This window comes from Papio anubis, chromosome 6 (genome assembly GCF_008728515.1).
Source record: "Papio anubis isolate 15944 chromosome 6, Panubis1.0, whole genome shotgun sequence".
Lineage (NCBI taxonomy): Eukaryota > Metazoa > Chordata > Mammalia > Primates > Cercopithecidae > Papio > Papio anubis.
The window spans coordinates 83364274-83436362 of NC_044981.1; the positions used below are offsets into that span (position 1 = coordinate 83364274).

Here is a 72089-nt window from a genome sequence, read left to right on the forward strand (position 1 = left end):
AGCCCAGCGACACTAACCAGATTTCCTGTCCTCCTGGTGCATTTATCAGAATCTCTGTCAGTTTCATTCAGGTGCTGAGCAGGAGGTAACACTGTAAAGAATAGCTGTGAACCAGTTCTCTCTGACCTCTATTGGCCCTAACTGACCCCAGAGCACAGCCCATAGAGATGCATTGTGCAGAACTAGCATGTCCATATGTCATTCTCTCAGGGGAGACTTTCCTTTCAGCCAGGAAACAATCATCTTTATCACCTTTTTAAATGGACACGGTGGCTTTCCCATACACATATTCCTGTGTAGCATGTGTGTTATTTTCATTCATGGTCATTTTAACCACAGTCAGAACTATAGTAATATATACAGAGTTACAGAGCCCTCTGCATCCAGGAGTCTCACTGCCTTTTATAAACAGTAACTAATTGAGAGGAACTGCTGTGTACTTATTTAATAATACAGTTGTATCCTCTGTTTTAACAAAATGTTCAGTTCTTAACTGTTTATTGTCAATGTAATTTCCTTCACATAATACAAATTAATGAGGAGAGAAAAAAGCAAATTTGTTTTTCATTAGTTACTAATTTGAGGATTTCCAAGCTGATTAATCAGAGTCTTTCCAGCCCATCCTTCCCACAACCCCTGCTTCTATACACTCAGCAGACCAAACATGTTTCTTCCTAAGAATTTCATTTCGCAGTTAAACATTTGTTTTGATTCCTTAACCTATACTAATTTTACATTGGTTTACATAGCTGCATTTTTTATAATTCTCTTTTTTCTTATTCCCTCTCTAATATAACTCACATGCACCTGTTACCAGGACATACACACCCTTTCTTGCCCATTTCTCTAGCAACTCCTCTTTTCATCTAATATCTCAAAATTTTGCTTGCCTTTTTTTTCTTTCTTTCTTTCCTGGAATTTAACCCAGTGTCCTCAAGGGAGGTATCTTTCAATTTGGAGTTATCTCCAAACACACACACACAGACAGAGATGATAGCTTTCTGCTGCTAGAAAGATTATTAACTGCTCATACAACTTTATCACATGATTTTTTGTGTGTGTTCTGACAGTTGCTTGTAAAATTGATATTTTATCTCAAGTTCTTCAACAGAGTTTCTATCATCACCATGTGCATTCTCCCTTATTGGGCTCCCAGGAAAAACCCAATTATTAATTGTGAAATAAAGGACTTTTCAGCAGAGACAGATCCCTCTGTTTGCATAGGAACTTCCCAGCAAACCCATCTTCATGGTCCTGCGACCTGTGCAGTCTCACAGGGCCTGTGCTTTAGAAGGGTCCCAAGCTTGATGTAATGCCTGTTGTTGTGATCTTGAAATTCTTAACAATTTTTAAAACAGAAATCCCTGCATTTTCATTTTGCACCAGGCCCCACAAGTGACGTAGTCACTCCTGCTTCCCTGGTGGTGTTGGCTTCTTACTTCCAAACCAAATACAGTACTGATGTTTGTCGGTCCTGGAACCCCATGTAGTCAAAGGGGTTGGACTGGCTCCTTGGTGTGTATTACCGAGGTGGAGGATGCATTAAGCTTCTCTCATCAGCAGGAACTTTCCACCACCCTGTTCACCTCCACTGAATCTCCTTTGAGTCTCTTGGGTCATTTGGTGGCCTCCACTTCAACACATTTTTCTCCCCAGTCTGAGGGAGCAGTCCTAATCTGAACTTTGTCTCTCCCTCTTCCATTTCAAGTAATTTATCCTCAGATGATTGGGGGTGGCACAACCCAATAATTCAATGGTAGAGACACTAAAACTAATATCCAAAAACCTTTGGCTCTGAAACCTGAGTTCAAATGTTCAACACAGCCGAAAAGGAATCTTCTGACAGTGACTAAAATGACGCCTAGAAGAAGCAACCACCAAGAGGTGAGCTGTGGGAGAAATAAGGAAGCAGCCCTTTAAAAGATAGGGATTCAATGATAGAGAATCAACATAGATAAAAATAATACTCGGTCATTGGTTGGGCATGGTGGTTGACACCTGTAATCCCAGCACTTTGGGAAGCTATGGCAAGTGGATTGCTTTAGCTCAGGAGTTTGAGACCAGCCTGGGCAAGGTGGCAAAATCCTGTCTCTACAAAAAAAAAAAAAATTAGCCATGCATGGTGGTGTGTGCCTGTACTTGCAGCTACTTAGCAGGCTGAGGTGGGAAGATAGCTTGAGCTTTGAAGGTCAAGGTTGCAGTGAGCCATGATTGTGTCACTGTGCTCCGGTCTGGGCAACAGAGCAAGACCCGTGTCACAGAAAAGAAAATAACTAGGTCTAAGGAAAAGGCACATATTCATTGCTTATGAAGATATATGCAAATAAATATGCAAAATGAAGTGAAAGGAAAGGGGAAAGTTCTCCCAATGAGTATAAAACTGACTGAATGTCAGCTGTCGTCTCTGTTACTTAAGGGTTCATTGTAAAGGAAAGCTGAGACTATACTGGAAAACAAATGTGACAAGAACTGAACCATATCTTTCTCTTTTAAACATACATATACACACACAACAGCAATGACAATATTATTTTACCTGACTCATTCTGTTGGTCAAGTGTCTTTATCGTTTTTCTTAGGTGCTGTTATTTATTAATGTATCTAGTACTTGATGTGTATTTTCATAATACGAGATTAATTCATGACCTTTCCTTTTAGCACCTCTATGTTCCACGTTGATGATGACATTCAATGCATATGCAGTAAGATTTGAAGAGTAACAGCTAGAACAGACTGCTTGGATTCAAATGCCTTTTGCTGTTACCAGCTCTGTAACCTTGGATGCATGTCTGAACTTTTCTATGCCTCAGTTGCTCCATCTATAGAAAGGTTGTTGTGAGGATTAAATGGGTTAATATGCTCAAAACACTAGAGTGCCTGGCACATCCTAAATACTCAATAAACGTCAGCTCTTATGATTGCTGTTGGCTTCCCTGTCTGCCTTGTGAGAAAGCAGAGCTGGTACACTGTGTGGTGAGGGACTGCTTTCTGGGGCTAGAGCTACATTTTCTGCTCAAGGAAAGGGCCGTGATTTTCCCAGGGTTCTGCAGCATCCTCACCTCCCATGGTAGGAGCAAAGCTTGACTGGAACATACAGCTAAGGACCCTCTTCCCAACCTCTTTCACCTTCCAGGCAAAGGTGATATGTTCCATGCTTATTTTCTGAAGAGATTTGTCAGAAAGGATGTTTCTCACCATTCACATCCAGAGAAGACTACAGAAATACGGCTGTACAGTGTGCATAATGTTACTTCCAGGTGTTGATAAAGCTGGTGCAGTGATGAATGAGACAGCTAGATGAGGATGATATACCCAATGCATAAGTAAAAACAAAACATTTTACACCTTGGGAAAACCTTTCTGGGAAGTCAGTAGGATCAAATTGTGGAAATTCTAACATAACTGATAAGACTAGAGCACCTAAAGAAAGGCAATCACCTTTGTCTCTACAGCTCTGCAGCCCCTACAAAGCAATCAAATCAAACCGATCATACAATAAAATATTTAGAACATACTATATTTTGGTTTAACCTGCTAACACAGTGTTAGACCTTGGCATTTTCCACTGCTTAGAGTTTCTTTGTGAGAGGAATTCACCCCATTAGGCGACAGCTGTCGCTGTCCTTGGTACTAAAAAACCTTCACTCTCTCTTCTTTTTTTTCAAATGCAAACTAGGAACATTTGTGACTTGCTTTCATAGTGTCTAAAGCACTTGGATTTTTAATTGATTATTTTTTTAGAACAGCCAAGCTTGCCATTGGAGAATTCTTTGAATTTTCAAACAAAGCCCAATGCCACAGAAACCCTGCAGAGTCACGGAAAAAAAGCAATATTACATCCCAATGAAAGCATTTGGTTTCAGGAGCAGCCATGCTAACATTCATCAACATCCTTCACTGCCCCCAGTAGATGCACTGAAGTGGACTCCTGCTGGATGAAATTGTCATGGTCTCTGACCTTCCACTTCTCTCCCCACACATATTTCAGATTCTCAGACTGCACTTACTGACCAAAGTCAGAGAGCCCCCAAAGAAGAAGCCAAATTATCAGAAGGATAGGAGCCTGGATAGGAGGCAAAAGGAAAGAAAACAACCTTTATGTCCCAAACTGGTGTCTTTAACAGCTTCTGTCTAACGGGGCTATGTGAGAACATCAGGAAGATTATGACTGCACGGTAGAATCCTCTAAGCCACCTCTGCTCCCTGAACACTGTGCATTATCAACAGTTGAATTGCCAGTTGCTTAATCTAAGCTTTTTGAGGGCTTTTTACTGGTCAAAAAATAATAACAGGTTAAAAGAATAGTTTCCAATCCCTACATTTACTCACATCACAGCTGGGTGACCCTTTTGTTCTTTTGGGTGCAGCAACCCATGAGGATAAAGGGACAATAGAGATATAACAGGCTAGTAGTATATTTAACCCAACACACTGTGACACTAATGGAAGACATCACAGACATGGTAATATTAAGCTATTTGCATTAACTCTCCCTTGTTGCTGGCAATCATGCTGTGACAAGTGTCATATTCAATGAGAAGATAACCTTAAATATTCCATTTTGACACAAACATCTTTCACTACTAACAAAATTCCCATAAAAACAAGTGCTTCTACATAGATTGCTCTTGCATACACTGACTTAAGGTAAGGAGATGACAAAGGCTGCCTAATTAGCAAGATGTTTTGAAGCTAATACTCAGGAGAGATTATGCTTCTGATTTCCATTTGTAAATATATTCATTTTTCCCCAACTGTATGAAATCTGAAGCTAGTCAGACTTTTGATTGGCTTTAGTTTTTGTTTTGTTTTGTTTTTTGTTTTGTTTTGTTTTGTTTTGCACAGCAGGGGTGGGGCAGGGGGTGCCAAGTAGAATTTCCCTGTATCTAGTGTGAAGATAACATCTTTGGTGTAGAAATTGTACATACCTTCACAATATCCATTCTGTCAGTATGCCATTGGCGTTAAAGGATGTAAAGGGTTTGATCTCCCTTCATATAAGGAAGACTGGGGATGGAGCTCATTGGGGTCCAGCTAACAGAATGCTTCTTATTCTCACTTGAGGGTTTCGAGGTGATGAAAAATTTCCAGAACCTGTGCCCAAATGGATTATAGTCAGAATTAAGGAAAACAGTTGGAGACAACATATTAAATTTTTTAAAAAGCCTAAATTTTAAAAAAGCCAATACACAAAACCAAACATTTCAAGAACCAAAGGGATTCAATAACAGAAAAGATTTTAAGTAGTGGAAAGAAGGTGAGCTTCGTGAATTCTCTTATTTGGGATTTGATTCTCACTCTTGCTCTTTTAGGATACCCATGGTCTCTGGACTAGATATGTTGAGGGGCTCATTCTATGTGGACAACATAACTTTTTTTCATAAATGGGCTTTGTTATTGTTACATGGCACCCAGATATCTCAGAGCATGCTGCATTTGGACATGGTTTTACCCCATGGAAAGCTTAGAGTATAAGAATATGGATCAGCAAAGAAAAGATGCTCAATTTCTATAATGGCATAGAATTCTTTAGTGGATATTTAATCTTTAACCTGTTGCTATGGTCTGAATGTCTCCTCCGCTGGTTTTACACTGTTCAATGACTTGACATCCCCAGTGGAAACAAGTCTGAAAGGACTCAAAACTGTTTCTTTTCTCTCCCACATCCAGAGCAATCAAGATCTCTAGGGGAACATAAGCCCTGCAGAAGATGAGTTCACAAATTAAAAAATTACAAACTGCACAAGGAAATGAATCACCATGAAGGAGAATCAAGACATACAAATAAGTGAAAATTAGCTACCCAAATCTGAACGTAATAAATTTGAGACTCTGTAGATTTTGAAAAAACTAAATAGAACCTCTAGATACAAAAACAATAAAGATTAAAATTTAAAATGCTAAAAGGGGTAAGTTTTAGTGTGATAAGAAGTTATATATCAGAAAGAAGCATGTTTTTATTTTATATAAAAATTATAAAAGGAAATTGTATGCAATATTTATTAATGCCCACTAGGAAGATCTGTATTACGTTCTGAAGATACAAAAATCAATTAAGACCTACCCAGTCCCTGACTTTGTGGAACAAGGTCTAGAACAGACCAACAATAGTGCAATAAAAAGCAATAAAATGTTATAGATAAATAGGGCACAGGGAGGGTATAGACAAGGAAGTGATCAAGGCTATCTAATGGGGTCAGGCAGAAGGCAGTCAGAAAAAGCTTTATAGAGTTTAAGGTTGAAACTGCCTTTGCAAAAAGTGTAACTGAGAAAATTACAACAGTGAAAGATCTGACATAACCAACTCCATCTTGCTTCTAACCTTCAACCTGTCTTTGTTTGTTCCTTGGCATAGGCCAAACTAACTTTGTTTATAGTTAAACTTAGTTTATAGTTAAACTTTGAAACAAAGATGATAACAGCCCTTTTCCAAAACAAACCCCCTTCTTGGCTAGGGACTAGACTGCCTTGCAGGACTAACAAATTAGCCACAAGATTAGCAATTATGGTTTAGGAGTTATGCAGCCTGAAACCACAAGGTTCTGAACCTCCACAATTCCTCCTATGGATAATGTCGTTATTATAAAACCTAAGATTGATGCTCAAGATATTTTTCAGACTCTGTACTTGATAGATCAGCTGGCACCACCCAGATTGATAAACTGGTTCATCTAGTCCAGTGGCCCCCACCCAGGAACTGACTCAACACAAGAGGACAGCTTCAACTCCCTGTGATTTCATCTCTGACCCAACCAATCAGCACTCCCCTCTTCCTGACCTGCTACCCACCCAATTATCCTTAAAAACCTCAATGCCTGAATTTTCAAGGAGACTGATTTGAGTCATGATAAAACTTTGGTCTCCCATACAGCTGGCTCTGTGTGAATTAAACTCTTTCTCTATTGCAATTGCCCTGTCTTGAGAACATCAGCTCTGTCTAGGCAGTGGGCAAGGAGAAACTGTTAGGCAGCTACAAGATGTTTGAGTCTCAAAAGAGGAATAGACGTTTTCTAGACCAAAAATGAGGGAAAAAACATTAAAAGTAAAAACCGCATGGTACAGCACCATGGTATGGCTGGGCCACTGGGTGTAAGTGTGAAGGAAAGAGTTGAGAAGTAAACAGGGGCAGATCATGGACAACATATAGTAATTTTTACTAGGATGTATACAGGAAGCACAGTAATACAGTACTTAAGAACCTGGAGTCAGACTGCCTGGGTTAAATCTTGGATCTGTAACCTACCAGTAATGGGACCTGTCTCAAGTTACTTCATTTCCCTGGATCTCAGTTTCTTCAACTGTAAAATAGGAAACAGTACTACAAAATCTTCAGAAGATTGTTATGATACTAAATGAGACTATGGCTGTCAAAACTTGCGTAATTTCTAGTATGTTTTAAGTGCTTAATGATCATTAGTTCTTATTATTATAACTGCTATTCTTATTAAGAAAAATACGATTTTAAGAGAGATGTAAGCAGACAGCAAAGTAATAAACATTACGGCATTTATTCATTTAGCAAATAAATATTTGAGACACCATAGAAGGAACTGGGGCTATTGTAGTGAACAAGATGGACTCAATTCCTGCCCTCAAGAAACTTACGTTCTGAAGGAGAAGACAAATATTAAATGACCAATTATCATCTTACTTAATTACAATTGTGAGGGATGTTACCTAAAATGGTAGAGAGATACATTATCTTGATGAGCAGCACCTAGGAACTTTGTTACAAATGCTAATTCTCAGTTCCTATCCCAGAGCTACTGAATTGAAAACTCTGGGTTTGGAGATTCACAATCTGTGTTTTAGCAAATACTCAAGATGATTCCAATGCAAGCGAATGCTTAAGAAACACTGTGTGAAGCTTTTACTGTTCAATTTAATGGAAAGAGCTCTTCATTGTAGTTGAAAACACCCTAACAGAACCTGGAATGGAACCGCTGAGAATTACTAGGCTCCAGGTATTCTTACTGTGCCTTCAGATTTTCATAGGTTTCGCTGAGGACTAATTTAGGTTTAAAAAGACTCTGTTTCTTAAACGGAATCTTGATAAAATCTTAAGAAAGAAACCAATAGCTAATTATAGTCTGTTTGGTTTCCCCTCTTCATTACCCTCTGTGGAAATTGAATATAGGCCTGCTGTCTCTAGCATGGGGCTCCACAGTCACCCAACTGCTAGGCGAGGCTTCCTAATCAGGAGTGGAAGTGAGGGTCAGCCATACACCCAGGCTAACATTACCAAGAATACAGCCCATGGATTGTAGCTCAGTGGTATATCACTACTTTTAAAGAAAGTAGGTCCAGGCCAGGTGTGGTGGCTTACATCTGTAATTCCAGTACTTTGGGAGGCCAAGGTGGGTGGATCACGAGGTCAAGAGATCAAGACCATCCTGGCCAACATGGTGAAACCTTGTCTCTATTCAAAATACAAAAATCAGCTGTGTGTGGTGGTGTGTGCCTGTAATCCCAGCTACTCAGGAGGCTGAGGCAGGAGAATCGCTTGAACCCGGGAGGTGGAGATTGCAGTGAGCCAAGATCGTGCCACTGCTCTCCAGCCTGGTGACAGAGCAAAATTCTGTCTCAAAAAAAAAAAAAAAAAAAAAAAAAAAGGAAAGAAAAAGAAAAAGAAAGTAAGTCCAGTTAACTGCAGGGCTTTTATTTTGTGATGGGGCGTACAAATTGGGACAATACTGTTACTAGAAAGGGGTCCCGATCCAGATTCCAAGAGGAGGTTCTCGGATCTTGCACAAGAAAGAATTCAGGGCTGTTATAAATAAATTTTTGGTGCTGCAAAAGCAATAGCACTCGAACATAAATTTAATTTTCTCAGCAAGGCAATTTTTACTTCTATAGAAGGGTGTAACTCACAGATGGAGTAATGGCAAGACCATCCCTGAACAAGGGAGGGGAAGGTGTTCTTATTCCTGACACAGGTAGCCCCTACTGCTCTGTCATTCCCCTGTTGGCTAGGGTTGGACTGCACAGTTTGAGCTAATTCTGACTGGCTATTTTAAAGAGAGCAGGGGTCCGAGCCAGAGTGGCGAGGTGAGTAGTTTGGCAGGAAGGACGGTTACGGAACAGGTGACTCAGGATGATTCAGGTCAGAGCAGGTGACCAGGGGCAACTCAGTACGGAGCAGGTGACCAGGGAACAGATGTGAACTATTGATTAGAACTGGTGGGAAAGTTGTTTACTGAAACTAGAAGCAACAGGGCAAAGAGAACCAGGAAGTTAAACTTTAAAATGGAGAACAAAGAATAAGAGAGCTGAACATACTAACAAACTGATTCTTTGAAGAGAAACATGGAGTTCACTATATTTAACAGGGCAAGTCCATACAGTAAAATAAAAGCAAGTTTATTAGAGAAGTAAAGAAACAAGAGACTGGATAGTCCATAGTCAGAGCAGTGGCACTGGCTGCTCAATTGAGTATATTTATGGTTATTTCTTGATTATATGCTAAACAAGAGGTGGCATGTTCGTGAGTTTTCTAGGAAAGGAACAGGGATTTCCTGGAACTGAGGGTTCCTCCCCTTTTTAGACGATGTAGGATAACTTCAGGATGTTGCCATGGCATTTGCAAAGGGTCATGGTGCTTGTGGGAGTGTCTTTTAGTATGTAAATGCATTATAATTATAGTATAATGAACAATGAGAATGACTAGAAGTCACTTTCATTGCCATCTTGTATTTTTGTGGGTTTTGGCAGGTTTTGTTTATCCTGTTTTATCTGCAGGGTCTTTGTGACCTGTATCTTGTGCTGACTTCCTATCTCATCCTTTGACTAAGAATGCCTAATCTCCTGGAAATACAGCCCATTAGGTATCAGCCTAATTTCACTCAGCCCCAGTTCAAGATGGAGTCGTTCTAGTTTAAACGCCTCTAACAATACTACTGGTGGTTTTTCTCTTTGAGTCTCCTTCAGAGTAATACTCACCTTTTATCTTAAACGTATCTTGAAAAAATGATTCATGAAGATCCATTCCAAGGGATGCCAAATGATTAAACTGCCCAGGGCTGCCACAGGTCCAGTTCAGGCCAGGGCAAATGACAGCACTATGTCACAGTGTGTTGAGAGATAGATAGCCTGTTGCTGTGTTCTTCACTCTCTGAGATTGCCCATCTCAAAAAAGAGGAAAGCAGCTGACCTCACTGAAGTTTAACAACTATTACAGGTAAAGGCAGCATCTTTGAGGCTGAAGCTAGTCTAGAGGTAACTTTCACTCCCAAAGTTTGTTTGTAAGGAGGAAGTTGTTGTTTGGAGGAAGTTTTCCTACAGACATCTTTTTATTCATCGTCTTTGGATAACCAGATCAACCCACACTCTGCCTGCAGAATAGTATTAATAGTGCTTTTGACTAGACATAATCATTATCTATAAAGGAAAAGGAGGAATGCATTTGGATGCAAAGAATACATCTCTTGACAGGGCACAGTGGCTCATGCCTATAATCCCAGCACTTTGGGAGGCCGAGGCGGCCAGATCACTTGAGGTCGGGAGTTCAAAACCAGCCTGGCCAATATGGTGAAACCCCGTCTCTACTAAAAATACAAAAATTAGCCGGGTGTGGCAGCATGTGCCTGTAGTCCCAGCTACTCGGGAGCCTGAACCAGGAAGTGGAGGTTGCAGTGAGCCAAGATCATGCTGTTGCACTCCAGCCTGGGTGTTGCAGACGGACTCTGTCTCAAAAACAACAAACAAACATAAAAAATAATACATCTCTTTCCCTTAATGGCAGGGTTAACAGAAGCAGCATTTGATGACACAGCATTGTACTGGGAGAAGGGTGAAAGGAAAAGGAAGATGGATTCCTTTAATAAGGGTGTAGTGCTCTTTTATACTTTTATATGTGTGTAGTGAAAGAAAATGCTTGATATCAAATATAAGAAGGCCCCCTCTTAGTGTTCTGCACTGGAGACTGCAGGCATTTTGATTTGTGGGTGGAGTGGAGGGGTGGGTTGGATTCCAAGTTATTTTAAAGCCCAGGGGTGGGCTGTTTGGCAGCATTAGAATGTGGTCCTAAAGTAGATTCCCAATAGTTCTTTAAAGAACAAGGAAGTGATTGACAAATGAAAACCTTTTGTGTGTGTGGCCAAAATATTGGAACCAGTATGAGATGGCAAATATTATAATGTAAATTCAGAAGCATTCCTGGAGCTTTTTTAGAACCAAACCACAATGAAAGTGCTCCTGATGAAACTTTGCCACAATGAGGAAAAATTCAATAGGTCCAGTACCCCAACCTTTGTATCTGCCCAAGGCAGACCATGTGTGCAGGCAACAAGGGTAGGGACGGGTTGCCACAGAGCTGAGGAATACCTGATGATACAGGTAGAAGTTATCAAAGTGGAAGGCACCTACTTCAACATATCTTTTACTCTAGAAAATGGGTTATTTGGAGAACAGATGTTCATGATAATAAGAAAAGATGAGAATACTTGGTTTTTATTTTACTTCATTTTATTTTATTTTTTGAGATGGAGTCTCACTCTGTCAGCAGGCTGGAGTGCAGTGGCATGATCTTGGCTCACTGCAACCTCCTCCTCCCGGGTTCAAGTGTTTCTCCTGACTCAGTCTCCCACATAGCTGGTACTACAGGTGCACACCACCATGCCCAGCTAATTGTTGTATTTTTAGTAGAGATGGGGTTTCACCATGTTGGCCTGGATTGTCTGGATCTCTTGACCTCATGATCCGCCTGCCTCGGCCTCCCAAAGTGTTGGGATTATGGGCGTGAGCCACCATGCCTGGCCAGTTTTTATTCTTCAAGTGGTTGACTTACATTGCTATTTGTGTGTATTTCTTATGAACTCTCAAAACTATACTATGAGATAGGTACAAATAGAGAAAACTGGAGGTAGAGAGAAACTCAATAACTTGCTCAAGGTCACAAAGTGGTGGAACTGGGTTTTGAACCCGGGCACTCAGGCTCCAGAGCTTATGCTCTTAATCAGCTAAACCCCTGTAAACTTAACTGCCTCTTAGTCTCTCTGGATTTATGGACAAAGGAATGCAGCAGCTTTTTGTAGTCTAACCTCCCACAGGTGGAAGAGCCTCTGTTTTCTAAACTTTGCACTTAACCGCACTTATTCTGCAAATTCAGATGTTATGCAGTGAGACTGAGGAAATTTTCAATGCATTGACTTAATAGTTTGGGTATTTCCATTGTTATTTCCCTCCCCCTTGGTCTCCAGTTGCTTTCCAAACCCATCATCACTGCATTGCTTTTGGAGGATATTACAGTGGCTAAAATGTTTTAATTCCCAGATCTGCTATGTGTTTGTACATGACTTTAAAACTAAGGAATTCTCAGGTGATTCTAGTATCTACATTTGTAAATAGCAGTATCTAGGCTGTAAATGGCAGGTAGTGGCTATTGCCTGATGGGTTTTTACAAAGCAATTTCTTTGTAAATGACTTTTGGCTTCTTGGGTCAAAGCATTACATCAATTAAATCAGAAATGAAAGGTTCTGACATGACACCAGCTATTACTAGGAAACAGAAGAACATGCCTACAATAAGAACCATGGAGATCAGAGAACAAGTACGCTCAATTGAGTGAAAGTAACAAATTATTGGGAAAAAAGTAGAAAAAAATGACATGTATATGAACAACAATATTATTACTAGTTTTGAAAGAATATAGAACTTCTTCCGTTGCAGCCCATCAAAATCACTTTTAACCATTTTTGTTTGGAAAAATGACTTACTATAATATTTTATTTAGAGACCGAAATTCCTAGCTGGGCTTGGTGGCTCATGCCTGTAATCCCAGCACTTTGAGAGGCCGAAGTAGACGGACTACTTGAGCCCAGGAGTTCGAGACCAGCCTGGGCAACATTTCAAAAACGCTGTCTCTACAAAAAAATACGAAAATTAGCTGTGTGGTAGCATATGCCTTAAGCCTCAGCTACATGGGAGCCTGAGGTGGGAGGATCACTTGAGTTCAGGGGATGGAGGTTGCAGTAAACTGAGATCACTTCACTGCATGCCAGCTTGAGTGACAGAGCCAAATCCTGTCAAAAAAAAAAAAAATAAAATAAAAAAAGAAAGAAAGAGAGAGAAAGAAAGAAAAAGCCTGGGCACAGTGGCTCACACCTGTAATCTCAGTAATCTCAGTACTTTGAAAGGCTGAGGCAGGCAGATCACCTGAAATTGGGAGTTCAAGACCAGCCTGGCCAACATGGTATAACCTCGTCTTTAACAAAAATACAAAAATTAGCCAGGTGTGGTGAAACACACCTGTAATCCCAGCTACTCAGGAGGCTGAGGCATGAGAATCTCTTGATCCTGGGAGGCGGAGGTTGCAGTGAGCCGAGATGGTGCCACTGTACTCCAGCATGGGTGAGTGAGTGAGACTGTCTGAAAAAAAAAGAAAAATGAAAAAAAAAAAAAAAAAAAAAAGAAAGAAAGAAAAAAGAAGCCAAATAAGCACTTATTTCATTGATTGACAGAACTGGAAACTTAAAGGACATTAGATTGAGGTGTTGAAAGCAGCCCATAGACATTCTCAGAAATGAGATCAAGATGTGCACAGGAGAATTACTGTTGACAATACATCAGGATCTACAGAGCAGATATTATTTAAACACAGAAGATGTACATAGCAACATGGATTACAGTATCTCTTCCCTAAATACCAGAACCATATCAACTTTAAATCTGCCTAATGGCACCCTAAGAACTGATGAAGAAAAATCCTGTTGTTTCACGTGAGGTTAGAAGAGGTTTCAGACAGGTTAGAAAAATCCGTGGGCTTCTTGCTCCACATTGTTCAATGCCTTCCAACTCCCCTCAAGACATGCATCATGCTCCAGTATTCCCTATTCTATATAATTGCCAAATTAAAGCTCAGTTTCCTAAGTCAGACATTCTAAACCAATGTGTGAAAAAACAGCTTTGGGAGGGTTGAGTTATTTTCCTCAGTCCTTAGAGTGGCTAGATAGGGCCTGAGGCCAGTGGTTTCCAGCCATATGCAGCTTTGGTGGTTTATTCTCATGTAATATGGAAATAATATTTTCTATGCATGCTGTGTCTTTTTGTTTTAAGTTAGGGAAGAACTTTAAACTGGGAAGAACTGTCCTGAGTACAGCAGGTAGACACTCTGATTAATATTACAAGATTAGCTCATGCTAATTTAGGAAGCATTTGGAGCAGTGTCCAGCACGTGGTGAGTGAAGTTAAAGTGCTTGTCAAAAAATACACATAATTGAAGCTATCATTTAAAAGAATTTACACTAAAGTATAAATGACTAATATGTTCAATGTACCATGAGGGTGTTAGCTGACTAACAAAAGATCTTGTTAATCTGAATTAATTTCTAATTGGATAAATCACAACTTGTGTGATGAGCCCTTGCAATCTGTGCATTTTATGCCTTGCAAACTAGTCCTATAAGGCATAAAAGGCACAGATCAATGTTGTTTTACAGTAGAAAGCATCCTGTCACCTGCACTTCTCTATTCTAACACCCTTACAAGTGATTTCATATCCCATAGGATTTGGTAAAAATAATCATCATTGGAGCAAGAAGTGAAAGTTGGCAAGAAGCATAATGGATATTTAAAATCAAGGAATTATACACATAAATCAATAAATAAATTCTGGTTGAATTAATGCCAACTATCATCAAAGAATAGAGTAAAGCAATCTGGTCTTTGCACAGTGCTTTACCCTGTCAAGGACAATGCAGCAAAAAGCAATTTTACCAAAATATCATAACACAATATCTGAGAGTTGAGAATTATTGTACAATCCTATTAATTTGATTAGTCAAATATACAAGTTAGATTTTTCAATTTATGTTGCACTGATTCCCAAAATTAGATTTCAAATCAGGACTGAAATAGACGTATCAGTAACATGGAGAAGTTTCAAGTATATTTCTAAATCCACTAGGAATCAACTATTGTTTTTTTTTTTTTTTTTTAATTTTCAGTGCCTTCAATTCTTTGCATATATGTAACCTTTGGGAAAAAATATATATTGCAGGGTTTGACGTTATGTATGAATTCTATGCACATAGATTGACTGCTACTGAGGCTCCAGGAGGCTTTGGAGAGAGCAAGGTGGCACTGAATTTGATCATAGAAGACAGAATCATATTTTTAAAAGAATTCTCCCAGCAATTCAGCTATATAGCAAAGGTTTGTCACTTTTCCTCTCAAACCCTTCTGGCTGTCAGTGCTCTAAGAGGAAGGTAAGGAGGAATGCAAACAAACTGCTGGGGTGAAATCCAATAATAGAGTTGGACCCTATTGGGGGTTCCTGAGAAGAATCAGCCCATCTAACATTACTTCCACTGCTATCTCGTTGTCCAAATCCTGCCATTAAAACCTTTCATTAGGCTGGGCGCGGTGGCTCACGCCTGTAATCCCAGCACTTTCGGAGGCTGAGGTGGGTGGATCACCAGATCAGGAGTTCGAGACCAGCCTGACCAACATGGTGAAACGCTATCTCTACTAAAAATATAAAAATTAGCTGGATGTGGTGGTGCACACCTGTAATCCCAGCTACTCAGGAGGCTGAGGCAGGAGAATCACTTGAACCTGGGAGGTGGAGGTTGCAGTGAGCTGAGATCGCACCACTGCACTCCAGCCTGGAGACAGAGCAAGACTCCATCTCAAAATGAACTTTCATTAATACTGTACCTTACAGACCTAAGGTGTGGCCAAAGAAGTGATCCTGTCTAGTCACAATGCCAGCCTATTTTCCCTTTGAAGCAACCAGGAGAACGATTTAATGGGGCCTCATACGTGGGTTAGGGAAGAAGTACAGCCAACATCAAACTGAGCTACTAAATCAGGGTTTCAACTCAGGGTTAGCATCCTTTCTGCTTCGGCACAGTAGCTTCACTGAGTCTCTGCAGCTTTAGGGAGCCATTGCCTGAGGAAGTAGCTGGTGATCATGGCCATTTTGGAGAGCCTTGGGACAGGATGCAACACACTATAGGAGGCTGAGGTGCTTAGTCTTCTGGGCCTGCAACAGATGTGGACAAAACCATTGCTGAATGGCAGTAAAATCTGCTCAGCATTCTTTGCCTTGTTTATGATCTTCTCCTTGTTATTTAGGAACTAATGACGCAGTCTGCAGGATGCCTCTGCTCCCAGGCCTTGTGCTGCTCTCTGACCACTTGCCTGCCTGTTATTTCTGTCTGTAGACAGAGGTCAGCGAGAGAAGCCATCAGACTTTAATCAACCTTCTCTCCCACTTGTTAATATCAGTGACAAAATCTTTGATGAGGACAGAATATTTCATACTTGACTATCAAGGATTCGGGGATCTAGGGATTATTTATGGATTTCATTACACACTTAATTCCCATCCACTGTTACTGTGAATAGCTGAGGTTTGCCTATATCCCTAACACAATTTCACATCTGCAGAGGGGCTCCTATGCCCTGAAGTGCTGAGCATGTTCAGGTTGCCATGCCTATCCAAGAATTCTGGGTTACAGAATACAAAAATATGCAAGAAGCACTTGTGTAGGATTACAGGGTAAGATAGGTGAAAATGTTTTAAAGTATAGGAACATCTCACTTTGAACAATAGAGCAGTTTCAGAAAAAGTTCTTGTAAAATGGATTTATGAACATTTAGTGACATTTTAATCGACCAGAGGAGCTGACAACTCAAGGCTCACTGTGCAATGAGCTCTTTTGCAGGTGCAAAGTATTTATGTGAAGAAATAATTCCCTCACCATTTATCTTTTTTACGAATTTGAATTTTAATATATCAAGTTGTCTTAAAACACCTGTATAGCTAAATCTGCCAAGATGCTTTTCATTGAATATCTGGTAGATGAAGGGACTCATTCTCCTAGGGAAATATTATAAACAGCCTGGCTGTTTCCACTTTCAAAGCTGAGAAATGCTTATTGTAAATTGAACATAAAATTTTCAATGGGCCACACCTAATTAGGTTTCTACACTGCTTGAACACTCAGTCTTCGCATATGGGAGAAAAGCAAGGAGACCAGTTCATATAGTCTGGTTTAGAAGCTTTTGCTTTTTTAATGTTAAATCTATTTGTTATTGTTTTTATGTATATTTGGGTAAGAAAGGCCTATGTATTTGTTTTTGTTTTAAGTTTCCAAATCTTGTATCTTTGCAAATACTTTAATCGCTTGCCTACAGAATTTTCATTTAGACCCAAAGAATCAGAATAAGCTCATTTTCATTTATAAATTTCATCGTTTTCTGCTGTTTATGCCTCATCTTTTATCTTCTACTCCTAGACAAAAGCTTGTGTTTTTAGCTCCCATTTTCCAGATGATTGCTCTGTCTTTGCTGTCGTTTGTGCAGACGGCTTCAGAGTTCCAGCACAAACATATAGTGCCATAAAAAATAAGCCAGATTTTTTTTTAAAAAAATGTTTAAAACATAGTAAATCTGCTTTTGCCTACTGTTTGACTTTCTCTTGGCTCACTGCCTGACATCCGTTAGGCACACTTGGAGTATTCTAGCCCTGGACACGAAGGAAAGAACTTGCTTTTAAGATTGCTTTGTATTATCTAAAGTCAGAGATGATAGTAACCAGAACAATGGCATTGAGCCTTGTTGCCAAGTCTTTTGGTTTACAGCTCTTTCTTGGCTTTGGTATTCATTCTCGTCTTTGCATCTGAGATGAGAAGTCCTATTTTGGTTAATGACAACTTCCCTCACACATGCCTAATCATCCTTAGAGGCAGACCTGGAGGCTCTTTTGGCTGTTTAGGCATATGTTCATTTATAAATAAGAATGAATGTATTCTGATTCTTCTGGTCTAAATGAAAAATTCTATAGGCAAAGTAACCTATCCCACAAGACAGGGGAGGAAAAATTAGAAATGGAGAGTCATGGAAGCTCACTCTGTTGGTGGACACCACATTTTAACCATAGTATTGTTTGTTTCTGGTTCCTAAACACCAAGGGTAGTCTACTAGCATGCACACAAAGCCTCAAGAAGCTTCTTTACTTCAGGCATCTCCTTAGGCCACCTTGTTAAAGAATTTACTTCATAATCAGTTTCTAAGAATCAGTATTTCTTTTCCTATTTTCCTCCACTTGGACATAATGTGATTAGACTAAGAGTTCTCAGGCTTTGGGACTGATCAGAATCATCATTAAAGAAAATGCTACCAACAGTCCTACCTTCATGTAGGAACTCTGTTGTTTTCCCTCCACTTGCACATCATAATGGTTGTGAGAAACGAGGCTAAGGAGGAAGTCAATTCGCATGGGGCCCCATCTTCTTGGAGGGCTCTCTGGGAGGGGCAACTGCACCAAGATTTTTGTTGAAGCATATTTGCTGCAATGATGACGTGTCCATCACACTCATCTCTCTCGAGAGCCCCCCTGGGAGATAACGGCATTTTGCAGTTGAGTGTGGCCTATTCTGGATCATTCCAAGGAATATTTGGATCTATCTAATTTAGGCAAATAATGTTGAAATACATAGGGGTTTTCCCTCTCCTAAGAACTGGAGGATGTTTTCTAAGGTTTTCTCCAATCAGTAGGAGGGTACAAACACTTGAAAGTATTCACACTGGATTACTGGGTAAGACAAATTGCTCATAGCCACCCAGGTTAGAAAGATTGGGATTTAACGTGACAAGCCATCAGAGACTGAACTGAATGGTTAAAGGGTCTGTGTCCTATTGTAGAATAATCAGAGATTGTTAATGAAGCACAAACCAGAAAAATTGTTATTAGGCTTTTAAGTGCTTGTAATATAATGTGTTCAAAAATATATGGCAAAGCTCCCTCTTCCTTAAAAAGACACAAAATTTACACCAAAAAATTGTGTGAAATGTGTATGGTAAAATCTTTATAAAAACTGTGAAATGTGCCATTGATTTGGAAAAGGGTTAACGCCAGAATATTTTAAAGCTTTACTCCCCTCCTTGCAGTGTAACCCAAAGATGTCTTCAGTTTTTTTCCTTCCTTTATAAACTCAAAAGTCTAATTGAAAAGCAGTCTGTGTTATTCAGTATGAATGAAGTAAGTACACTTGGGTCAGGTGTAGGGTTGGGTTGCTTTGGACAGCTTAAAAAGATTCTCCTCTTAGCCCTTATCTGTGGGTTGGGTTGCTTTGGACAGCTTAAAAAGATTCTCCTCTTAGCCCTTATCTGTTTGTTCCCTGAAGGATTTCTGTATCCCTTCAGGCAAACCAAGCAGTAGCAGCAGCAATAATCTTATTTACAGAGAGGGCAGGAGGGCAGAGGGTTGGAAATCCCAAGGGCTAGCGTTCAATATGGTCCCTGTCATCTTGAGATCAGAGGGTTTGCCCCAGCCCAGGTGAATAATGACCAAGAACACTTTGTGACTGATGACTGCTATGTGTGGGGAGTTAATTGATGTTCCTCTGTTCCAAGTGAATAATCCACTTTCTCGCAATGATGGTGATGTCATCAAGTGGGAAAATATGCAGCCAGCTAATGTGGAAACAAGATACAGAGTCCCAATCCCCACCTGGATGCTCTTCTGGGCAAGCAGGAAGTGATACTTTTACAGATGTATACAATGCTTTGTAAAGAAATCTCATTGAACTAGCAGAACTAGGAGAAAAGCTATCTAAACTTTGACCGTTTTGACTAATATTATGAATCTGCTCATACCTCTGTAAACCACAACGCAGGGGCATCAAGAAAAATTAATCACCTTAGCATCTATGACCTTTGGTTATCTGACCCCCCACCCTCATCCTTATTACTCTCCTTCAGGTACCATGTCCTAGACACATGAGACTATATGTCATTCACTGGACATATCACACTGTCTTACATCTCTCACCTCTTACCCCCAACTCACCATAATTTATCTCCTTGTAGCTTCCTTTATCCCCATTTTTCCCTTTCTTCTTTTCATAGCTAGATCCCACTTTGTCTTCAGTGCTCTATTCAAGCATCACCTCTTCTTCCTAAGTCAGGTATTTGTGCCCTTTCTAGTTTCCCCTAGCCTCCTCCATTTTAGCATTGATTGCATTGTGTTGTAATTATCTTTTTAAGTGCTCACCTACTTTCATTAGATCTTAAGTAATTTGATGATTCACCATGGTAGATAATAAATGTTGCTTGAGTTGAACAGGATATATGCACAGCCTATGGGTCTCAACTCAGTAATCTAATAGCTAAGAGTCAATCTGAGCTATACCACTTACCAGCTGTGTGATCTTCACCAGGCTACTGTCTGTCAAACTGGAATATTAATACCTCACAGAGTGGCTGAGAAGATTAAATGAGACGGTTCATCTCATACTTAGATAAATACCAACCATTGTTATCAATGCCAAGTATGAGGTAGGTTCTCAGCAAATACTTGCTAAATTGTGTTTTACAGTTTTCACAACTTACATTTCACTGGCTATCAGAGTATTATTTCCTCAATGACATATTCTATGTACAAGTTAAAAATAAAAGGCAATTTTTTTTTTAAATAAATGAGCTAAAATCAAAACAAGAAAGCAGCCAATAGGCTAGAAAACTAGCTACTGTAGGTGGGACCAGGAATTATTTTAGTGCCCGGCTCTGGAGATAAAATAAATCTAACTTCCCCTCAGCCACTCTTTCAGCTATCCAAGGTGTGTGATGATTCATATGAGGCCAAGTAACAAAGAACACAAATTTAATTTATTTTGACATCCAGAATATATTTGACAAAGTTTTTGAATTGCTGCTGTCTGGAAAGTGAAGGAAAGGAAATAGAAACATGTACTTCATCACACCCATGCTCCTTGGCAATGTGGTGTGATAGAAAGATCCAGAGTTTAGAGACAAAAGACCTGGTTTGCATTCAAGAGCAACTTACTAACTACCCACGTAAACTTGGGCAAGATACTTGGCCTCTTTGAGCCTACATATATAGAATAAGATGTTAGAATTTTAAAGACTATTTTTACTAGGCATTCTGGTAGGTAGAGGTGGTGGTTTTCATCTGTAAATTTGTTAGCACATGGGAAATTTTCAATAAATACTTGTGTAATATAAGGCTTTAACTGAAAGAAAAGTGAATACAAGGAGGCACTGCTTAATAAAAATAATTTGGGCCTTGGAATGAGGAAGTCCTGGGTTCCAACCATAGTTATCTTGTCTTTACCTCACAGAGTTTTCTTTTTGCTTATAACATGAAGTTAATAAGAGACATCACAGGGATGCTGTGAGGGTTAAATAATATATGTTAGGTGCTGGTACAATGCCTGACATTCAGTAGGCACAATAAAATAGAGTGTCTTTGTCCTGATCACTAGCTAAACAACTGGTATAGACATTATTAACTGAATAACTAAGCCAAAATGAAGCATTCCAACACAGATTAATTCTAACACTTTACATTGTTGTAGCCTTTTGTAGGTTTCAAAGCTCTTCAGAACACTTTATACCATCTGATGTTACTGCTATTTTCAGAGCTGGCATTTTTACAGATGAGAAAATCGAATCAGGGGTTGTGGCTTGTTTGAGTCTAAACCGCTAGAAAGTGAGCACGCACTTCTACATTTCCGCTACGAGTGGGTCTAAATCTACACAGCTGGTAATTCCTCCTCCAGTGTTCTTTCCAACACGGTGGCTGCCTGGGTGAAAACTGGGTATCTTTGACATTTGCCATGATTCTGATATTAGCCAAAAAGATTGTGTACTCAGTAAGGAACATATGAACATTTTCAAATAAATCAGGCTTACCCAAAGATGTATTCTATTATTATTAAAATAAACACACGAAGTGCTGCATTAGTCATCTATTTCTTAGTATTAAGAGAACAATTATTTGTTTGCTCCAGAAATATTTGAGCAAGTTCAAAGTAATGAAGGAGGTGCCGCAGTTAATACTGGGAAGTCCCAGTGTCTGATTTTTCTCTTAAGCTAAGATTGCAACTGTAATATTTTAATTACTCTTCCCATTTGTCAATTTCTTTTGGTCATTTCCCTTTTTTTTTTGGATATGTCACAGTGAGGTATGTAGTCTATAAGCCCAGGTATTTGATATTTACTGTTACCCAGAAACTTTTGAAGTGGTTAAGACAGTACAAATGACCAGCATTTCTGAGATGTTCAGAGACCCACCCATTATATGTTTCACCTCCTAAGCTAAACAGATATATAACCTCCAAATTTCTTCTATCAGCATTCCAGGGGTAGGGAGTCAAGGAACGATGATGACGTGTACAGTGCATTTTCTAAAATCCAATATGGAGTCAAGAACTTTACATGTATCACCTTCAATCCAGGAAAAACTTACAGAATATTCTAGAGATGACTACAGAAATTTTCCAGTTGGAACCATCCATGAGGCAAACTGGAGTTTCTGCATGTCTTAATTGATTTTGTTTCTACATGATCCCAAATGTGTATTTCAATATAGATAGCAACACATATTGATTGTGGATTAGTTTTTGAGTCATAAGATACTCTATGAAGACACTGAAATAAGTATCTTTCTCTCATCACGTCTCAGTATGAAATTTAAGAGCTAAGAATACCTATCATTTGCTTTTTGATAGGAAGCATTCAGCGTGCACCTAGCCAGTGTTTACTAAAAGAGGCAGAACGATCAATTTTTGACTATAGTCATTAAGCAAAGATAATCTACTCTCAATATTTCAATATAATCTATTTTCAAATATTTAATTACTTGAAAAATATAAAATCTTTCAAAATTGACTGCAAACATACTTTATTTCAGACAGTAATATTTAAACTTCATGGTAATGCTTTCTTCATTATAAAATTTAAAGGTATTTTCTCTTATTGTTCAAATTGAAATTATGAGTTTTTACAAACTGTGTTGAAAAGCACTTATCTCTTTTCTGGGGTTCAAAATATACAATGCTCATACATTTTTTCAGTTTATATTGTACTATGTCTGTTAAGTCTCAATTTAATTTACACATTATGAATGGTATGTTTGCTTTAATTTACTGCAGAATCATTTAAATCTTTAATGAAATAATGCTTTTTAAAGGTGTGGTAGCCTTTTCTGCTTTATTGTGTAAAAAATAGCTTTTTGTGTGTTTTTCCTATGTTAAAAATAAGTAGATTAATCCAATATGTCCCCACTTTTCAAGTAAAGTTCTAAGTGCTTTTTGAGGAACAAATTAGTTCGGCAATCTTTTAGAAATCAAATCCTTAGTATTTTGCCATCAGACTGTGAAATAAGGCAGAGTTCAAAGGCATTTTATGTTCTTCATGGTAATCTAGAATTTTTATTTGATTCCAGGTAACTTTGGACAATAGACATGATGAGATGTTTTCTCTTTGAATAAGTAACAGTTTAATTACATCATTGAAATAAAATATACTGTGGGCTTAATACATTGTAAATATTACAGAAGAAGTACTACTTTGCTATAGTAATTTAACGACTGAAGCTACATTTAATAACAATCTTACCAGTACTTGTATACAAAGTATTATACAGATTACTAACGAAGATTTTGCAGCGGTTGCAACGATGTTACCAGCTCAACAAACATCTAACAATACAATATTCTTCTAAGAGGAAAAGTAATAATGTTAGATTTACAGACAATAAAGAGTCATGTTTTCCACTTGAAACATTGGAAATAAATTTGAATCCAGATACAAGAAAAGGTTTCCTTTCTTGGGAACTCTGATCCCCAGTAGGCCTAGTACAGTCAATTTACATGAAGACAGCTTTTAAGATGCCACGGCAATGTAAAGAATCTCTCCCATCTGAAAATTACTGATTTGTAGGCCACTGCTCAAACATCTGACTTTTTAGAAACCTATTTACATACATTCAGCCCAAATCAGTAGATAGAATGTTTTTTTCTATATTACAATAGGCATTGTTAACATTTCATCAGAAGGCCAGTGCAAGACAATTGTTAATAGCCATTGCCCAGAATTTAGGAGATTTCAAAATATCATACAAATATACAGTTAGAGTGTGAGAAATCTAATTGTGCGCATGATATGGGTGGTCTCTTTTATGGACATGAAATGGCAGATATTAATCAACAGGACAATAACTAGAGCGCTACTCATTCAGGGCCTAATTCTCATCTGGTGATTGGGCCTATTTCCTGCAGAGTGGGTTTAGGCAGCAAAAGGTCCTTGGCATTTAATACCAGATAGACTTAACTCGAAGAGCCAGAGAGGCTTGGAAATCATCTCAAGTGTAGGACAGATGTCTACAGCATCTCCCAGATCTATATTCTTTCACATATATTTCATACAAAATAAATCAGAGGTTCTTCTTGGAGGCAGCCCTACTTGCCCAGATGAAACATTCCAGGACTGATTCATCATGACTCTGAGAAAAAAAAAAGAGCAGGTTGGGAATTTGGCCCTTTCTGAAGACATGTGTGATGGTACAATGCATGGTCAGGGTAAGTACATCACCCTCAGAGGAAAGTAAGATACCTCTGATATCAGACCTTATAAAACTTACTTAAATTTAAATGATGATTAAATTAATGGAGTTAATTATGGGGCTAAATAATGAGTGATATTAACAAATAGTAATTCTAATAAGTATATTCATTGGGGACAACATTTTCGTCACTTGGGCTAAGAAAGGATATGAAAAGTGTCAAAGTGAATCTAACTAGTTTTAAACCTTTTTAAATGAAGGTTGTATAACATACGTGATGATACTTCACAGGTATTTCTTAGAATATCAATAAGCACCAACTTTAGTGCTGTCAGCCCCATTGTCCCTTAATTTATTATATATGATTTAGATCTTGAAAGCACAACACACTATAAAATCTACATTGCATACGCACAAATGCAGTTTCAAAAATGAATCCTGAAATTTTTCTACCATAACAAGAATTTCATCTCTACTAGCTCTTCATGCTGTGAAAAGAGCATTGGTACTGCCTGGTGAGCTCTGAAACATGTGGATTAATATTCAGGATGATGCCGGACAAAAGACTGGCAATTCTTAAATGGAAACTAGACCCTGGTGAGTCCTTCTTGTAAATAATCTCTTCTTTCTTTAGAAAGAGATCTTACTAATCCTCTAGCACCCTGAGCCTTCATCTGCATATGACAGAGAGGTAAAGTAACGGAACCAGCAGGCAGATTCAAGGTGTGCAGACAGACAATGCAAAGTATCTCACAAGCCACATCCTGCCTTAGAGCATGAACTGCAAGAAGGGGAACTGCCCCATCATGCTGCTTGGGTATCTCGAGAGCCAGAAATCACCAAATAGATGCCAGCTCTCTACTTCACTTCAGACTATGTAGACCTTGGGGCCTTGTAGGAGTCATGTTTTATCTGTATAAGAAGAGATTATAAATACAATTTGTCAGGGTTAAGTAGATTCTTCAGCAATATCATTCCTTACTGGAAAAAGGCTCAACAATGAGCACCCATGGCGCCATTAAGGAGTATGAGACCAGGGTGTAAGAAAGGAGCTGTGTTTATCTGCATGCTTTAGTGTATCATGCTGACCACGAGCAAAGGAGAGGTCTGTTCCTTAGCCCAAACCTACCAAGACAGAGCTGGGTGCTCAGCTGTCACCAAGGGCATGTAGGCAAAGCATAGATGCAGCATATCTAGACCTCAATCCCAAGTGTGTTGGCTCTTCACTGCCGTTTTGTGTCGCATCCACTGTCGGATTCAGCCTTTCTAGCCACATGGGCTGGGTGTGATAGTCCTACTTTAACACGATGTATATAGTGCATACTACCTACACACACAATTGAAAAATGTTATTTATTTTTTTTTAAGAACTTCTTCCTTTTAGTGACTGATATCTTGCTCAATATTTGGTGCTCAGAAACCAAAGTACTCTCCTTTCCCAGCAATAACACTATAAATACAGCCCTTACTTGCATGTCTGTCATTATTTCTTGCTAAACACTGGTCTTATGTAATTCCTAAAGGTCAATTTAGTAATACTTGATCCAATCTCTTAAGGAGGGATGGGGTGAAATTTTTGAATGGTTAGAGTCAGTATTTTTATCAATAAGATTACAGGAAGAACTCAACTTTAGAAACTGAATCCATGTGCAAGAGTGCAGCAAGTGGTAACAGTTTATACTTGGTCACAGTTTTCTCACTTTATGACATTACTGTAACAGTTACAGAAGAGAAACACACATACACACATTTATATTCACACTCACACACAGTATAATTTTACTGATCCAGACAATACTTCTTTGCAATTAAAAAAAAAATGAAGACTGTTGTTTGGCCACCCAGGCATGAAATCTACTTAAACCTGGAATATAGGAACACAATACTATTCAAGTAAACAGCAACTGCACAGTGATAACAATATACATTAAGATTAACACATGCTGTCTTAAGAGATCCAGTAATAGCTAAAGACTAAAGAAAGTCAGAGATGTCGCTCAAAAAAGTCAATATGTTTTCCCTCTTCCGTTCTGATTATAATCCATTAGAATAGCTATAGTCCAGAAGATAATGTGTCTTCCTATGAAAATGCAGGGCTAATAAATTTTTAAGTATGAATGAATTCTGCTCAATATTTTGAAGTCTTCAAATTCTTCTTGTTGAGGTAACAGAAAAATAAATCTTTATGGTCATTTCAGTGTCAAAATTAAATAGAGATATTTGAAGAAATATTAAGGTTTATTTCTAACGTTATATCATGGGTAATAATATAGAAAAAAAGTGCTCTCGTTGACATATATCCACTACTTGTCCATTGTTCTCATAAAAGTCTGCCTTTCAGTTTTGCTGAACTAAACAAATATTAATAGCACATAATAAACACTGGTAACACATCTCACGGGACATAATACATTTTACAAAATATCTCTACTTTAGTACTATAACTGTTGTAAAAATGGACATCTCTGATACTACGGACAATTACATTTTACATTATAATGAAAGTTGTGGTTACAAAGGCATTACTCATTTGATGGCATTTTTCAATGGGTACTTAGACTTCCAATTGTGTAGCCAACGGTTTCTCTCCTATTTCATTGAGACTTTGAAGGATCGTTCAGTCACTTAAGCAACAGGCTTTCTTCACTGTAAACCCCTGGAGAATGGAGTTTGAGTACCTAAACTATGGAAACATTAGCAAACTGGTAAGTGATCACGATGGCAATCACCTTTTCACTGAGCGTGGTAAACTTAAAAAAATATAACCGAGAAGACAACAGACTCTTCCAGATTTTGAGCTTAAAAAAAAAAAAAATTCTTTTCCTGTGCTGCCAGGGAGGCATCAGGCTCACAGAGCCTCGGCAGACGTGTCTGTGGACACAGACATGGTTACCTTGGCAATCTTGACCGTGCTCTTGATGCAGCTTTCTGCGGCCCTGTGAACACTGGCTGCGTTGTTTGCGTGTTTGTGCAGGCAGTCCGAGTCCCCCATGCTGTTATCCAGAGGCTGCGCGGTGCCTTCACAAGAGGGAAACATGCTCCGGAAAGCGTGTCGCAGGTCCTTACTCCTCAGAGCATAGATGATGGGGTTCACGGTGGAATTCAGCAGGCAGAGCATACTGCAGAATGCAAACACTGTCTTAATGAGCTTGTTCATCTTCCCAAAGACATCATACACCATGATTGCAAGCAGAGGGCCCCAGCAGATGATCAACACCACCAGGATCAGGACCAGGGTCTTGGCTAACCTAATGTCCATGCGGGCTTGGTCCGGCCGGGTCACCTGTACCTTCCCATCCTCAGACGTGTGGATGATGATGCTCTTCTGGGTGCCACGCTGAATCATGCGGACGGCGTGGCTGTGAGCCTTCCAGAGAATGTACATGTACGCATACACGATGAACAGAAGCAGCACGCTGGTGACCCCGATCCAGAACATCAGGTAGGTTTCATCAATGTGTGGGAAAATGTCTGAGCAAACGGATTGCAGTTTCTCACAGTTCCAGCCCAGGAGAGGCAGCACGGCGATCACAATGGCTATGGTCCACATCAGGCAAAACGCCACCACAGCCTTGGGCCTGGTGACGATCCTCTTATAGGCCAGGGGCCTGTGAATGGATATGTACCTGTCGATGGCCGTGAGGAACAGGCTGCCCACAGAGGCAGTGAAGGAGGCTGTGACCCCACCCAGTTTGAACAGAAACACATTGCGGCTATCTTTGCGGTGGAACACATGGAAGTCAATGAAGCTGTAGACAAAAATGACGCTCCCCAGGAGGTCTGCCACCGCCAGGCTGCCAATGAAGTGATAGGAAGGCCTGCAGCGGAGGCTGCGGGAGTGGAGGATGACACACAGCACCAGGAGGTTCTCCAGGACCGTGAAGGTGCCCAGCGTGAGGGACAGGACTGCAATGGCCAGCTGCTGGCTGGGGTTCAGGACCATGAAGCACTCTATGTCCATGAAGTTCTCCCCACACTGGATGTTCTCCTCATTCTCCTTGAAGGATGAGAGAGACTTGTTGTAAAATTCTGTAATGTTCACCTGGTCTGCTGGGACTAGCTGGGGGTTGTCTCCCGCAGTCATCTTCTCTTGGAAGGGACTTCCCCTAAAGGAAGTTAAAGGGAATTTCTGTGGGAAGTACCCTAATTTGGATGCCATGTCACCTTTGATGTCTTCGTACTGAATGTCATTTGAGCCCACGTACAGGAGGTCAGTGGTGATGGTGCGGAAGGTGGTATCTGCAAGGCCATCTAGGATCGACTTCATAACCTCAGTCTTTGATTAGGCTGAGCTCAAAATGACTGAGAAAGTGACCCCCAGGGGGCAATCCTAAGAGGAGGGAAAACAAATAAGCTGAATGATGAGAAACAGGGAGAATAAAAACAAAGAGACACTATAAATGTGGCAAATGTACTGTCATGGCAACTCATTCCTGTCTTTGAACAGTAGGAGGTCAAGTCCTCATCAGATTCAGTCAGCAAAATGAGTCAGTCACTCAGAGAAAAGCTCCCCAAAGTTCGGGGATGGCGTGACACACACCAGAAACATATGATCTTTTCATTATTTAAACCCTCTGTACTGAAGTCAGTGTGTGAATCCAGGAAGGACCTCCAGGGCCTAAATGAAATGTTTCTTGGGGGCAAGGTCCATTTCATAGTCACGTTAGGAAGTGTTTAGCACCTGGTTTCTCCTATCACATACACATGGTATCCCGGTGCTGGTGGGGCTGGGGAGAGCAGATGTGTCACATGACCACTACTCTTGGAGACCTCACCTTGTCAGACTAATGAGACTAAATGTAAAAGACAACCAAAGAATAAGACAGTGTAGAATCAAGTGGTGAGTTGTGTGATCTGTGTGTTACATGTAGGGCGGGGAGGAGGGAGCTAGTGAGAACTGAGGAAGCTTGAGGCCATGTGGGGAGAGCTGCTCCTCAAGACAAGTTCCTTCACCCAGAGAAGGGGAGGTCTGGACTGAGCCATGGCTGACATGAACTTCTAGGATGTCTACATCAAACAAGAAAAATGTCACAAAGACCAAACTTGCAATGAGGCGTATAGGAAGACTGAGTTGTTTTTTTTTTTTTTTTGATACAGAGTCTTGCTCTGTCACCAGGCTGGAGTGCAGTGGCATGATTTGGGCTGACTGCAGCCTCCGCCTCCCCAGTTCAAGCGATTCTCCTGCCTCAGCCTCTCGAGTAGCTGGGGCTACAGGTGCACACCACCACGCCTGGCTGATTTTTGTATTTTTAGTAGAGACAGGGTTTCACCATATTGGTCAGGCTGGTCTCAAACTCTTGACCCCAGGTGATCCACCTGCCTCGGCCTCCCAAAGTGCTGGGATTACAGGCGGGAGCCATTGTGCCCGGCCAAGGCTGAGATTTTTAACAGCGGGGAGAAGGACAATGGAGGAGGCCTCCTGATAGCCCCCCTCATAAGCAGGTTGGTGACACAAGTGTGCCTGGTGACAGGAGACAGGCCGGAGAGTGTCCAAGGATTTCCATGTGAACAGCTAAGAGGAAAGGCTCCTCAATTCTAAGCTAAGCAATTTGGTTTTATTTCAAAATAAACAGCCAGAGAACTGATCTTACTGTTTATAAATCTTGGTTTAAAATGTGGGCTATTCATTTCTTTAGTTATTAAAAAAAAATTAAAAGTACAGAGTGATATCTATAACAATTAAAGTAATCATTAAAACAATATATGGGCCGGGCGCGGTGGCTCAAGCCTGTAATCCCAGCACTTTGGGAGGCCGAGACGGGCGGATCACGAGGTCAGGAGATCGAGACCATCCTGGCTAACATGGTGAAACCCCGTCTACTAAAAAAATACAAAAAACTAGCCGGGCGAGGTGGCGAGCGCCTGTAGTCCCAGCTACTCGGGAGGCTGAGGCAGGAGAATGGTGTGAACCCGGGAGGCAGAGCTTGCAGTGAGCTGAGATCCGGCCACTGCACTCCAGCCTGGGCAACAGAGCGAGACTCCGTCTCAAAAAAAAAAAAAAACAAACCAATATATTATTTGTTAATTGGCATTTGTTGTTCCTAAAACATATCACACTGTATGAGGTGGGGGGAGAGACAATCATTATTTTAGAACAAATTTTTAACATGTTGAACTAACAATAAATGACTTATTAATTCAGAGACCCTACATATCTGAATTAATAATTCATTTACTCATGTATTAACAAATTATGGAACATCTACTATGCACTTGTATTATGTCTAGCTACTGTACTAGACACTAGTGTTGACAGCATCAAGAAAGAGTCCCTGCCCTTGGCCAGGCGCAGTGGCTCACGCCTGTAATCCCAGCACTTTGGGAGGCTGAGGTGGGGAGATCACGAGGTCAAGAGATTGAGACCATCCTGGCCAACATGGTGAAACCCTGTCTCTACTAAAAATACAAAAAATAAAAATAAAAAATTAGCTGGGCGTGGTGGCATGCCTGTAATGCCAGCTACTCAGGGGGCTGAGGCAGGAGAATCGCTTGAACCCAGAGGCGGAGGTTGCAGTGAGGCGAGATCATGCCACGGCACTCCAGTCTGGCAACAGAGCAACACTCTGTAAAAAAAAAGAGTCCTTGACTGCATGAAGGATATGGTCTAGCAGAGGAGGCAGGCAGCTGACCCAGAAATTAAAAGAAAGCATGGGGAGAGCCACAACTGGGAACATACAGGATGCCCTGAGGATACCCAGTCTAGAGGGCTGAAGGGGCTTCCCCAAGGAAAAGATATTTATGCAAGAATAAATAGCATCAGTGTAGGTAGGCACAGAACACAGAGTCAATGAAAATAATTTTATTTAATACCCTAGTGCCATGATTCTTAAGAACAGTAATTGGGAACAGGCATAAAGTGCTAAATGTGGCCCACCTTCCCACATTCTGCCACCTCCACTTCCAGGATATCATCACTGCTCACCAGAGTTAGGGCCCCTGCTTCCTGATCAGTTTTCCTGCCCTTCTCTGGTCCTGTTCCTTTTTGATCACTTGCCACACAGCTGTGGGGGTGATCTTCATAAATGTATGCTGATTATGTGACTCCCCTCTTTCAATCTCTTTGCCCTACAAACCAAATATAAACTTTCACGCAGTTTCCCTTTCAGGCCCAGGCCTTCCAGACATGCATGCAAGCTCGTCTGCCTTCTATGTTTCCGTCCAGCTGAGCTCCTTTCCAATTCTGACCCTCAGGCTCTTGTCCTTAATCCTCTCCACATCCTGTCTCCCTAAACAGGATGGCTTTCTATCTCCCACCTACAGGATGAAGTCTAGTAAAAAGTTTCCTATGATCTAGCCCCTGCCCACCTCTCCAATCTTCTTCTTGCCAGCCCTGGCCTTGCCACTTGGGCTACACCAGATGAATTTTAGTTCCATAAACACAGCAAACTGACTGCTCTTCACCTCAGTGCTGTTGCTCCCATTGCCCCTTACACTCTTGCCTGGTCAACTCCTTCCCATCACTTTGATGTCACTTCTTGCCATTGCTCCCTGCTTCCCATGGCGATGAACACCCTCTCTGGGCTCCCAGAATACCCAAACAGAGTTCTATCATGGTACTGACCAGATTTTCTAATACTTCTTTGTGTTTGCATCTGTTCCACTACTTCCTCCCACCCACTAGACAGTAAGTTCATTGAAGATCTTACTGGCGACTTTAACTTAGTATCTACTCAGCATTTAGTAGAATGTCTGACACACAGAAGAAGGTTCCAAATAAGCTGGTTGATTGGATATATGTATTTCAAAATAGAACAAAAACAAGAAGCTCTTTTCTACCCCAAGGAAGGGGAAGGATTCTTCCAATGCTGATAAAAAAAATGATCATGTAACTTGAATCAAGGTATCTAGCCTGGAGAGCTGCCCAATCCAATTGTGGTAGAAATATGCTCTACTTAGGGAAGATTATTAGCATTTTAAATGAAGCTGCCTATATAATTATCTAAACTCTCATGGAATGAGCTGTATGCAATAAGCAACTTTGGCTACAGAGAGGCAAACAAGAATATTGGCAATGCCGTACCAAATGATGAACAAAGAAAGAGCCCTCAGCACTAATATGACAGGTAAGCCAAAAGGCTCCCTTAGCTCCTCCATGGTTGTGTAACCCTTTTACAAGACCACTGTAACCTGTGACGGCAGTAGGAGGCACTGCCAAACTGAGGGCCCCAAATCTCCCATGGATAACTTCTATCATCACTAAGGAAATTGAGGGTTTTTTTAGTCTGGGCTTCTGAACCAGTTCTGCACACCTCTCCTGCAACTGTCATAGAACAAAGCAGATGGGAGCCATCACCTACTGGACCAGAGGCAGGAGCTCCAGGGTATAAGCCACACAGAGGCACCCAGTGTGCTGGTGCAGTCTGCTAACACCAATCAAGTCAGGGCAGTGTCTCAGGGGCAAAGGCTAGCAGCTACAGAAATAAAGGATGCAGAAATAAAAGACCAAAGGCCAACAGCCAAGCCAGTTGCCCAGTGCTTCCCAGCTCCTTTATCTAAAATATCTCCTGAGTTCCTAACCTCAGCCTGGCTCCAATGTTAACTCTTGAGTATCCTTAGGTTCCCCATTCATCTGTCTGTCTGTTATATCCTTTCTCATATCACTTCTTCTAGAACATGCTCTATATGTCCCACCGTTCAGCTATTTCTCAGGAGTCAACTCTTGCTCTTTGCAAACTTATGTTTGCTAAACAACTCCATTTACATATGGAAGTTTTCATCCATAATCAAAGGGACACAGAAGACAGTCACAATGTATGAGAGAGCTGTTCCTTACACGATCCTGACATCCACAAACCTAGCTTTTGCCTTTCAACTCCCACCTATACTTAAACACCCGGCTTACTGACCCTGACTTGCTGCTCTTTGAATATACCATCATACCTGCACACCTTCCTCCTTCACCTTGCCCCGTATTCCATCTGGATACTCACTTCCAAGCTCTCTGCCTACTAAACTTATCTTTCCAGGTCTGTGCCAATGCTACTTCCATGTCTGAGACCTTCCTGACCAGCCTCTCCCACTGGCCATAACTAGTTCCCCAGCTCCTCCCTCTATTACAGGCCTTATCATGTCATGTAATCAGGAGTTCATATATTTATTTCCATAACTAGAATGAGATTTCAAAACACAGAATGGCATCTTTTTTTCTTAAGTGGTTTACCAGCCTGATAGCATGATAGCAGAGAGCTGAGTTCCCACAGAAATGTTCCCTGAACCTAATAAAATGGCAGTTGAATTTTTATTAGGTGGTATCTTAACAGTGATTTGCATTAGCCTTTTTCTCAAAATTAGAGGACAGAAAAAGTAATTAATGCAATAGACATTTAGCCTGAAAACCAGAGTTTGAGCCTCCGTCTCCAAGTAGCTCCTGGGAGCCCTTCCAGTAATCTTCCCATTCCTTACGCCATCTTCCCTCAATTAACTAACTCCCCCTTTACACTTTCCAACTGGAAACTAGTTTATCAGAAATTTTGATTGTCTTTATGTATTAGATTCACAAGATTCAAGATTCAAAAGGTAAAGAAAGATATACAGAGAAAAGTCAATCTTTCTCATCCCTATATCCCAGCCACCTAGTTTTTTTCCTCAGAGGCAAGGAATAAGTTTCTTGTTACCTCTTCCAGAGATACTCCACGCATATTCAAACAAATATATGCATTTACGCTCTCTTTGTTTTCTTTTTAGCAAATAGTAACTAACATTATTATACATACCTTTCTTTTCCACTTAGAAGTACACATTGTGAACAGTTTCATATTAGTATATAAAACCTCTCTCTTCATTCGGCTGCCTTAAGGATCTGTTAGATGAATGTGACCAGCCTCCTACTAATGGAGGTGTAGGTTGTTTATCATCTTTTGCTATTAGAAATGATGCTGCAATAAATGGACTCCAACCACATCGTTTTTCACATTTCTTATGGTATTGTGAGTAGTCCTTCTAGTCACCTAAGTTCCTAACTTGGACTTACTATGACACCTCCTCTCTCTTGACCTCTACAATCAGGTAGACCACTGAGTCTTGCTGATTTTCCTCTTTTAAGCATATAGAGAGAGCTTCTTATGGACTGATGACACTGAGCCTATTACATATATCAATTCCCTTATTTCACAATGACCCTATGAAGTAGGTGCTATTATCCCCATTTTCAGAAAAAAGGCACAGAGGGTAAGTAACTTGCTATAGGCAAAGCTAGTAAGTAGTAGAGCAAGGACTGAACCCAGATGAGGGCCACATTTCAAGCCCTTAATAGCACCATGTGGTTAGTAGCTACCATACTGGACAGTGCAGGTCTAGGTCCCTTGCTTGTAACTTTTTTTGGTACACCGTCTCTCTAAGCTAAGGCAGGGATATTACCATCTTCCTTGTTTTCTTCACTGATTCCAACCAGTCAAAGCACCTGGTCAATGGAATTACGAGTTAGCAGACCAAGATTGGTGTTAGATGGTACTTGGGCAATCAGTCTTTCTAAGCCTCAGTATTTCATCTGTAAAATGGAGATGAGGATGATGACAATAATGCCTAAATCGCAGAACTGATCTGAAATTAAATGAATATAAATGCATGTAAAACAGTGTCTGACACAAAAGTAAGTCTTCAATGGGTATTATTATTATCATTACTTAGTATTATGGCTCTTTGCTATGTACTATATACTAATTATATTGTAAGAATATATTATAATAATATAATATGTACTAATCAGATCTCAAGAATGTTCATTGCCTTAATTATTCAATCTTATTTTTGCCTCAGCACTTAAAACATGAAGCAAATAGGGTGAGGGGTGAGGAACCTTTATTGAATGTCTATTATATACAGCCATTTGAGAAACTTTACATATATTCTGTCATTAAATTGTCAAGGCAACCCTATTAGGTGCTTATTTACAATCTCCATTTCACAGATGAGGAAATGGAGGCCATCAGATGTTAAGTAAACTGCCTAGAATATGATGGATTTGCAGATGAATCAAAGTTCCTCAGACTCCACATTCTGTTTTTAGATTTTATGTGATGATTTCAGAATTAACAATAACTACATCAAAGCCATTTTGCATCTTATATTTAAGTCTTCTGGACTCTTAGAAACTTAAATTAAGGCATTTTGCCAATAGTAATTAAGACTACCTGCTACTAAATCCCTATTTCCTATCAAAGCTCATCTAGGTAAGTCTGCCTACTTGCATGGCCCTGACGAGTTAAAATTTAGTCACTATTTGGAAGAGCTATAAAGCTTCTTCAGTGAAGACAAAGGAACACATACCTTATTCCAGTAATGCAAAAAACATGTTTCTGTGACTTACTTTAGATTAAGATCACCGCAAGTGTGATCACAATTTCCCATTTTAATGCAACCAAATACTCTCATTAAAACAAACTAGCTTGTTAAAATCTAAGCTAGGGCATGGTGTGGTTATACGATAATAGAGTAATTTCTGTCCAATATAAGCCAATTTAATTAAAGAATACAGTTAAAAATACATGGAATTCATGTAGTTCAAAGATCTCAGTAATGTCAAAATACTACTGTGCACAGGCTATTTTAACAGTTAATGGGATCATGGCAGGAACACTGCTTTCTGCATTTTGATAATTCTTTCCTTTATTTCTGCATTTGGATTATTATAGTAATTTCCACCTTATTATTTTTTGCATCAACAGCTTTCTTTGAGAGTTCATTACTAATATGGCTTAGGCTTTGGGGGATGTAGCTGCCATTAATTTTGTTTTTGTTTGCTACTGGGAAAATCATAATTGGAAATTTCTAGCAAGATGTGTAGATGCACCTATTAAAGAAGCAGTTGGTTTTTATTACAGTTATAGTAAAAGAATGATTGAATGACATATAAGGGAATTTTCCTAGAATTCTGCCTTAAAAAATATAGCCAACATATTCTAACAGTGTAAGCTATATAAATCATGACTTCATAGTAAAGATAAAAATATTTTAATGTGTTAAATCTATTATTTTAAAAATATCACTTCCATTTTTAGACTAATATCGTCTATTCTTTTTGTCTATTTCTCCATATGCAAAGCTGCCTCTCCACTACCTCCTTCCAAGAAAACCATATCTATCAGCCAGCAAGCTATGGTATCATCAAAGAAATTTTGCGGGTATGGCTGCTGCACAAAGTTTTTTTTTTTTTTTTTTTAAATGTTTATCCAGAGTCTTTATTTTTATTTGTATAACCACAAAGGGTTTAAAATGTTCCATGTGTTCTAGGCTGAAAACACTGCAGAAGTATTGGAAGGACTGGTGCTCCCTGATATATCATAGACTGCTTTAACCCACCATACTTCTCTGATATTCTAAGTTTCTAAGTGCTTTAAAGAGACAATGCCTGGCACAGTGTCTACATTGACAGGAGTCCAAGATGTCAAATGCAGAAGTTCCAGGCCCTTGCTTAACCTGTTGTTTTTCTACTTTGTTGGTTCTGTTGTTCGCTTGGCTGGCCTCATTCAAGAGCCTTGTGAAGAGTTCAAGAGAATGCAAGTTCCAGTGGATATATTTGTTGGTTATTTTCCATTCATTTCTGGGAACAAGTCTGTTTTCTACTAATTTGATCAAGAAAATACTGTGCTACTGTATTTCTCTGAAGTTAGTAGGGGAAATTTTAGTTGACTCTTATAACTGCATTATGTCTAAGTCATGTTGTCAATATACACAGCAGATGCCATAGGCCAACATCATAACTTGATGAATGATGTTTCCACTCCAGTTGAATGTGCAATGAGTCTTTTCTAACTCTTACCTAATCATTAGAGTTTTGGAATTATTAAAGAAGCTTGGTCACTTTTCCCTCATCTTCTACAGCAAAGTGAAATGATTGATTGACTTAATTATCCTGATAATTCAGGCAAAATACATAATCTTTCTTTCTTATATTAATGTCAGCTCCTTTTCCTACATATGAAAGAAAATTCCATTATATTGGTAATGCTCAATTGGCTCTCATACCTTCAGTTCTTCATATATTTTGTAACATAAAATAGAAGTTATTTAATGCACCATTTTCTCTAGTCTATTCTTTACTAACACTGTATGAGTGTTACATTTTTCATAAAAATGTATCAATTGATATGAACTTAAGACATTAAGAGACTTATAAGACTGTATTAGACTGTACTTCTGTTCAAATTTGATGTGAAATATGCCAAAGATTTCACATTTAGAGGCTAGTTAAAACAATTTCAGGGCTCAAGAAAATGATGTATTGCAATTTCCTTGGGTTAGACACTATGTGGTGATGCTAAAAAAACAAAGCCTGTTGAATTAATGATACAAATAAAATCATTTGTTGATTTATATAACAAATTCCATTTACTATTTAATTTTGCTCTTCTGTTTAGTTGTTTCCTCCAATTAAGAGTGCTTTGGCATTTTTCTTGAGAGAGATCTCTTCTACATGCTAGGTAAAGAAAGTAATTATTATTTTTTTATTTTTTGAGATGGAGTCTCGCTGTGTCACCCAGGCTGGAGTGCAGTGGTGCGATCTTGGCTCACTGCAACCTCCACCTCCTGAATTCAAGTGATTCACCTGCCTCAGCCTCCCAACAAGGTGGGATTACAGGTGCACGCCACCACACCTAGTTAATTTTTATATTTTTAGTAGAGACAGTGTTTCACAATGTCGGCCAGGTTGGCCTTGAACTCCTGACCTCAAGTGATCTGCCCACCTCGGCCTCCCACAAGTGCTGGGATTACAGACATGAGCCACTGTGCCCGCCTGGAAAGCAATGATTAAAGCAGCCTTCCTCTAACAGAGAACATGCAACGTTTTCAATTAAGTAAAAGCCATGGCCATATTCAAAATACTCTATAAAACTGTCTTTATCTTGCATATGAGATTTGGTCATTAAAAGAAGGTGATATATTATTCTGGTCCACAAAATGTGTAGAAGCTAGTAAATAGGCTCTTACTTTTGCAGTTCAGTATCAAGGAGTCCATAGCAAGAGTGAAAAGTATGCTACATGCAGCACACCTTTCACAGTTTCTTCTCTCTTCATCTATCAATGAAGGCATATTTTCTCTTTGAGTCCAAAAGCATACAAATTAAGTCCAACTAAAAGCCAGGTCTTATTTCTCCAGATTCAAATCTGAGAGAATTTGGGTAAATGCACAACAAAGAAAATCCTAATTTCCAAATATTTTCATTTAAGAAACATTTAAACTTTTATTATATGCCAGTCATGGAAAAAATACATTATTTTTCCTTAATATTTACATGAAGTGGGTGCTATTACAATCTCTATTCCACACATTCAGAGAGAAAAATGCTTTGCCCAAGGTCTCTAACTAGACGGGGCAGAGCTGGAACTTTGAGTTCCAAGAACTATTTAATAAGATACCCTTTCATTCATTGACAGGGAAGAAGAATTGGTTTGGGAGAAGGTACACATTATCTAATGTGCACATGATAATGTTACACAGTGAACAACTAAAATCTGAAGGAATGATCTGTTGACAGCAAAAAGGGCTGCCCAAAGCACTTGCAAGTCATCCTTGCTCCATGGTCTTCAGGAACAAAGTATGCCAATTAACTATAAGCTATAAATCCTAACTCTGCATTAGCACCTTGTTTGCAGTCACTGGTGCTCATGGCGGTAACTGGCAAATAAAACCTAAGTCATTTTTGCCACTATTTTGTAAGTAAGGGAAGGTATTTCTTGGCTTCATTAGTCAATTGTCAGGAATATAGATGGTAATGACACTTTCCACAACACCAGTGGGACATGAAGAGGGCACCTTCTTTACGTCTGAATGAGACATGCTTATTAGTAAATGAAAGCTTCACACATCCATTTCCTATATGGAGAAATTCAAACACTCAAAATCACTCAACTTCCCACCATGAGCCATGTGGTTTTCTTAGACCAGGGAGAAGACGACTTCCTGTGGCCCATTCCTAAGTGTCTGGCTGGAATCAGGTAGACAAATTACATAAACCCTGCATCATTTGTTGTTCCAACAAATGAGTGACCGTTACCATCTCCTGGTGCCCAGTGGATGTAAAACTGCGTTACTACAGCAATGTGGCTGACAGATATAAAGTTATAGGCCTTCGAATGTTTGATTTAACATTTTTATTGGGCATACAGTCTGTGCCTGGGATTGTGGACATTATATTCTAAGATATAACATTTTTCTGTGACAGATGATCCCCAAAATATGTCCATGCTTCACACCCATGTAAGCGACATAGGTCAGGACAAGAAAGCAAGGGAAATGGTTCTCCCCTCCACCCTCCGCCTCGAATACAGCCCACCCTTCTGTCTTCCTTTCCCTAGTTGAAAGAGTAGAAGAGGTTATAAAAACATACAAAGGGAATATATTTAATCATCAGATAGTATTGGGCTGTGTAAATTCTCTTTCTCTATATGCTTTGAGGTTTTCTCCCAGGAGAGGTGATGGGCATTGCTGAGCCATCCTGTAGTTGTCTTCATTGTGTCTAAACCCTTCAGACCATGAACACCTTGAGAGCTGGGAACTATCTTATAGGTCCTCTGCCTGGCACAGTGCCTGGCACAGAGTAGGTATTCAATACCTGTTTACTAAGTAAATGTTGGTATGCATCAGCAACATGGAAGATCCAATGTAACAGAACAGCTTTTAACCATGGACAGTTTTTTCTGGCATAAAGCCACCTGATCATGAGGGCATTAAACCTGAATCTTGGTCTCATACAAACATCCGTCTGAAAAGTGTCCAAATGGGAAAATTACATTAAATCCATCAATTATTTACCCCAGGATCTCTTATTTCAGTATCACATAGAAATAATATTGATGGCAAGTGGAAGTTATGGGCTAAGATCAGGTATTTGCTTTTTATTCCAATTCTTGTTCGGCCTGAGTATATATTATGAACTGCAAAGTTCAGCCGCATAACAATGACATATCAAGAGGTCTTTTGTGACATGCACAACCTTGAATGAATCTTAATTATATGCTGTTGATAGACCTTTAAAGACAGTATATGAAATTACTATTATAATGGACTTTTTTCTTCCTTGAAATGCACATTATTATGCATTTATGTTCCCAAATGGGTTTCTCCACTTGCAAGCGTGTTTCTAAAACAACTTCTCAAGAGAAGTCATATGAAAATTCAACCACTAGATGGAGTGGCTTTTATAAGCCCTCAGGAATCAATTTGTTATTCTATTTGGTGGACATAGTTCTTGCTTTGGTTGAGCAACTTCTCCTCCTGCTACAACATTTTATGTATTTTACAACTGAATTAATTAAAATACAAATAGGAAAATATGTTATGGAGAGTTAAAATGGGTTATTACTACTGCCTACAAAAACTAAATTTCTAATTACTTTTCTGAGGCAAAAAGGCATTGAGAAAATTTAATATATTGATAAAAATTAATTTTGAACATTTGGAATTCTGCCTCAAGAAAGTAATTAAGAATGAGAAAATGAAAGCAGTTCTACCTAAAACAAATACGTTTATACCAAGAGATGTTAAAAGTAAGAGGGGTGGTCTCAGGAACCCACAATCAATATTAATAACCAACTCATTCTATTTTATAAAATATTCAGCTTTCCAATTTCCAAATATGAAATCATCACCACCGGTCCTAACTCTGTGACGAAAAGAATGGAAAATTAATCTCCTATTATTGTAGGGACTAAACTGGAATACTTAACAAGAGAAATGAATCTTGGTTCAAATATTCACACAAATTGAGGACATTGTGACTTTCTAAATAATTCAATTTCCTTCCTATCATTCTCTCACTAAAATAATTTTAAGTAAGTTTTTATTATTGTGTAAATACAGGATTTCCTTCAGACATTATTTTAAAAACTAGGTACTTATGTATCACCTACTTTAGTTGAAATGCTTAGGAAATTTTCTGTGTGTGCTAACAATGCAAGACATAAACAGAAAAATATGCTTTCAAGATGTAAATAATTACATACAAACAGAACTGGAAGAACGAGGTTTCAGTAGCAATGCAAAATGTGCTTTGGAAATGTAGTTGTGATTAAGAAGTATGTATGCAAATTGGATGCAAGTGCAGAATTTTTATGCCATTGAAACCATGAGGCTGTTCTATTGTGTTCATTCAGGATGGAGCCCTTCTTAGGGTTTGTGTGATACAATTAAGAATTAAGAGATTTCAGGAACTGAAAAGTGTTCAGAAACAGTGATGTGAACATAGTGAATTAGTAAATAAGACAGGTACTAATGGGCTGGAAAGTATAATGTACATCTGAAAGACCAGTCTGAGAAGTTACACAACGGTTTATAAGTGCATGCGGGGTTAGTCTATAGGTCAGTGGCTCTCAGAGGGTGGTCTCCCAACCAGAAGCATCAGCAGCATCTGGGAACTTATAAGAAACACAGATTCTCAGGATCCAGATCAGATCTACGGAAACAAAAACTCTAGGGTTGGGATACATCTCCATTCTTAGCAAGGCCTTTAGGAGATTCTAGCACATTCTGATGTTTAAGATCCACTGTGAAAGATTATGGAGACATATAAAAAGGACTAAATGAGAAGGGGAAGTAGATTTAACCTTTAAGAAGAACTAAGGTTAGATAAGAAGAAAGAATAGTCTATAAGTATAGGTTTTTAGATCATTGAAACAGATTGCTACGGGAGCCAGCTCAAGATAAAATAACCTCCCACAGAAGATCTGTATAACCAAGGTATTCCTATTTGGAATAGAATAATGTCATTTAGCCAGAAAACAAGAATTAAGAGTGGAGAACCTCTCCAGTTTTTTTTAGTCTACAATTCAGGGCTTCTCTGGACTTTTTCAGGAAACTTTTTTATGTATTTTGTCCAGCAAAGGAAAGTGGCTTCAAAATGTAATGTGCACTGATATAATATACAGATATATATTAAGAACTCCACACCATTTTCTCCTAATTCTATTTACAAAGGCTATGCAAAGCTTTATAGGATTGCTAAGCCATTTGCTTCACCACCATTGTGAAGGAACCCATGATTATTGAGCATAACAAGAAAAACCTAAAAGTAATTAACATGTCAGCTTATTTCTTTTAAGCTGGAAATACTTGTTTCTGCTCTTCTTTTTCCCCAAACCATAAAATACTACACCTTAAGAGATGAACCCAGGAAAGAACAAACTAAAATGAAAATTTTACTGTAGGCCCAAGTAATACAGATCTACTGCAAATTATTTTACAGAATGACTCTGGTAATTATGCAATTTACACTTCTTATAGTGGACATAATTCAAAAATACCTAAAAGTTACAAATATTTAGAAATAAATCCCAAAGCACTTAAATATATGACTCTGGGCAAACTGTTCTCTCTCTAATTATTTTGGCAATAAAAATGGATCAGATTACTCACAATTAGTTACTTTAACTGAGGACTATAAGAATTCAAAGATTTCTCCTTTTTTGTTTATAAGACATTAGATGTCATTTCCAAAAGTAGCTGTGTATCTTCCAAAGTCAAATTCCCACATATGCAGAGACACAAAATTCTTTGGCTAGTCTTGCACTTATTTTAGTTATATGTTAAATTGTCTAGCTTTCGTTTTTCACATGCATACTGCCTGCTCACCACAACTTGTACAAAAGCTAAAGAAAACATTTAGCAAATTCTGGTAGCAATGCATTTCAATGAGCTGAAAATTAGATCCATTTAGCCAAATACCATGGAATAAACCAAAATACTAAGGTCATAGTGGCATTAAGTCCCTCATATAAAGAATAAACAAATTTGATTTATTTTTAAATATAGCTGAGTTAAAAGCAAACACAAGTGACAACGGTCTAGTACCTAAACGATCTTTTTTTTTTTTTTAAAGACCAACAATTATATTGGTTAACTTGCTATATCAAAAACATCATTTTTAGGCCGGCCATGGTAGCTCATGCCTGTAATCCCAGCACTTTGGGAGGCTGAGGCAGGCGGATCACTTGAGGTCAGGAGTTCAAGACCAGCCTGGACAACATGGTGAAACTCTGTCTCTACGAAAAATACAAAAATTAGCCAGGCATGGTGGCATGAGAATCGCTTGCAGTGAGCCGAGATTATGCCACTGCATTCCAGCCTGGGTCGACAGAGTGAGACTTTATTTCAAAATAAATAAATTAAAAATAAATAAATAAAAACATCACTTTTAGCTTCTTGACCCAAAGAAATCAATGTTATGAATTACCTAGTACAAGTGTCCGTATAAGTAGAAATTTATTTAAAACAAACTTTAAAAATGTTTTTTTTTGTTTGTTTGTTTTTTGTTTTTTGAGGCAAAGTCTCACTCTGTCACCTAGGCTGCAGTGCTGTGACGTGATCTTGGTTCACTGCAACCTCTGTCCCCCGGGTTCAAGCAATTCTCCCACTTCAACCTCCTGAGTAGCTGGGATTACAGGGACATGCCACCATGCCCGGCTAATTTTTGTGTTTTTAGTAGAGACAGGGTTTCACCACGTTGGCCAGGCTGGTCTCGAACTCCTGACCTCAAGTGATCCACCCGCCTCGGCCTCCCAAAGGGCTGGGATTACAGGTGTGAGCTACCTCGCCTGGACTAGAATTTGTTTTTTCAAAAGCATGTTAGAATTTATCACCAACTTGAATGTAATACTCCTTAAAACTTCACTCAATTTTCGGGACTCATATTGATTCCAATTTTCTTCTCTAAAGTTATGATTTAAAAGAATGAATAAAGGACGAGTGGATGGGTGCTGATGAGTTGATGGGTGCAGCACACCAACATGGCACAAGTATACATATGTAACAAACCTGCACGTTATGCACATGTACCCTAGAACTTAAAGTATAATAAAAATAAATAAATAAAAAGAAAAAAAAAAGAATGAATAAAGAAATGGTGAAGGAAAGAAGGGGACCCTCTCATTTAAACATAAATTTTGAAAACCATAATTTCATAAATAATTAATTCAAATAAGAGTGGAAAAATAAGACATTAAGTAGCAAAATATTGCATTTTAGGGAAAAATTATTTGCCATTTGTGTTGAGAGAAAACGCAAATTAAATTATTGCATTCAAAAAATGCAAAATGTACTTTTGGAAACATTAAAAAATATAGAATATTATGCAGTAGCACAATGGGTTAAAAAAGAGTTTGCTCAAAAACAATGGTTTCCATCTAACCAGTCTCTACATATTCAAAAACAAAAGAAAATAAAGCAAAGAAAGCAAAACTTTGAAAGCTTTCCTAAAGTGCAGGTGTGAACACTTCTCCAGCTGGGGCTAAAATAGAATTCATAGTATTCCCAGAACAACTTCGATGACTCTGCCATGCCCATTTGCTCAGGTTTTGGGAGTAAACAATTCTTCCCTCAAAAACCCATGCAAACTACGGGGGAATCTCAAGAATTCCATGGTGATTAAGTTATTAGCTTAACTTGTCCAAGTGACACTTTTAAATTAGCGGTTATCCATTATTAACTAGTCTATATGGAAAATACTTCAAATATATGGAAAATATCAATGGAAACCAGATCAAGAATATATTTACACATGCAACTAACTGTCCTCTAAACTATTATAAAAAATGTACTTTTTTTCATTATGAGGCACCTTGTTTAATCAAGAAATATAACCCAGGAAAGCTTTTAAAAAATATTTTGATAAAGTAATTACACTACTTTATGTCATGACTTTGACCTCTTATTACCAATATATATTAAACATACCTACATACCTCTTATCCATGTGAGGAAGTTTGAGATGGAAGTTGCTCTAACACCAAACAATTTCAAAAGTAGCAAGAGAGGTGACAGGGTCCACTAAAAATCACCCACCTTCCAAACCTGCCCCCCTAACAAATTTCCTATAGTTTTAACTCACTTGTGGTAACACTGTAATGTTATATAAAAAATATAACTATCTTAATATGCATTCTGAGATGTAGTAATAACCTTCTGTATTTTCCTCCAACTTGTATGGCCCTAATTTCCAAAAAAAATAATAAACAACTAAAAGGATTGGCTAAAAAAAAACTGTCTTAAACCCATCAGTGTTCATAATAAAATTATAGTCAAATGTGGTGATGCTCATCCTGGTATATTCGCAAGATTCTTAGAACACATGGCACTGGCACGGATTTCCACCTATCCTAGAAAACAAGAACGGCCTTGTTTCCATTCAAGGTGGATATCTATCTGCTTTAACTCTTCAGTGTCCCTCTGCACAGCTGCGTGAATGCAGACATTTCCCCAAATTTGTAGTATTTATTTAAAATCAGAATTATATGTTCAAAAATCAGAATTATATGTTCAAATGTGTAAAGGCAACATATTTAAATTTTTATTTCAGTCATGATTTACATCTACAAAAATGTTTATACATGTAAATAAAAGTGTGTTTATATGTCCAGTTGTCCAAAATTATGCAATATCTACTTTGATATTATACATATATTCTGCATGAAGTTATTGCTTCTTTTAATCCAGGAAACATTTTGGAAAAATCTGAATTTATAAAGTCAATCCAATCTAATCTAAGAAAATGCAGTGAATTAAATGCTTATCAAAGCATTAAATAGCAATTCAATGGCAAAGAGCTGAATCTCCCAAGTCCCCAAAAATGCATTCAGGCAGCTATAATATAAAGTTACCATTTCTCTGAGAATAGGATTAGGAAAGAACTGGAGAGTCAGGGAAGAAAACATGAAGTTAAAATGTTGGCAACACAAAGTGTATAAACTGATTTTGATTTCCTCTTATTCTTTGAGTTCTCTACCAGTCTTCAGTATATAAGAGAAAAATCAGCAAAGAAGGCTGCCTCTCAAAATATAGATATGCAGTATGTAAACCTGGCCCTAGCACAGTCTTTCAAACAATGTTGGGTCCAGGTTGTTTTAGAGCCAATAGCAGAATTATAACTCATTTAAACCCAAAGCCTGGTTTCACTCAAACTATTTGTCAGTTCAATTAGAAAATGATAAATACAAAGATAGAAGAAACAGACTTACACTGGTGGAGGCATGACACCCTTTGCAGCAGGGAATGAAAGGTCTTATCTATGTTCTTTATGCAACTGAGCTAACATGGAATTTGGTAAGTAAGATGGAGCCTGTCCTTTAGGTTACTGCCTGTTATCATGCTTTCATTGCTTTAATTAGCATTTAATTCACTGTATATTCTTAGATTAGACTGGATTAACTTTATAATATAGATCAATTCAGATTTCTCCAAAATATTTCCTGGAATAAAAGAAACAATAACTGTCACTCACAATTCTTATAAATTCAAGAAGCTATAACTAAATCTTTCATTTTGTGTATTATGTGTCATTAGGTATTTTCAAATTCAATTTGTTACTCTTGTTTTTGCAGCATTCCTGGATAGCTAGTTATGGGAAATAATCCCTTATTAGGCCAACTGTTTTCTGGTAAGAAACATTTGGTAAGCGTGGTGAACTATAAACTGCTATTATAAGTTCCATCTCATAATAGTTTATTCTTACACAGCAAAGTATTTGAATTCTAATTCCAAACACTAATATGCAAGACAATCAAGGAGCCTGTCTAAATTTCCCGGTGGTTAATGTTAATTTTGAGTCAAAGCAAAGAACAGTGTTATATGACTGTTTTGAAACAGTTTTTCAGGCTTTACCTTAGTAATTAATAAGCTGACACTGCATACTAAACACTTATCAACACAATCAATGGGGCTGCTTCCTTCTTTGGAAAATAGGTAAACCGAATCAAAGAGTTTTCTTTTGGAAGAGGCTGAAATAGGCCACAAATATAGTGGTTCTTTTGAAGAATTTCATTCCCAGCAGTTTCATCTTGGTAACATTTAACAATTTCACTATTTTACCATTTTGAAATGCCAAAAAGAACACACTGATCCTGCAGCTAGGCTTATTAGAGAAGAGCAATCTCACAGGCAAGACAGAGAGGAACATGGTCCACTGGGAAATGGGTAACAGAAAAAGACAGAAAACAGTGGATAACAAACAAAGCCAAGCACTACTTCAATGTGAGATCTGCTTTTCATCAGAATTTAAAACTTTACACACTAAATAATAATCACTTATGGCTTATTTAAGGTTCTAGTCATAACATTCTTTTTACATACACATATATTAATGCTATTAAAATTCAGGGGCATGAATATCTAATTTGCTTTCCTAACAACGAGTATGCAAGCACAGTCATTTTATTCTTGAAAGGCCGGAATTGAGCATTTCCACCTTGTGGCATCATTTTATCCCCATGGACACTTAGAAATACAATGAGACCTCTCCCCATCAGACACTTGATACATACCTCAGCCAAGAGCGCTCCTCGCCTGGAGTGGGAGACATCTTTGAAACAAAAAGAGTCGGTTTACGGTAAGTTCTCCTGATAAGCTAAAATGGATTAGTTTTATAAGACCATGTCCAACATCAAGCCTATTGCCCCACTATGGTAACTGTCATTGTGCTTACAAATAAGTGCCTGTAGTATGCAATGTTTAAAATTCTGGAGGGGCATGTCTTCTGCTCATGTATGGATGTAATCAGAAAATAATTTGTCTCACTTAAGAAACTCTACATGGCCTTTTATTTTTATAAAATTGCTCTTAACTGAGTTAGAGAGCAGGGGAGGGGGAGGAGAACCAGGGAAAAAAGGGACAGAGAAAAATCAATCAGTGTATCTTCCCTTGCAAACTGTCAGTAGGGTAGGATTAGAAAAGCAACACTTTAAATCAGGTAAAGTCCTACGGGAACCTTAAAGGTTGGTTGCTCTGAGCTTCTCAATATTCTGCAAAATAGATTGATGTCAATGGTGACCCCACTAATACTCAGTGTCCACTGAGTTTCCTCTAAGAAATTGCATTTCCCCCTTTGTTCGAAAGATATTAACTTGGTAACAAAAATGAGGAGAAGTTATGGGCCCCATAGAGATATATTTCAACACCTTTAAAACCAGTAAATCTGTTCTAATCTCTTATTGGATTACATGCCCGAGGAGGCTTAATATATCAAGAAATCAACAACAAAAGCAAGAACAGCACTTACTTGGAGGAAAATAAAAAAAGATGGGAGGCAAAATGATTAACACGTTACTAAACATTTTTTTTTGTTTTTCTCATCTGTTCAATTTTAAATCTCTGAGAGGCAATCTATTAAAATTAGAAACATGCATGTTGCTCTTAAACTTTCAAATGACCAAATGACAGTTTCTCACGTCTATTACAGCAAACATGTTTGTCTTTGAGAGGTGATCCGTTTATGATTTGTAGGCATTAACAAGAAATGTCTTTTAAAAATGCAACATTAACTTTAGTCATCTAACGGCTAGTTCTGAGTTAAATGGCTCCATCAACACTCAATTTTAGGTATTAGTTACATGGACATTTGTTTTTCCTCAGAGCAGTGGTTCCTGTAGCTTTTTCTTTATCAAAAGTTTATTATTTGACATACATCTCTTTATATGACATTTACTATTTTACATTAGTCAGTTTCTAGGTTTGCAGCAGAGATCGATGTATTTCCCTGGGAAGACTTAGTAGATAATATGGTTTATAGGCATTCAGCACAACTCAAGCGCCCGTTTTTCAAACATGCACAATTACACATTTTCTACAGACAGACATCAGTGCATATAGAGCCAGGTGCACACACATTCAATAAATAGTAAATGGTAGAAATCTCCAGAAGTAGCACAGATCACAGTTAACAGGCTGGGGCCATACAGCTAAGTAAACACCGACGCACGATTCGCTCACACGGAATAAGAACTCCACGAAGGACACTTGGGGACCACACTGGTCATACCCGAGGGGGCGGGAGGCGGAAAAAGTATTTCCAAACGCAACTCTGCCAGGTCTTACCCTTCGCATCCCCTGGTCCTTGGGACAGAAGCTCCCTTGGCACCTCTCGCCCAGCTCAGGGACTGGTTGTCCGCTAGAACGAAATGTCCCCCACTGACTACGGAGAGCTCTGCAGGGAGCCGAGGCCCCCGCCCGGGCCAAGGGAAGGCGCTGGCGCCGCGGGAGACAAGAAGAGGCGGAGGCGGAAAAGAAGTGGAGAAGCAAGGGATGGCAGAGGGAGTAGCGTGCGGGAGGCGGCGCCGGCGCCGGGCTGCTGGCGAGGCGGGGTGGGGTGGAGCGGGGTGTGCCTCCGGCGGGCGGTCAGCAAGTCAGTCGGTCCGCGCGCCGGCGTCCCAGTCTCCAGCGCCCGCCCGCGACAGCGACCGGGACTGGCGCCCCGCTGCTCCCACCGCCGGCGAGCCTCGCCCCTTCCCCAGCTCTTCACTGGGTCCTCCCGGGAGCCCCGCCTGGCCCGGCGTGGGGCCGCCCGTCTCCGCCAGCCCGGGCGCCCGTCGCCTCGTCCCGCTTGCGCGGTCCCTGCCTCTCCCTCCGCTCGCGCTGTCTCTGGCTCCCTCTCGCTCCAGTCCCATTTATGAAGCGCGGTCCCATCACGTGTTAATGAGCCTTTGTCCTGCCCTGGCAGCGGCGGCGGCGGCACAGACCCCGCCGAGAGAACTGCGCGGGGAGGGACCTGCGCGCGGCGCCCGCGGCTCCAAACTTTGCTTGGCACGGGGGACCCGCCGCGACGCCAGCCCTGGGGCCAGAGGGGACAAGCCTCTCCGGCCCGCGTCACCTACTTCTCCTCTTCCTCCTCCTCCTCCTCCTCCGCCGCCGCCGCGCTCCCGGAGGCCCCCGCTGCCATGACCCCGCTGTGCTCCGGGATACCCTCACACCCTGGCCAGGCCATGTAGGGGCTCGTGCCTGCGCCGCCCACGACCTGGGGGCCATTAATCACGCGCGCCCGGACAACGCGCAGCGCCAACATCTTGCGCGGGGGTCACGTCTGGGGCAACGGGCTGAGCCGGAAGGGGAAGGGGAGCGGGAGCCCAGAGGCCGAGGCGCGCCGGGCCTGGGGGTGCGGTCTCGCGCCCCCTCCCTCCGCCCAAGGCCGTGGCAGCGAGCCGGGGCCGGGCTGAGCTTTGGGACCGCGCTGCGCAGCCCCCGAGCCGTTCGCTACCTGGCTGCGGCCGCGCGGCCACCTGTCCTCCGCCCTCGGGGCGCCGCCCAGCTTCACTCTGGGCGCCTTCTCCAGAGCCCACCGCCCCTGCCCGGCGCGACCACTGGGGCGCGCCCCGCCCGCCGGTCCCGGATGCAAACAGTTGGGCTCCGTAGGCGGCTGGCTCCGCGCCTCCCGGCCCGGCGCGCCCCCTCCCCGGCCACCCGGGGCCCCGCTCCTCGCACCTTTTCGCTGGAGGAGGACACCCCACTCCAGGGCCGGGCTGGGGGCTCTGGGACTCGGGGGCGGCCGCGGCGGGCGCTTGGGGAGCCGCGGTGTGCTCGGCGACCGCGGCAGGAATTAGGGGACATGCTCGTTAATTGGTTCCACTATCAGCCGCCGTCTGCCTCCCGTGTGCACGGATCAAACCTTAATTGGTCTTTACATTTATCATGGTGAATTGCGAACCTCCAAACAAGCCCGGGCCGCCGCTTCTGCCGAGGAGGCTCTCCCCTCCCCCCTGTCCCTGGGGCCAGGCAGGGTGTGCGGCGGCGGTCGTGGTTATTTAGACATCTTTATCTCTCGTGAGTTGGGTCGGGAGAGGATCGCACGGTTTCCACTTGACGGAGCCACGTCACGTCGGCCACAAGGGCCCCGCGCTGGGCACTGGGTTCGGTTCCCGGCCCTCCTCTTGTGGCCGCCTTGGCGTTCATTTTATGACGCCTTGCGGGTGTTCCCAGACATCATCCCGCACCGCTCTGTTTTACCGACCTCCACGGTCTTCCCGCCCCTGATCAGACCCCAACAGCAACCGTAATATATCTGGACCCCATATTTGAACTACGTGGTGAGAATCCGGGAAAGCGAGCCTCTCATCCCAGGGAAAGAAGGAAGATTGTTGAGTTCAGGGTCCTGGAGGAGGGAAAGCTGTAAACCCGTTTTGGAAACGTCAGGCCAAATCGTACAAAGGCTTCCCGCAGAGCACTAGTGCAATTTTTGAAAATCCCCCTAGACTGCTTTAGAAGTATTTCCGTCAAGCAAATGACCATTTGACTCCATTGAGAGAGTCCATCGCTGAAATGATTAAGTCCTACTAGGTAGGTGGTTAGCAAAGGTTATCAATAAAGGTCTGATGGACCCATCGATAGATGGAAGAATGACTGGGAGATAGATAGTAGATGTGGGATTAGTGCTGAGCCTTAACCCTGCTGCTTGGGACAGGCTCTACTCACAGGTATTTTTAGCCCACCTTCATGGCAGAGACAGCTCCAGAGCAAGGTTCACAGGGAGGGGGAGGAGGCTTCAACATCTGTTGCTTTCTTCTTTTAGGGGTCGTGGTTGTTAGATTTTCCCTTCACCTCACACCCCTGGCAGTAGGAAATATTTGCAAAAATGTTCTCTCCTTATGACCGCCCAGACTCTGATTTCCCAAGAGGCCAGATGACAACTTCAAAGTCTCTCCTCCACCTGGCAGCTCAGGTTCAAAGTACTGCTAGTAATTAAAAGAAAGAATCAAGGCAGCGCTTCCTCTGACTGCGATAAGGACGTCTTTAGTCACAAGAAACCTGGGGGAGCTGGACTCCTAGAATGCTTTCAGGCCACAGGATTTCACCTGGATGCTGCCACCTTCCCCTGTAGCTGGAGAGCCTGTGCTGTTGGAGTGGCAGAGCTGTTCAACATCACTCAGCTAAACAACACTGACACACCCTGGTGGTGCCCCGTCTGTAAGGAGCACTCTCCCACATGTTGATCTATACCTGCGTGGTGGTCAGTATCAACCTGTGAAAGGTACTCCATGGACATCTTGTATCTCAATTCAGCTACACCAGCTTTTGCTTTTTCATAAAGAGAAACAATCTGATTATTGTGTCTCTAAGTCATCCCAAATATTTTTTGATTGATGGTGGGTTTCTTCACTGAATTCTATGAAATTCCAAGCAGAAATCTAAGATCGGTGATGGGCCAGTGTGACCTGTGGCCAGAGCCAATCACTCAGAATCTCATCTAGTAGTGACTCCAGCCGAGATAACTGTTTAGTTTGTTATTCTATTGTTGTTCAGGGTTGGGGGAAAACTGGAGACTGACAGCTGAATTGTACTGACTTTCCACTTAGAGCTCAAGGATAATACTCAGTAATGGAGTCAAAATTTGACTTATGACCTGGCATTTTATCACCACAAGTGAATGCTGTGTCCAAACCAAGAGAGTTATGTTGCTTGGCAAATACCGTTCTTGTGGGCATTCATGCGCATCTTTAAATTTTCGTCAAGGTATCAGACTGACAGTCAAGAGAGCTGCTGTACTTTTCCCCTGGAGTGGGGCAACTGGAAGAGGGGCAGAGATCAGACAGCAGACGGCGTGAAGGAAAGATGCTCTTCAGTACCTTGGAGTTCACATTTTGCAAGGATCACCTTTATGTGGGAGGAAATGATTTAGTTTCCACATGTGGTTGGCCATCCACTGTACTCCTGAGACAGTCAGCAAGAATGACAAATGCAAGCTGTCAGCCTCCCTATTAGGAACATTATGTTGAGAGTACACATAAATTTAACATGAAGTGCTGAATGGCTCTTGGTCATCACAAACCCAGGTTGAATTTGAATCCATTACGTTCTGAGGAAAGGCCCTGGCAGCCCCTTAACAGGCTTCACTAGTCCCTTCAGTACTAGGCTGCCTGGTTTTTCAGATCCTTATCCTTTTAAAATTAGAACAGGGCTATGATGAGCCAATTTACTGCCGTTCTGTGTAATTTAGGTTATTCACTCAGTGAAATGTAGAGGATGAGAGCACAGTTAAGGCTGCATATTTCAACTTCAAAGAAAGATCTCAATTTATGCCTGCCAAAGTGTTAAGAGTTCTACTGGCCATAGAGCATCAAGGAAGCATGTCTGCTTTGGTGAGATAGCTGTGGATCCAAAAGGAGCTCTACTTCAAGATGTTTTTGGTTTTATTTTATTTTTTTTGTCATGGTTTGTCGTGCTTCTCTCCCACTCCCCAAATGGGTGGTCTGTTGGGGATGATGAGTCATGATTTCCTGGTTTGGAAAGCAACATCACTCTCTTTTAGAGTTTTGGGGGTTCGGTCCAAGTTTGGTCCTCACGTTTTCTTTGGTATTTTCAGTGTGATGCTCACACTACAGGGCTGGAACACTCGCTGATTAAGGACATTTTAGGAATGGTATTATGACTACACGATTTCATTCTAATTCGGAGCATTGCTTTAGAGTTTCGACAGCTGTTATTGGCTCTCCTTTGAAGCGTTTTGTTTTTCAGTGGCTCTGCATTGCTAGATGGGAATCTGCTTCTTCACTCCCAGTCTAAAGGGTAAGTGTCAGTAAGCCTGCAGACTGGGCTGGGGCTCTGCCATCCACAGCGTAAGGTCTGAAATGCCTGCTCCTGAGATGCTCCACCTGCGATGCAAGCAACTGAAAGAAACTCCTGCACCACTTCTGCGTGCTTCTCAAGAACTACAAGTTGGTGTTGGAAGAGATTCTTTTTCACTTCACCGTCAGAAATTAAACTTTGTGAGACCTGCTGTAGGTGGAGAAGTGGGTTGCCAGGGTAGGCAATGAATGGGTAAGGAAGGAAGGGCCATGGGCCTCTTTGACCTTGGGAGATACCGCGTTGTATTAGGTACAAAGAAAATTACTGCCACTTCTCAGTGATCTTCCCATATAACTAAATACACGCTCATTAGGGCTTTTATTGTTGTTGTTCACCTTCTCACCTTCTTTCATTAAGTCCAGGTCTTTAACATCGGGCTGAGCAGTGCGGGGAAGGCTGAGAAATGACAGGAAGGCATTTTCCTTTGTTCATATGTTTTGTTTTGTTTTTCATCACCAAGCAGAGGATCGGTAATGAGGAGATGGATCATCCTTTCATTTCAAACCATATGAGGAGTATGTTCCAACAGATAATAAACAAGAACATCGTGCAAAGAGGGGGGGTGAGGAGGCAGGTTAATAAAGCTTTTGTTCCCCTTTGATTAAACTCTTACAAACGAGTCATCACAACTTTCCAATTAAAAGGCTATAAATATTATATGTCTAAATATTTCACTTTTAAAAAATAGGGCAAGCAGCAGAATTATAATGCTAAAATACGGCAAAGGATAGAAACATACTACTGAAACATAGGTACTTCTTAATCACTTGGCCTTCCGAGTAAACCCTCTTCTTGGTGTTTTATTTCAACTTCAGGGAGAAATTTGAAAAAGAAAAAGAAATGACCATCTGTCTTGGTCTATGAGGATTAAATGAAACAATATACATAAAACAACCAGCCTGGTACCTGGAAGTTAGACTCTCAATCAATGATTGCTGTTTTTATTTCTCCCACAACTTCTGCTACACTGTAGCTGCGTCTGTGTTAAGCGTATGGAGAGGACCACAGCATGGCTGAGGCTCTTTAATTCTCAAGCCATAGAGCGGGCAGCTGATTCATAAACAAAGTGCTCACATTTTGAGGGTTTCTTGGGGCTCAGCTGTGACTTCTTTGCTGTCTCTCTCATTCTAAACAGATGCCGTAGATTATCTGCTTTGCACAGTGGTCTGGATGTACTGATACCTTGAGAAGTCCCCATTATCTGCTCCCTGCAGTTCACCAGCTTTTCCTTGAAATGCAGCTGCCAGTAAAAATGAGAAATGGCAAAAGCCAATGGAGTGTGTGGTTGGTCTTTGGATTCCTTGTCTGGCTTCTTGTATCTAAAACATTGTTAAAGAAACAGGTACAGCTTAGGCCTTATTGAAGAATTAAAAGAATCAGATTGTTTTTGAATTTTTTGTTTTGTTTTGTTTAAAGAACCATTAATTTAGACAGGCTGTAGTGGAGATTTGAGAACATTTGGGGATATAGATTTTACCCCCAGCTCTGGTGCTGATGGCCCAGGCTATCACGCACAATTTCTAGTTCTCATTTTTCTATTCTGTGTGATGGCAATAACACTAACCTCTCTAACTTCCTTTATACAGTCTTTGTGAATATCTAATAAGATAATTAAAGGTAGAAATACATTGGTAGAGCTTCAAGAAAAATTCAAACAATTATTATCAATAATTTATTTGATTTAATGGTCCACCAATTTCTTAGTTGTATCAAATTACATAGAATATTTTAATTATTATTCTCATTTCAAGAAAGAACAATAAATACATTGTGAATCTTAGAGCTTCGACAGCAATGATTTTTGTATTGAAGGCTCATAAAAGGGGATGTAATGTGTTAATAACCGAGTTAAAGGCTCTTAAGCCAGAATACTAGATGAATGTAAAGGATGATTATATATATTGAAAGCAATTTTAGTTCATGGCACGATGATCTTTAAGCTGCAAATTGACTGATTGCCGTGGTCTAAATGTTGGCGTCCTTCCAAAATTCATGTTGAAACTTAACTCCCAATGTGATAGTACTAAGAGGTGGGAAGTTTTGGGAGGGGATTAGGTCATGAGGGCTCCACTCTCATGAATGGGATTAGTGCCCTTATAAAATGGGTTGAAGGGAGCTACCTTGCCTCTTTCACCATAAGAAGACACAGCATTCATCTCTTCCATCACAGCTTGGTCTTGAACTTCCCAGCCTCCAGAACTGTGAGAAATAGATTTCTGTTATTTTAAAATTACCAAGTAATTCCACAGGTTTTTGCTATAGTAGCCCAAGTGGATGAAGACATTGATCAGACATCGTTAGGTGACATGGCCATAATATGTTGGGACTAATGTACTCAATTGATTGGGTCACTGAGTCAAGTCATGGGTTCAGTACTCAAGTTCATCATCTAATTTTTAGCCCTTTATTATTTTTGAGTAAAAATAGCATTTAAAAATACTGTTTTAATAAATACTGAAACTTATTATAAAGAAAGACTGTGTAATAGAAAGTTTAAGTGAAAGTCTCCACCCCATACACCTATCTCTCAATTCCTTACCCAGAGAAATTTGCTGTTAAGTGTGATATATAGTCTTTAAGCCATGTTTGTGGTTGATGAGTTAAAGGACAAATCCCTAGAAGTACAATTTTCCAGTCAAAGTTTTGTGCATTTCAAATGTTGAAAGAAAATGCCAATTGCATACCAAGCCCTTTAAATGGGTTTGATCAACTCATTTAAGCACATGGCTGGATACAAGTGAAAACCCCATCTGACCCCATCTGTAGGACAGCATTGGGCTAGCTCAAGTATGGTAGACCAGGGACAGTAGCACTCTACACCCCAAGGGCTTTGGAAATTTGTAGGAGAAGAGGTATTCTGTTATCACTATGACTGGGAGGTTAAAATAAGGGATTGGGGTATTAGGCTTGATGCAGTGCACAGGGCAGTTTCACACAATCATATGTTGTCCTGTGTCCCACACAATTTACAATTATTTTGGTGGGCATTCATATTGGTGAAGAACCTCCATATTATTCTGGGCCCAGAGCCTAACTACATTTTACATATAAATTCAAAGTTGGTTTTTGCTGTTGTTGTTGTTCATGGTTTTAATATACATTGAATTTTTTAGGAATATAATGTAACCACCATGTAAATTGAGAGTTAAAACATTATGGAAAATTGCCTCACTGTGGCATTTAAGCCATAGACCAACATATCTTTATCAGTGTACGTTCACTACTAGGGATTCACAGGGATTCTATGCATAATCTGACTAAGCCACCACTATGCCTAAGCGTATAGATTTACAGCATTATACTGACGTTTTAAAAAAAAGTGTGGAGTAAATTATATTATTAATTTCACTTAAGGTACACTACGAAAATATTTGTTATAAAAGGAGCTGTGTCAGGCCGGGCACAGTGGTTCACACCTATAATCCTAGCACTTTGGGAGGCGGAGGCTGGTGGATCACCTGAGGTCAGGAGTTCGAGACCAGTCTGGCCAAAGTGGCGAAACCCCTTCTCTTCTAAAAATACAAAAATTAGCCAGATGTACTAGCATGCACCTGTAATCCCAGCTACTCTGGAGGCTGAGGCAGGAGAATCCCTTGAACCTGGCAGCGTGGAGGTTGCAGTGAGCTGAGATCACGCCATTGCATTCTAGCCTGGCAACAAGAGCAAAATTCCATCTCAAAAAAAAAAAAAAAAATGCTGCGTCTGACAAGGTTGAAACCCATTGCACCAGAGAGCAGTCACATTTCCTGGTTCAGATGTGCTCTGCTGGCTCATGTGGTCTCTGGTTCTCTGATTCCACTTGGCTGTCTCCTGAGGTGCTCACCTCCTTCTCCATGCCCCAGAACCCACAGGTTAAGAGTTACTCCAAGCTTACACCACAGTCTCAGAGAACATGACCCAGACCCAGACAGGTCCATTCTGCCTTGTTCACTCCAAAGAAACAGGCAACTTGTTGGCAGAAGAGTTCCTCTCAGCTCCTAGGAGAAAGCAAGTTGACCAACCTAGTGACCATGAAGCACACCTGAGAGGAGTGAAAACGAGAAGATACTCGCTCCCTGCCTATGCTAACTAGTGCTTTTTGCAGTTGTAGGTATGGAAGGAGAGAGTGCAAGTGTAAGAGATTATTTAGTTGCATTTCAGGATATTTCTCAGTCTCCCTCTTATTCTTCTAAAATGATTTATTACTGTTGTTTGAGCTTTGTTTTACATAATGTAAAAATCCTTTCACCAAAATATTGACTTCCTATGGAATTACAAGACTCTGAAATTTTAAAAAGAAGAAATCTGAATCCATCACTAAAATGTCAGCCTCATCCACAAGAATGCAAGTTCTATTAGTGTAGGGTTCTTCGTGTTTTGTTCATCATTCTAGTCCCAGCATGTAGAACAGTACCTAATATGTTCTCAATGATACTGATTGAATTAAGAAATTCAGATGTTGTGTAAAGAACCCTTTCCATTTTTTTTAAGTTACAGAGATGTGACAAATACTCCTCTTATTTCCCCATGCAACTGTACTTCCAAACTTCAAAGGTCAAATCTTTTTGTACAACCTTGCTTAACCCTAATCTCCTAATTTATTCCAATGTCATGAAGAACCAGTATTGTGCTGGATCACCGTAACATAGGAATATCGCACAGACTTATATATAATGAGTATCATCTAGAAATCATGAAATCCCTCTTAGGGCATTTCATTCTTGAAACTGTGTGTTGTTTGTGTTTTTGTTTTCCTTTTCAGTATTTCTTTTGCAAATCAAATCTATCACTCTTTCTTTTTTAAAGCAATGTGAAAAATCAAGTGTCCTGCTTATTGACATTGTTAAGATAGAATCACAGTGTTCTGGGGGTATAGGTCACCAAGCTTTGAGCACATATGTGCTGAAAGTTGGTGTGCCCTGGAGTGTGCCAGGCAATTTTCCTTCAGTCTGTGCTATAACCGGTAGTTTTCGCAGTTTTAGATATGGAAGAAGATTGCAAGTAGCAATCTGAAAAATCCGCCTTATCTACCTCAAAAGAAGGGGGCAATGACTTAGCATCGTTCCCGGACTGCTCTGTGTCATCAAAGGTACATGTTTGAAAGACTGGTTGTCTGGCCAGGCGCGGTGGCTCACGTCTGTAATCCTAGCACTTTGGAAGGCCAAGGAGGGCAGATTACCTGAGGTCGGGAGTTTAAGACCAGCCTGGCCAACATGATAAAACTCTGTCTCTACTAAAAATATGAAAAATTAGCCAAGTGCAATGGCACGTGCCTGTAATCCCGGCTACTGTGGAGGCTGAGGCAGGAGAATCTCTTGAACCCGGGAGGTGGACATTGCAGTGAGCCAAGATCATGCCACTGCACTCCAGACTGGGCTACAGAGTGAGACTTCATCTCAAAAAAAAAAAAAAAAAAAAAAAAAGACTGGTTCTCCATTCCTGTGGTAGGCAGTGTACCCCACAAAATATCACTTCCCAATCAAAGGTCTATATAAAAGTATTAACTGATCATAAAAGAAACAGAAAACAACAGGCACTCTTCCTGTGTTTCTTCATTTATCTACCTTTGTGGACATCTGCTGAAATTTGTGTATCCACCATAACTCTTACTCAGTTACAATCATAGTATAACCATTGTATTAGGACCTGAGATAGATGCAAAAATAAATATGATGCAGTCCTTGGCCTTGAAGATTTTACAATGTGGTAGGGAAATATGGATATAGAGATTTACATGCAAAGAAGTCCTTGAATTGGATAGATTAATGTGGAAACACAGAAAAAAGAGTAACTAATTCTTCCTAAAGTGAGTGTTTGGGTAGTGGAAGAAAATTAGGAAAGGCCTCATAGGAATGAGATCTGACCTTGGCTCTGAATAATAAAAAGCATTCAAGTCATAGAAAGCACCAAATGTAAGGCTGAGAGTAGAAATAAGGATGGTGTCTCTAGCAAATGGAAAGTTTGGAGGACTTAAAGGGAAAAGTGTGGAAATAAGTCAGGAGATGAGACTGAAAGTGGAAGTTTGAAAACTTTTCTTAAAGGATATTATATATTGGGCTGAGAAGTTTAGACTCAAGGACTTATCATATGCTAGATGGAGTAGAGAGAGGACAGGCTGCAGGCATAGTGACCATTAGAACACATTTAGGAAAACTTAGGAGGAGAGATAGCGGGACATTGGCCTTCAGTAGAAGTGATAACCTCAAAGGCCTTTAGGGCTTTGCAGGTATCTTGAATAATTAAAGGGCTGAGTATAAGGCAACAGAAAGTCGTGGGACCTAGAGTGGCAGAAAGACTAGATGCCGCAAAGCACTCAAATTCAATAAAAAAAGTAACAACAACGACATCTTTGTTGAACAAATAGAGCTCATCTGGGAATCAGATTTGTTCTGCGGATGTCAGTTTGCCACTCCTTGATCAATATAGAATGATCTGTTTACTCTCTTTTTGGTACCCTTTAGGAAGAGACAGCATCCCTGATCTTCTCTGGTGAACTATGCTGGTGTTCGGTCACTCTGAAAGTCAAAGACTTTGGTACTTTCTCAACTTCTGCTTCTTTAGTTCAAATTCACTTCCTTTTTTTCTACCTTCAGTGCAGCCACAGATCATTTGGTTCCCCCCACCCCCATTCTTAGAGTCTTTCATATTTTTTACCTTCCAACTCAAAGTACATTTTGTTTAAAATCAATACATGAGATTATAGTAATAACCACAACTAAGATTTACATAGCACTTCATAGTTAAGATGCACTTTCATCCCCTTCTTTTGAGGTAGATAAGGCAAATTTTTCAGATTAAAAAAAACCCAGACTTCATTTAAATGGCATATGCAAGTCATACAGCTGGAAGATGGCAGTGGAACTTTGGTCTCTGTCTCACTAAGCCAGTTTGCTCTTTTCTTGACCTCATTGTGACTCCCATGGCCTCTTTGCAAGTTGGATGACTCATCTGCATATTTGTTCTGTCTAAGTACAGAGACGAAGAATACTGGTTCAGAACTTAGAAAACAATGGCATTTTAAGAAAAATGACACTTTGGACCTTAAAAACATTAAATTAATCTTTTCTTTAAACCTACAATTTTTTTCAGTTGACAGTGTGCTAAAATGATGAATATTTAAAGGTTTAATTTTTTTTAATATGGAAAAATTATTCCAGTGACTACTTTTAAAACTCTTGAACTTTGAACTCATTCATTCATTTATCCATCAAACCTTTGTTATCAGATATTGTGCTAGAGATACAAAAAGGAATAAAACATGGTTTCTGGCAGGAACTCAAGCTCTAGGTCATTTCTGATGGCCTCCATGCTGGATCCAAGAACTGACTATCTTCTGAAGGCTTCTCCCCTAATGCCCTTCTGAAAGAATTTGTACAAATATATCAATCATTTTGATAGAACCAACTCAAGTTTTACTTAACTATAAGCAAAACTGGCAAGCATATAGCATTCTTTGAACAATAGGTAAACAGAAAAATCATATTGCCTATAAATGTATTTTTAAACCAAAAAAATGTGGGGGATGAGAGTGATGATCCAACTCAGAGAACAGCCATTTTCAGTAGACTGTTTTGAAAAAATAACTGATTTGTCTTCTTATTAAGATTCAAGAGAGAATTGCATTTATATAACTTGAATAAACATCTAAAATAATTAAGGATTGCCTGAATTTGAAAATCATGACTGCCAAATTTAAAACAGAGATGGAAGCAGCCAATAGAAGAAAATCAGTTAGTGAAGTACAAAAGAATTTGCAAAACTCTCCCAGAACACAGAAGAAATGGGCAAAAGATTGAGGTGATGAGTGAGATTTAAAAATATGGAGAAAAGGCCATGGAGATTCAATCAAGGAATATAGATTCCCAAAAGAGACAACTGAATTGATGGACCAGAAACAAAGATCAAAGTGTTAAGGTAAGAAATGATCCAGAGAAACTCAGTCTAGAGTTTGAATCTAGACATCTAGACATTGAAAGTATGAATAACATTCCCATTCACATTGTTTTGTCATAACAAAACAATGACAATGCTCAACCATTAAGAGAATGCAAAAATCCTAGACATTTTCACCACCCTGCCCCCCTACTCCTGCCCTCACCACCTGCAACACACATAAAATAACACCAACAACAACCCAACAAGTTATCTACTGTGTCTGTTAGGATTCCTGTAGGAAACAACAACCATCTCAGATGGCTTCATGAAGAGACTTTAATAAAGGCACTACTTACAGAAAGGATTAAAAGAGCAAACAGGGAGGTGAGGCACCCAGAGACTAGCAACAACCTGTTGATGTCTCTTGGGCTAAAGAAACAAGAAGAGGAAGTAAAGTTAGCAGAGCAGGGTCCCTGTACGTGTTCTAAAATCACAAAGGAACACAGCTGCTGTAAGAGATTCTCCACTGAGAAAGGGGAAATGGGGAAAAGGTAAGTTCTGACCTCTCTCTCCCCTCCTGCCTTTTGATCACCTGCTGGTACTTTCCATTGCCTGAACCCAGCCCAGAGCCAGCAGGCAAGGGGGCCAACAGAGGCAGAAAACAGCTGTGAGCCTTCTAGTGGTCACAGCAGGATAGAGAAATATTGAATGAATTTAGAGGGTGCGGTGAGGACTTGAATAAGGAGAATAAGTAGTATATTTATCAAGGATCAAATAACTAGTTTAATTGAGAAGTAGTTAGCTTTGGAAAAAAATACTATAGTACATGGATTCCATATTCAAAAATACTGTAGTACATTAATTTGTTGTTCATGTGTGAATGAAGTAAAAAAATCATCCAGGATAAGCAAGGGCTTAGGGAACCTTCTAGAGGATTCAATGAATATAAGACAAACTCAGTCTCTGCTCTCTGAGCTTATATTCATGTTAAAATTAATTTGTAATGAGTAGTGTCATGTGCTGGGAGGAAAAACTTCTCCTCTCCCAACTCAGGTCCTACTGGTTGGGGGCCTGTGAATTAACTGACAATAAACAGATAAGTAGGAGAAAAAGGTATTAGGCATGCAGGAGTACCTTATATAGAGAGTAGCTCCCAGAACAGTTAGAGTCTCTTAGAGTATTAGTCTGGCAGTCTAATAAGACAGTCTATTAGTCTCTAATAAGACGGGCAGAAAGAGTTTCAAAGGTTGGAAGGTTCTGATGGGGCTCATTCACACCATTTTTTTGGATTGTCCTGGTGTGCAAGGTCACTACCTTCCTGAATGGACACCTCCCCAAAGGGGCTTTAGGGGCAGCTGACTCTCATAAAGCACTGTCAGATGAAGGAAATTCAAAGATTTCTTTCTGAATTTTCTGCAGTTCAGATGTCTTTACTTTGAAGTATCTCCATAGCAGTTTGATGAGCTGTTGGTCTCTTCACATGGTGATGAAAGTGGAAGCACAGGGTGCTACAGGTATACCTTGGAAGGGAAGAACCTGGTTCAGCATGATTAGGGAGACCTTGGAAGGAAGTGGGGTCTTAGTTGAGACTGAAGGATGAGTAGATGTTAATCAGGCACAGCACCTCAGGAGAAATCCAGGAAGAGGGATCAGCGATATGCACCATCAGGTTGGCACCCGGTAAGTATTGAGCAACCATGATACGAGAGTTAATTAAAATAACCTAACAACTGAAAGTCTTAAGAAAATGTTCACAGGGAACTGATGTCATATATGCATTTAGGAAGTATCTACTGATCATCCGTTATGGAGCTGGCACTGGGACACAAAAACAAGTAAAATGTATTCAGACCCATGCTTTTGACTGGGCAGTCCCAGAGGGAAGCAGGTAGAGACTTAGAGAATTAAAGAAGCCCTTGATGAGAACTTTGTTCAAAGCACCATTGGGAAGTGTGGTTGCTGTGATGCATCCTATCTTCCCACTTGCCTGCTGGAAAGAGCTTTGATTTGGTGTGCTGCACTTGACCCGTGGATCATCTGTTTTCCTCCTCAGAACTTTGCTGTTATGTTTGGGGATATTCAAAGTGTCACTAATAATATTAATGCCTGTGTCATCCTTGTCAATGAGAACTGTAGAGGAGATAAGATTTCTTATCCATTGCTAGGTTCATAGCTGAGGCTTCTATAACAAAAGACAGATACAGATTAACAAGAGAAAAGCAGACAAACTTATTTAATAGAAGTCTTGCATGACACAGTAGCCTTCAGAAATGAAGATCCAAAAAGGCAGAGAAACCTGTGTATTTTCATTTCTGAGTTTGATGAAGAAATGGATCGTTGTGGAAAAGTATGACTGAGTGAAAGAAGTGTGGTCTAATGATAGTAAGCCAGGAGGAACTTAGCAAAGCCTGTTTGTTCTCTGGGTCGTCAGAGCTCACATGAAGGTTTTATGGCCTATTCAGGTGAAGGTCAGAAACTCCTTTTCTAGAACTAATAGCCTGCTTCAGGGGAGAAGGGTGGGAAAAGGTCAGAGAGAGCCCTTTCTGCTTCTGCAGTTTTCTCAAACACCAAGGTGCCATATTTGGGGACAGCATATCCTCATCCACATCAGAATCATATTCTCAAAGATTCGTCAGCCAGTTGGCCATACTAACTGTCTCCACTTTTTCACCTCCTTTCATTTCTATGCTTTATCATGGTAAGAGAAATAGTGCAGCTAACTAACTGTTTAGTTTCCCAGAAATTTGGATGAAATTACTGAGGAAATACCTGTCAAAAACCTCTTTTTAAATGTGTTTATTCAAATGAAGAAAGCGTAAGGAGTTCTTCAATAGTTCTACATTAAAAGGCATATCTTGTATTGACTAACAAAGATTTTCTCCTTGACAAAACTTTAGTAAGGCTCCTCTGAGCCCTCTGCTTGACTAGACCCACCTTGGGCTTCTGTCTCCATCCTTGCAGCAGAGTCCAGTTTGGGTAATAATCCGTTCAAGTCGATTTAGCCAGAATCTTCCATCCTCCATATCTGATCAAATTACCTGTACCCATCCCCCACCATGTCCCAGGTGACATCTAATCACCCTGGCCTGCCTTCAGAAGAATCTTGTTAGGTCAGTTTAGTGAAGAATTACCCTACTGATATGGTTTGGCCTTGTGACCCCACCCAAATCTCATCTCAGATTGTAATCCCCATAATTCCCATGTGTTGAGGGAGGGGCTTGGTGGGAGATGATTGGATCATGGGGATCGTTCCCCCATGCTGTTCTTCTGATAGTGAGTTCTCACAAGATCTAATGGTTTTATAAGTGTTTGACAGTTCCTCCTTCACACGCTGCCTCTCTTGCCACCATATAAGACGTGCCTGCTTTCCCTTCCACCATGACTGTAAGTTTTCCGAGGCTTCTGTGTGGAACTGTGAGTCAATTAAACCTCTTTGCTATGTAAATTACCCAGTCCCAGGCAGTTCTTCATAGCAGTGTGAAAACAGATTAATATATCTACCCTTTTAGTGAGGTTCCATCCATGGAACTCCCAACTGTGTTCATTGGCTGTAAATTCCCACTTCTCCTGGCTGTATTTGGAACAAGCCCAATTTTTCTCCTCTACTGCAAAACCCCATTGAAGGAATTCTGAGTAAAGTCTGCCTTACTGTTCTTAACAAAAGTGTGAGAATAATTTTTTTTAACATGACACACATTTCAGTAATCATTATCCTTAATAATTCTTTAAAGGACATACAAAGAAAAAAAATAGCACACACACACACAAAAGGAAATAACCACAAAATGTACTTGGTAATAAGGTACATATAGCCTAAAATGATATCATTAATTAATTAGAATTGTTCAAAGTTACTTCTCCTCTGGAAAAATAAGACTTTTATATTTATAGTTAAATGTTTAATTAAGTATTCTATGCATGTCATATATAAAGATATATTTATGCAATGTAATTTTAATCTGCTTTCTATAATATTATTTATCAATAAAAATAAGAAAAATGCAAGAGTGCTTTGGACTTTAATATGCAGAGTCTTAATTCTCACATACTGTCACTTTTGTGGGAAAATGTAAATGGTTGGATAAGAAATATGCTGATTTAACTTATTTTCAGTTATGAAAATAATGTGATTCTTGGTAGCTACAAAAACAGAGTAGTCTTTAATGAAATATATGCATGAAGGGAGCTATTAAGTCACACTTTATCTTCTTTATCTGGGTTTGTGATAAAATGTTCCCTACTGTTTAAAAAAAGGTGCAGTGAATTGAAGAGCTAAACTCCCTCCATCAAGGGACTAATGATTCTCCTGTTAAAATGTAAATGGAGCAGCCTTGAGTGCTTTAAAGCTTGCTAGGAAAGACTGTGGAATTGTCATTATCCTGTCATTACTGTGGCTCCCCACAGGAGCAATTGTAAAGGGGAAAGAGGGTTGAACTGAACTTCTAAGTGCCAGGGACACTTCCTGTAGCATTGAGACAGTGAAGAGAAGAGCCTGCTTTTCCAGAGATGGCAAGTGAGGAAGCAAGCATAGGAAACCATTTTAGAAGGTGATGTGTTAATAGTTCGGATATTTGTCCCCACTCAGATCTCATGCTGAAATGCAATTCCCAATGTTGCAGGTGGGGCCTGGTGGGAGGTGTTTGGATCAAGGGGGTGGATTTCTTATGAATGGTTCAGCACCATTTCCTTGGTGCTGGCCTCTAGATAGTGAATTTTTGCAAGACTTGGCCATTTAAAAGTGTGTGGCTCACCCTTGCCCCACTCTCTCTCTTGTTCCTGCTTTTGCCATGTGATGTGCCTGCTCCCACTTCACCTTCTGCCATGATTTTAAGCTTCCTAAGCCCCCAGAAGCAGATGCCAGTGCTGTGTTTCCTGTTCAGCCTGCAGAACTGTGAGTCAAGGAAACCTCATTTCTTATAAATTATCCAGCCTCAGGTATTTCTTTTTAGCAGTGTGAGGACAGCCTAATACACAAGGTCAGCTTAGAGAGACAGTCCTGAGTAGACGCAGAGGCCACAGCCACTGTTGGGGTGGGTGAGGACAGGTCTGAAAAGATTACAATTTTTTTTGGAAGCCAAAATAAATCAGTCTGGCGCTGGGCTCAATCTGGACTTTATTCTTCCCGAGCAGAAAGGGGCTCAAAGGCAAGACATTGTCCTTGGACTGGAAAGCAGAAATGAAGTAAAACGGCAGAGGTCCATGCGCCTCTGAAATTGTGTGTAAAAATGCATGTGTCTCTGTGTTTTTTCCTGGGGAGAAGATCATATCTTTAGCAAGCATCAGATTCTCAAAGGGGTCAATAACTCTATCCTCCTTTCCCCTTCTCCCTTCGCCAAAGAAACTAACAAAAAGCCACTGAACTAGAAATGAAACTTCCCATTTATGAAGTTCTTATCGTCTGAAAGTGAAGTGTCAACAGGGGCCACCTGAAAGAATTTATTGTATTAGACTTATGCCAAGAGAATTGATTAACCTAAGCTTATATTTGTAATGTTTTCTGCCTCAACTGTATGTCATTTATCTCTAAACTCCTTCACACTATAGTGAAATTTAATTGTGCATTGAAGTGAATCTGTGTTAAACTAATGGCATAAGTGGAATGAAGGAAAGTCTTCTGAGAAGAAATAAAAGTCCAGAACTCAAAGGACTAGACTTTCAATCTATTTTCCATAGGATATCTTGCCTCCTGTTCCTCTCACCTTGAGGCCCTAGCCCATATGTGGCATCAACAAAAACCTGCATTTTCCTACCAGACTATATTACCCACATGACTTTCATCTTTACTCACAAGATGCATTTTCCATATGGTATATATGTTTGGGCACTTTCTCTGTCTGTCCCCATGCTACTTAATGTGGAGTGGCAAAAGCTGGGTACCACACAGGAGCAAGGTGTCATTATCAGTGTGGCATTCACTGTCCATGTCAGGTTGGGTTTGCAGGCGGCTTGCAGTCCAGGCATCTGGCAGCTGCTCTTTATGTAAGGTTAGTTCCATTGCAGTTCTGAGCAGCATTCTCAGGAAGCGGGTAGCATCAGAGGCACATAGAAATGGAAATGGTTGGCCCTGAACTTGGTGACTGGGCTCCTTTCCTGTCATTTAAGATTTATTCATCATCTAGCTGGAGGGGAAATATGGGCATGTTCTCAGTAGTTATAAGTTTAATGCCAGAATATAGACACACATTGCTGGCATCTTTTTAATGATAGGATAAAAAGCCTTCAGAGGCGAGAAGGTAATGGTGGGGAGCAAGAGACTGTGACAAAAATAGGGATGTCATAATTTGCCTCTCCTCCACATTCCTGAATTAGAATGTATGGGAAATTGACTCTGGGGTAAAGCTATTTCTGCTCTTCTCTGCTCTCATCCATTTAGTGCAAATGAAAATGCTGAAAAATTACGGACCCAGAAATCCTAATGTACATGATGTAACGGAATCTTAAAGACATGAACAAGAACATCTAAAAATATTTTTCTTGATAGAAATTTGATATAACCAGGACATTTGATAAGATTATAAATTAATTCACCTATTATTCTAGAAGCAAAACTAGTTAGGCTAAGGATGTGGTATATAATATAGAAAAGAAGGCTTTTTCCTTTCTGGAAATACTGTTTTTCAAAATGAGTATTCAAATTTTGTAAGATGAAAATTCATACTAGAATTTTATATACATATATTTTCCATGTGTTAAGAATTTTAGAACAAAACCTTAATATACTCCCTGAATTTTACATTTCATACAAAGGATATTGAATTAAGTATTCAAGAGTGTTTTAAGTATATTTATTTTCTGTGGCATTATACTTAGCCAAAATCATTTTATGTGATATGCATTTTCTATATTTTACATTTTTTTTTTACAAAATATAATTATGTACTTGTTTTTATATTAAAGATGATTTTGAAATAATTTGATATTATAGACAGTTCTACACTTCACAGATTCAGTTGTAAAATTTTAATGGAGCATTTTGTTTAAAGGAGGGACTTCATATCAGAAGAACAATTTCCCAGGGGAACTCTTTTCTCAGGTATGATCTCCTACTATTGTAGTTTGAAATTCAGAAGTCTTTAATAATGTCACTCCAACAGTATTTGTGTTCTATAAATTAAATAGCTTAAGTAAAAATAGGTGAAGGTTGCCAGGCACGGTGGCTCACGCCTGTAATCCCAGCACTTTGGGAGGCTGAGGTGAGTGGATCATGAGGTCAGGAGTTCAAGACCAGCCTGGCCAAGATGGGGAAACCCCTCTCTACTAAAAAAAAAAAAATACCAAAAATTAGCCGGGTATGGTGGCACGTGCCTGTAATCCCAGACACTCTGGAGGCTGAGGTAGAGAATTGCTTAAACCTGGGAGGCAGAGGCAGAGGTTGCAGTGAGCCAAGATTGTGCCACTGCACTCCAGCCTGGGAGACAGAGCAAGACTCCGTCTCAAAAAAAAAAAAAAAGGTGAAGGGCATTTATCATCATATTTGTTTATATTTTTTAAACAAATATATTTTATATACTAGCTCTATCTACTGAAAAAGCCTAGAAAGTGACCAATCCAATACCAATAAACTCCTCTACCAGCCAGATGGTGGTCTCTAAGCAATCATTTCCCACTAGAACACATTAGGGCTTGTTGGAGAAATGGCCGATTTCAGGTCAAGGGTAAGATGAGCCTTGCATATCATATGTGAAAGCTGGGAAGCTATTAAAGCCAATTGAAGTCATGTCAAAAAAACTCAGGAGCCAACTTGGGGAGGCATCCACCCACCCAAAGATGAAATCAGTGGATTATCAAATATATGTGATGCTCAAATTGAAGCATATCGAATACACTTAAGTTCTTAAGTTCATAATGACATTGGGGGGCAAAAGCTCACTGGAAAAAAACACTGGTCATTAGTCAACTTTGGAGGGTGCCAGGGAATCAATTCATTATTCTGATGCTGTTAAATAAAGGGAAAGAATCTAGCATTCTGGTTTTCCAAAATGAACCGTACCACAAGATAACCAAATGTTTGAAGAGGGGAACTTTCTTTTTACAGAATTTTAATGAATGGTTATAGAAGGAATAATATGCTTAGAGTGTTACTAGTTTGGAAGCTTGAATGAAATAATGGATCTAGGGAATGATTATCATGAGCCACTAGCATCACAAAAAGAGAGACAATCATATATTATGTGCCTCCTGACGGAAGTACACACCACTGTCCATGAAATATTCCTGCCAAATATTGAACCTGATCCAATCAACCTCTGCATCCAGCTATCAAATTATAGGAGATACATAGGATAGAGGAACATGTTAAACTATTCCACTGGCATGGAACCAGCACAGTCTAGAAACTTTACAGTACAAACAAACCACAAACCAAGGTATTTTCAGCAAATGAATTTGCAAGGGGAAAAGACAAAGGGAGATGCACCTATGAAATAAATGAGATTTGAGACACATCAACCAATTGCAATGCATGAACTTGATTTGATACTGATTCAAACATTTAAGTCATTTAGAAATGATGGGTAAAAGGAGAAATGTGAACACCAACAGGATATTTAATGATAGCAAGCAATTATCATTAATTTGGGTATGTGTAATAATAATGTTGTAGTTACATTTTTTTAAAAAGTTATTTTATTTAATTTATTTATTTATTTTTTCCTGAAACAGAGTCTTGCTCTGTTGCCCAGGCTGGAATGCAGTGGTGCAATCTCGGCTCACTGCAACCTCCACCTCCTGGGTTGAAGCAATTCTCCTGCCTCAGCCTCCTGAGTAGCTGAGATTACAGGCATCCCCCACCATGCCTGGAAAATTTTTGTATGTTTAGTAGAGATGGGGTTTTACCATGTTGGCCAGGCTGCTCTTGAACTCCTGACCTCATGGTCCGCCCACCTCGGCCTCCCAAAGTGCTGGGATTATAGGCATGAGCCACCTCACCCGGCCAAAAAAGAGTTATTTTAAGGTTTTGTACTGAAATATTTACAGATAGAGTATGCTTCAAAATAATCTAGGTGGTTAACAGAAAGAGGAGATGTGGGTAAGACTACAGATGAAACAAATTTGGCTATGAGTTGATGATTATTAAAGCTGGTGCTTGTCCAGGAAGATTCACTATTTTACTTTCTCAACTCTAGTAAGGGTTTGAAATTTTTATAATTTAATGTTTAACAAATATTTTGAAGATTTTTCTTAACGATTGTTCCAATATCTTTTCTTACCTATCCTTATTAAAGTTTTTTAAAAAGGCCAATTATGATCTCAAATAGAAACAACTCAGATATCTTAGTTCTCTTAATTGGTAAACAGTCAAAACTAAGCTTGTTTCTGAAGCTCCATTTCCTCTTCCAAGACTTCTGGCAGTTTTCTTCCGAGACTTCTCTGTTAACTCTAGCAGTTAGAGAAAATATGCACTTTATCGCTATTCCAAAGGGAGACAAGCTGGGCTGCAACAGCCAGCTCTGCTGTGACACAGAGCATGTTCTTTCCTCCTGGCTTATAACTCGCATCTACTGAACAGTAGGGATAAGAACTTAGTGGTGCATGTACACTTCAATAAATGCCCACTTGAGGAAAATTTTCGAAGGGAAACATAAATATGCAAACTGAACTCAAAATTTCAAAATGTCATAAAGAAAAATTTTATTTACATATGTGTATATTTATATATTGAACCACAAGCTTTATCTGAGTACTTATCTTTTTGGTAAGCAAGATAAAATTTCTATCCTCAAAGAATTCAAAATCTTAAAATGAAAAAAATCAATGTTTACAACTTATTTTTATAAATATTATAATAGTGCCTGTCTATTCACTGTTTTGCCTTAGCATCTTGCAATATCTGGCACACAAAGAATCTAAATAAATATTTCATAGCTAGATGGATGGACAAATGATGTTATTGAGGGATGTGGTGGGAGATAAAATAAGAGATACCTGCAGGTCAGGTCAAGAAGGGCCAGGCGTACCATGCTAGGAAAATAATCTTTATCTGGAAGGCTAGGAGGATTTTGTTGTTATTGTCTTTTTAAAAATACTTTTTTTTTAAAAAAGAACCGTTTCTGGTTCACAACAAAATCGAAGGTATAGACATTTTTCTTCTATTCTCTACCCCTACATATGTATAGCCTCCCCAACTATCAACATCCTGCACCAGAGTAGTACGTTGGTGACAATCAATGAACCCACATTGACATATTATAATCACCCGAAGTTCATACTTTACATTAAGGTTCGCTCTTGGTGTTACACATAGTGTGGATCTGGATTAATCTGTAATGACATGGACCCACCGTTATAGTATCACATAGAATAGTTTCACTGCCCTGAAAAGTCCTCTGTGCTCTGCCTAGTCATATCTCCCTCCTCACTAACCCCTGGCAGCCTCTGAGTCTTTTACCGACTCCAAAGTTTCTCCCTTTTCCAGAATGTTAGATAATTGGAATCATAGAGTATGTAGGCTTTACAGATTGGCTTCTTTTACTTAGTAACATGCATTTAAGTTTTCTTCATGTCTTTTGCATGTCTGGACAGCTCATTTCTCTTCAGTGCAGAATAATATTCCATTGACTGGATGTACCACAGTTTATCCACTCACTCGCTCAAGAGAGCATATTGGT

General features: G+C 39.9%; 1 protein-coding gene across 4 annotated transcripts; it reads right to left on the reverse strand.

Annotated features, from left to right (window-relative positions):
- Positions 1–23151: 23151 nt before the first annotated feature.
- CNR1 (cannabinoid receptor 1) lies at positions 23152–50645 on the reverse strand. 4 transcript variants are annotated; one of them, XM_017958099.3, is made up of 3 exons: positions 49111–49650; positions 47562–47599; positions 23152–28644 (listed from the first exon to the last, which is right to left on the reverse strand). In XM_017958099.3, exon 3 carries the CDS (start codon positions 28579–28581, stop codon positions 27163–27165), a length of 1419 nt encoding a protein of 472 aa, XP_017813588.1. In that variant the 5' UTR covers positions 28582–28644; positions 47562–47599; positions 49111–49650; the 3' UTR covers positions 23152–27162. The 4 variants fall into 4 exon arrangements, with proteins under 4 accessions (XP_017813588.1, XP_009203908.1, XP_031523170.1 ...); XM_009205644.4 differs by lacking the exons at positions 47562–47599; positions 49111–49650 and adding an exon at positions 50491–50645; XM_031667310.1 differs by lacking the exons at positions 47562–47599; positions 49111–49650 and adding an exon at positions 49887–49967.
- Between the last annotated feature and the right edge of the window lie 21444 nt (positions 50646–72089).

What these genes read in the sequence shown, in the direction of transcription:
- CNR1 (XM_009205644.4), bottom strand. Translation starts at nt 28,581, where the DNA reads ATGAAGTCGATCCTAGATGGCCTTGCAGATACCACCTTCCGCACCATC.